The 72089-nt window shown below is 43.2% G+C and overlaps 2 protein-coding genes and 4 non-coding genes across 7 annotated transcripts; 5 read left to right on the top strand and 1 right to left on the bottom strand.

Annotated features, from left to right (window-relative positions):
• Positions 1 to 45769: 45769 nt before the first annotated feature.
• On the top strand, positions 45770 to 49070 carry LOC123113585 (60S ribosomal protein L18-2). The gene is made up of 5 exons (XM_044534879.1): positions 45770 to 45938; positions 46015 to 46104; positions 46370 to 46498; positions 46874 to 47059; positions 48703 to 49070. Exons 1-5 carry the CDS (start codon positions 45936 to 45938, stop codon positions 48859 to 48861), a joined length of 567 nt encoding a protein of 188 aa, XP_044390814.1. The 5' UTR covers positions 45770 to 45935; the 3' UTR covers positions 48862 to 49070.
• Positions 46561 to 46632, top strand: LOC123152288 (small nucleolar RNA snoR53Y). The gene has a single exon (XR_006476098.1). It is a non-coding gene; the product is annotated as a small nucleolar RNA snoR53Y (small nucleolar RNA).
• On the top strand, positions 47379 to 47450 carry LOC123152281 (small nucleolar RNA snoR53Y). Its single transcript, XR_006476092.1, has one exon. It is a non-coding gene; the product is annotated as a small nucleolar RNA snoR53Y (small nucleolar RNA).
• On the top strand, positions 47907 to 47995 carry LOC123150829 (small nucleolar RNA SNORD29). Its single transcript, XR_006475372.1, has one exon. It is a non-coding gene; the product is annotated as a small nucleolar RNA SNORD29 (small nucleolar RNA).
• On the top strand, positions 48258 to 48344 carry LOC123150843 (small nucleolar RNA SNORD29). The gene has a single exon (XR_006475377.1). It is a non-coding gene; the product is annotated as a small nucleolar RNA SNORD29 (small nucleolar RNA).
• A 6074-nt stretch (positions 49071 to 55144) lies between the features above and the next one.
• Positions 55145 to 61618, bottom strand: LOC123113571 (probable ethylene response sensor 2). 2 transcript variants are annotated; one of them, XM_044534868.1, is made up of 7 exons: positions 61106 to 61618; positions 59510 to 59616; positions 58322 to 59274; positions 56813 to 57181; positions 56432 to 56698; positions 55844 to 55971; positions 55145 to 55747 (listed from the first exon to the last, which is right to left on the bottom strand). In XM_044534868.1, the coding sequence occupies exons 3-7, from the start codon at positions 59225 to 59227 to the stop codon at positions 55501 to 55503; spliced, it is 1917 nt and encodes a 638-aa protein (XP_044390803.1). In that variant the 5' UTR covers positions 59228 to 59274; positions 59510 to 59616; positions 61106 to 61618; the 3' UTR covers positions 55145 to 55500. The 2 variants fall into 2 exon arrangements, with proteins under 2 accessions (XP_044390803.1, XP_044390795.1); XM_044534860.1 differs by lacking the exon at positions 59510 to 59616 and having other exon boundaries at positions 61106 to 61617.
• Positions 61619 to 72089: the final 10471 nt, after the last annotated feature.

Genomic DNA, 72089 nt, shown 5'->3' with positions numbered 1-72089 from the left:
TTGGGCCAAGACACGTGTCGACGTATCATAGGCACGTCCCGTCCATTTGTTGGATGACAACTGCCCGAATGTTGGGCCGACACGTGGATCTGCCAGCGAATGAGAATTTTACACGTGGAAAATCTCCATTGGTCCGGGCTGTTAACGGGTTATCGGATCCAAACCGGAACTCGATAGCTTAACGGCGGCCCGTTACGGTGGATGCCACGTGTCGGTTACCCTTGACGAAAGCACTTCTATGACGCGCGATTTATTGTCATGGAAGTGGACACTTCTGTGATGATAATTTTGCTAATGTCATGGAACACTTCTACGATAGCACGGGTATGATTATCTCGACTCTGTCATAAAATTGTAATGGATGTACATGCATGACAGAAAACGTGACCTACTATGACAAACACGTATCATCACAGAAGTGTAATTTTTTTGTAGTAAATCATGTGAACTTGATATGTGTTCGATATTTTGATAGTATGTATGTTGTGATTCCCTTAGTGGTGTCATGTGAACGTCGACTACATGACACTTCACCATATTTGGGCCTAAGCGGATGCATTGTGGAGTAGTTATTAGATGATGGGTTGCTGATACGTCTCCAACATATCTATAATTTTTGATTGTTCCATGCTATTATATTACCTCTTTTGGATGATTACGGGCTTTATTATACACTTTTATATTACTTTTGGGACTAACCTACTAACCGGAGGCCCAACCCATATTGTTGTTTTATTGCCTATTTCAGTATTTCGAAGAAAAGGAATATCAAACAGAGTCCAAACGGAACGAAACCTTCGGCAGCGTGATTTTTTGGAAGAATATCATCCAGAGACTTGGAGTTCACGTCAGAAGAGCCTCGAGGAGGCCACGAGATAGGAGGCTCCCCCCTACTGGGCGCGCCCCCTGTCTCGTGGGTCCCTCGAGCACCTCCCGACCGACTTCTTTCGTCTATATAAGCCTACATACCCTAAAAGCATCGAATATCAAGATAGATCGGGAGTTCCGCCGCCGCAAGCCTCTATAGCCACCAGAAACCTCTCGGGAGCCCTTCCTGGCACCCTGCCGGAGGGGGGATCCTTCACCGGTGGCCATCTTCATCATCCCGGCACTATCCATGACGAGGATGGAGTAGTTCACCCTCGAGGCTAAGGGTATGTACCAGTAGCTATGTGTTTGATCTCTCTCTCTCTCGAGTTCTCTCTCATGTTCCCTCTATGGCACGGTCTTGATGTATCCCGAGCTTTGCTATTGTAGTTGGATCTTATGATGTTTCTCCCCCTCTACTCTCTTGTGATGAATTAAGTTTTCCCTTTGAAGTTATCTTATCGGATTGAGTCTTTTATGAGAACACTTGATGTATGTCTTGCCGTGCTTATCTGTGGTGACAATGGGATATCATGTGCCACTTGATGTATGTTTTGGTGACCAACTTGCGGGTTCCGCCCATGAACCTATGCATAGGGGTTGGCACACGTTCTTGACTCTCCGGTAGAAACTTTGGGGCACTCTTTGAAGTACTTTGTGTTGGTTGAATAGATGAATCTGAGATTGTGTGATGCATATCGTATAATCATGCCCACGGATACTTGAGGTGACAATGGAGTATATAGGTGACATTAGGGTTTTGGTTGGTTTGTGTCTTAAGGTGTTATTCTAATATGAACTCTATGGTAGATTGAGCTGAAAGAATAGCTTCATGTTATTTTACTACGAACTCTTGAATAGGTAGAACAGAAATGATAACTTTGAGGTGGTTTCGTACCATACCATAATCTCTTCGTTTGTTCTCCGCTATTAGTTGCTTTGGAGTGACTCTTTGTTGCATGTTGAGGGATTGTTATATGATCTATCTATGTTATTATTGTTGAGAGAACTTGCACTAGTGAAAGTATGAACCTTAGGCCTTGTTTCCTACCATTGCAATACCGTTTGTGCTCACTTTTATCATTAGTTACCTTGCTGTTTTTATAATTTCAGATTACAAATACCTTTATCTACCATCCATATTGCACTTGTATCACCATCTCTTCGCCGAACTAGTGCACCTATACAATCTACCATTGTATTGGGTGTGTTGGGGACACAAGAGACTCTTTGTTATTTGGTTGCAGGGTTGTTTGAGAGAGACCATCTTCATCCTACGCCTCCTACGGATTGATAAACCTTAGGTCATCCACTTGAGGGAAATTTGCTACTGTCCTACAAACCTGTGCACTTGCAGGCCCAACAACATCTACAAGAAGAAGGTTGTGTAGTAGACATCAAGCTCTTTTCTGGCGCCGTTGCCGAGGAGGCAAGGTAAACGGCACTCACACCCCGTCAACTAAGCTAATTTCTGGCACCGTTGCCGGGGAGGTGAGTGCTTGAAGGTATATCTTTAGATCTTGCAATCGAATCTTTTTGTTTCTTGTTTTATCACTAGTTTAGTCTATAAAAGAAAACTACAAAAAAATGGAGTTGAGTTTGTCTCATACGCTTCGTCTTTTTAATATCTTTCGTGAGTATGATGAAAAGGAAAATTGTGCTCAAGTGCTAGAAGAAGAAATCTATAGAATGTTTGACACTAAATCTTTGAATGATGAGCATGATTGCAATGTTGTTAGTATGAATTCCTTGAATATCCATGATGCTAATGATATGCAAAGTTGTTATGATGATAGCATGCCTTGTACCTATGATGATTATATTGATGAAAGTGGATTTGGAAGAGTGTCAACTTTATTTAGTGATGATTCCACTATCTTGGAAGAGGTTTCAATCGATTATGATGAGAACGAAGTTGCTACTTATGATGATTATCGTGATGAAACTTATGCTATAAAAAGTACTGATGATTATATTTATAAACCTTGTCATGATTATGATTACCCTTTTTCTGAACATTACTCTTTTAATATGGAAACAATTTTTAATGTTCAAGTCTTTTATGATACTCTCACTATTCCGAATGAGAAGAAATTTGCTTATGTGGAGAGTAGTAAATTTTCTATGCTAGTAGATCATGAAAAGAATGATTTAGGTGCTGGTTATATTGTTGAATTCATTCATGATGCTACTGAAAATTATTATGAGGGAGGAACATATGCTTGTAGGAATTGCAATAATGTCAATTTTCCTCTCTATGTGCTTAAAATTTTGAAGTTATGCTTGTTTTGCCTTCCTATGCTAGTTGATTATTGTTCCCATAAGTTGTTTTCTCACAAAGTACCTATGCATAGGAAGTGGGTTAGACTTAAATGTGCTAGTCATATTCTTCATGATGCTCTCTTTATGTTTCAATTCTTACCTTTTATGTGAGCATCATTGCCATCATCTTGCCTAGCTAAAAAGGCATTAAAGAAAAGCGCTTGTTGGGAGACAACCCAATATTTACCCTTACTGTTCTTGTGTTTTCACATGATTATGCTACTGTAGTAATCATGTTTTATAGCTTTTGTTTCAATAAAGTGACAAGTAGGACCTTTGGGAAGACTTGGGTGAAGTTTATGTGATCTTGCTGTAAAAAACAGAAACTTTTGTGCTCACGAGATTAGCTGCCATTTTTTACTGGAGAGTGATTTTAGGTTAATTCTTTTTTCAGATGATTAATAGACAAATTCCTCAGGTCCACCAATTTATTTAAGAATTTTTTGAGTTTCATAAGTATACGTTTGATACAGATTACTACAGACTGTTCTGTTTTTGACAGATTCTGTTTTCATTGTGTTGTTTGCTTATTTTGATGAATCTATGAGTAGTATCGGAGGGTATGAACCATAGAGAACTTATAATACAGTAGATATTACAACAATATTAATTTATAATGAGTTAATTACAGTATCTAAGTGGTGGTTTTATTTTCTTATACTAACAGAGCTTACGAGTTTTGTTTTGAGTTTTGTGTGGTTGAAGTTTTCAAGTTTTGGGTAAAGATTCGATGGAATATGGAATAAGGAGTGGCAAGAGCCTAAGCTTGGGGATGCCCAAGGCACCCCAAGGTAATATTCAAGGACAACCAAGAGCCTAAGCTTGGGGATGCCCCGGAAGGCATCCCCTCTTTCGTCTTCGTTCATCGGTAACCTTACTTGGAGCTATATTTTTATTCGCCACATGATATGTGTTTTGCTTGGAGAGTCATTTTATTTTGTTAGTTTTTGCTTGCTATTAGTTAGAATAATGTTTTGCATCTTTAGTTTCAATAAAAATGTCAAGGATAGCCTTTACCATGCTTATTTTGCTAGTATACATATTGCTGTTTGAAAACAGAAAGTTTACCGCTGTTGCAAAAATTCCCTAGAAAAGTCAGAGAATGGTATAATGTTGAATCCTTTGGCATATTGAGCTCTGATAAATCTTCTACAGCGTAGTATTTTTCTTATAATTTTTGGAGTTAGGGAAGTATGATGGATCTTGCATTCTTTACAAACTGTACTGTTTTGGCAGATTGCTGTTATGGTTGCATTGTTTGCATATGTTTGCTTGTTTAATGATTCTATTTGAGGATAGGAGTATTAAATATGCAGAGGCATTTAGTATGCAATGTTTAATAATAATTTTAGTGATTTGTTACAGTAGAAAATGATATGGTTTTGCATTGGTTTATACTAACCTATCTCACGAGTTCTTGTTGAGTTTGTTGTGAATGAAGCTTTTGATAAAAAGAGAAACCATGATATGAGAGGAATTAAGGAGACACAAAAGTTCAAGCTTGGGGATGCCCAAGGCACCCCAAGATAATATTCAAGAAGTCTCAAGCATCTAAGCTTGGGGATGCCCCGGTAGGCATCCCACCTTTCTTCTTCAACAATCATCGGTTAGTATCGGTTGAGCCTAAGTTTTTGCTTCTTCACATGAGTTGTGCTATCCTTGCAATGTCATTTTATTTTGTTTTGCTTGATGCTTGAATACAATACCAAGATCTGAAATTCTTGAATGAGAGAGAGTCTTCGCATACTTGCATGATTATTTATCTACTCATTGATCTTCACTTATATCTTGTTGGAGTAGTTTGTCATTTGCTCTAGTGCTTCACTTATATCTTTTTAGAGCACGGCGGTGGTTTTATTTTGTAGAAATTAATGAACTCTCATGGTTCACTTATATTATTTTGAGAGTCTTAAACAGTATGGTAATTTGAATGAAAACTATCATAGAAGTGAATTGGATGCTATGATCAACTTGGTACTTGATAATTGTTTTGAGATAGGGAGGTAGTGATATTAAAGTCATGCTAGTTGGGTGATTATGAATTTAAAGAATGCTTGTGTTGAAGTTAGCAAGTCCCATAGAATGCACGTATGGTTAAAGTTGTGTAACAAATTTGAAGCATGAAGTGTACCTGGCTTGTGCATCCTTATGAGTGGCGGTCGGGGACGAGCGATGGTCTTTTCCTACCAATCTATCCCCCTAGGAGCATGCGCATAGTGCTTGGTTTTTGATGACTTCTAAATTTTTGCAATAAGTATATGAGTTCTTTTGACTAATGTTGAGTCCATGGATTATACGCACTTTTACCTTTCCATCATTGCTAGCCTCTTCGGTACCGTGCATTGCCCTTTCTCACCTTGAGAGTTGGTGCAAACTTCGCCGGTGCATCCAAACCCCGTGATATGATACGCTCTATCACACATAAACCTCCCTATATCTTCCTCAAAACAGCCACCGTACCTACCTATTTATGGCATTTCCATAGCCATTCCGAGATATATTGCCATGCAACTTTCCACCATTCCGTTCATCATCATCATGACATACATTACTTTTGTCATATTGCCATTGCATGATCATGTAGTTGACATCGTATTTGTGGCAAAGCCACCATGCATAATTTTTATACATGTCGCTCTTGATTCATTGCACCATCCCGGTACACCGCCGGAGGCATTCATATAGAGTCATATCTTGTTATAGTTTCAAGTTGTAATGCATGTGTTGTAATCAATAGAAGTGTGATGATCATCATTATTAGAGCATTGCCCAAAAAGAAAAAAGAAAGGCCAAAGAAAAAAAAGAAAAAAAAAGAAAATAAATAAATAAATAAAGGGGCAATGCTACTATCTCTTTTTCCACACTTGTGCTTCAAAGTAGCACCTTGTTCTTCATGTAATGAGTCTCATATATATCGTGCTTCAAAGTAGCACCATGTTTTCATTTAGAGAGTCTCATGTGTTGTCACTTTCATATACTAGTGGGAATTTTTCATTATAGAACTTGGCTTGTATATTCCTATGATGGGCTTCCTCAAATGCCCTAGGTCTTCGTGAGCAAGCAAGTTGGATGCACACCCACTAGTTTTCTTTTGTTGAGCTTTCATTCATTTATAGCTCTAGTGCATCCGTTGCATGGCAATCCCTACTCCTCATGTTGACATCAATTGATGGGCATCTCCATAGCCCGTTGATTATCCTCGTCAATGTGAGACTTTCTCCTTTTTTGTCTTCTCCACACAACCCCCAATCATTATTCTATTCCACCCATAGTGCTATATCTATGGCTCACGCTCATGTATTGCGTGAAGGTTGAAAAAGTTTGAGATTATTTAAGTACGAAACAATTGCTTGGCTTGTCATCAGGGGTATAGAAGTTGGGAACATCTTTGTGTGACGAAAATGAAGCATAACCTAACCATATGATTTTGTAGGGATGAACTTTCTTTAGCCATGTTATTTTGAGAAGACATGATTGCTTTTATTAGTAGGCTTGAAGTATTACTATTTCTTTTGTCAATATGAACTTTTATTTTGAATCACTTGGATCTGAACATTCATGCCACAATAAAGATGCATTACATTGAGAATTATGCTAGGTAGCATTCCACATCAAAAATTCTATTTTTATCATTTACCTACTCGAGGACGAGCAGGAATTAAGCTTGGGGATGCTTGATACTTCACCAACGTATCTATAATTTTTGATTGTTCCGTGCTATTATATTACCTCTTTTGGATGATTACGGGCTTTATTATACACTTTTATATTACTTTTGGGACTAACCTACTAACCGGAGGCCCAGCCCATATTGTTGTTTTATTGCCTATTTCAGTATTTCGAAGAAAAGGAATATCAAACGGAGTCCAAACGGAATGAAACCTTCGGCAGCGTGATTTTTTGGAAGAATATCATCCAGGAGACTTGGAGTTCATGTCAGAAGAGCCTCGAGGAGGCCACGAGATAGGAGGGCGCCCCCCCCCCCTACTAGGCGCGCCCCTCTGTCTCGTAGGCCCCTCGAGCACCTCCCGACCGACTTCTTTCGCCTATATAAGCCTACGTACCTTAAAAACATTGAATATCAAGATAGATCGGGAGTTCCGCCGCCGCAAGCCTCTGTAGCCACCAGAAACCTCTTGGGAGCCCTTCCCGGCACCCTACCGGAGGGGGGATCCTTCACCGGTGGCCATCTTCATCATCCCGGCGCTATCCAGGGGGGGTAGTTCACCCTCGAGGCTGAGGGTATGTACCAGTAGCTATATGTTTGATATCTCTCTCTCAAGTTCTCTCTCGTGTTCCCTCTATGGCACGATCTTGATGTATCTCGAGCTTTGCTATTCTAGTTGGATCTTATGATGTTTCTCCCCCTCTACTCTCTTGTGATGAATTAAGTTTTCCCTTTGAAGTTATCTTATCGGATTGAGTATTTTATGAGAACACTTGATGTATGTCTTGCCGTGCTTATCTGTGGTGACAATGGGATATCATGTGCCACTTGATGTATGTTTTGGTGACCAACTTGCGGGTTCCGCCCATGAACCTATGCATAGGGGTTGGCACACGTTCTTGACTCTTCGGTAGAAACTTTGGGGCACTCTTTGAAGTACTTTGTGTTGGTTGAATAGATGAATCTGAGATTGTGTGATGCATATCATATAATCATGCCCACGGATACTTGAGGTGACAATGGAGTATCTAGGTGAGATTAGGGTTTTGTTTGATTTGTGTCTTAAGGTGTTATTCTAGTATGAACTCTATGATAGATTGAGCGGAAAGAATAGCTTCATGTTATTTTACTACGAACTCTTGAATAGGTAGAACATAAAGGATAACTTTGAGGTGGTTTCGTACCCTACCATAACCTCTTTGTTTGTTCTCCGCTATTAGTTGCTTTGGAGTGACTCTTTGTTGCATGTTGAGGGATTGTTATATGATCTATCTATGTTATTATTGTTGAGAGAACTTGCACTAGTGAAAGTATGAACCTTAGGCCTTGTTTCCTACCATTGCAATACCGTTTGTGCTCACTTTTATCATTAGTTACCTTGCTATTTTTATAATTTCAGATTACAAATACCTTTATCTACCATCCATATTGCACTTGTATCACCATCTCTTCGCCGAACTAGTGCACCTATACAATCTACCATTGTATTGGGTGTGTTGGGGACACAAGAGACTCTTTGTTATTTGGTTGCAGGGTTGTTTGAGAGAGACCATCTTCATCCTACGCCTCCTATGGATTGATAAACCTTAGGTCATCCACTTGAGGGAAATTTGCTACTGTACTACAAACCTGTGCACTTGCAGGCCCAACAACGTCTACAAGAAGAAGGTTGTGTAGTAGACATCAGTTGCGAGAGTGACAGAAGCTTAAACCCTAGTTTATGCGCTATTCCGTAAGGGCTGATTTGGATTCAAAAGTTTAATGCTATGGTTAGATTTATTCTTAATATTTTTCTCGTAGTTGCGGATGCTTGCGAGGGGGTTAATCATAAGTAGGAGGTTTGTTCAAGTAATAACAACACCTAAGCACCGGTCCACCAACATATCAAATTATCAAAGTAGCGAACACAAATCAAACCAACATGATGAAAGTGACTAGGTGAAATTCCATGTACCCTCCAGAACACTTTGCTTACCATAAGAGTCTGTTTTGGCATGTCCTTTACCTCAAAAGGATTGGGCTACCTTGCTGCACTTTTGTTACCATTACCATTACTAGCTCGTTATAAATTCTCTTGCTATCAAACTACTTGTTACTTATAATTTCAGTGCTTGCACACATTACCTTGCTGAAAATCGCTTGTCATTTCCTTCTGCTCCTCCTTGCGTTCGACACTCTTACTTATCGAAAGGACTACGAATGATCCCCTATACTTGTGGGTCATCAAGCCTCTTTTCTGGCGTCGTTGCCGGGGAGTGAAGCGCTCTTGGTAAGTGGAAACCGATAAGGAAAAAATTATTACTACATGCTGAAATTTATTGTTACTTGCTACTATGGAAAACAATCCTTTGAGGGGTTTGTTCGGGGTATCTTCACCTCGACTGGAACCACAATTAGTTACCCCTCAACCTACTGCACCTACTGCAAATATTGGTTATGAAATTCCTTCGGTTATGATAGAACAACTGCTAGCTAATCCCTATGCAGGAGATGGAACTGAACATCATGATATGCACTTGATATATGTGGATGAAATTTGTGGATTATTTAAGCTTGCGGGTTTACCCAGAGGTGAAGCTAAGAAGAAGGTTGTCCCTTTATCTATGAAGGGAAAAGCATTGGCATGGTATAGGCTATGTGGCGATATTGGATCTTGGAATTGGAATCGATTGAAATTGGAATTTCACCAAAAAAATACCCCATGCATCTAGTTCATCGTGATCGGAATTATATATATAATTTTTGGCCTCGTGAAGGAGAAAGTATCGCTCTAGATTGGGGGAGGCTTAAGTCAATTTTATATTCATGCCCCAATAATGAGCTCTCAAGAGAAATTATAATTCAAAATTTTTATGCTCGCCTTTCTCATGATGATCGATCCATGCTCGATACTTGTACTGGTTCCTTTGTGAAGAAGACTATTGACTTCCAGTGGGATCTTTTAGAAAGAATTAAACACAACTCTGAAGATTGGGAACTCGACGAAGGTAAAGAGTTAGGCATTAAGATCAAGAATGATTGTGTTAAATCTTTTATGAATACCGATGCTTTCAAAAGTTTAGCACTAAATATGGAGTTGACTCTGAGATAGTAGCCTCCTTTTGTGAATCATTTGCTACTCATGTTGATCTCCCTAAGGAGAAGTGGTTTAAATATCACCCACCTATCAAAGAGGAGATTAAAGAACTGGTAATAGCTAAAGATGAAACTATAATTTATAATGTCGATCCAGTTGTTCCTACTGCTTATATTGAAAAACCACCTTTCCCTGTTAGGATAAAGGAACATGCTAAAGTTTCAACTGTGGTCAACAAAAGTTATATTAGAACTTCCAGACCTGCTGAACAAATCAAAGTAGAACCTAGTGTTGCTATGGTTAAAGATCTTCTGGTTGAAAATATAGATGTGCATGTTATTTACTTCTATGATGAAGCTGCTAGAATTGCCAAACCCGATGAAAAAGATAAACATAGACCTGTTGTTGGCATGCCTATTGTCTCAGTTAAAATAGGAGATCACTGTTATCATGGTTTATGCGACATAGGTGCTAGCGTGGGTGTTATTCCTTTACTTTATATCAAGAAATTATGAATGATATAGCACCCGCTGAAATATAAGACATAGATGTTACTATTAAACTTGCTAATAGAGACACCATCACACCACTTGGGATTGTTAGAGATGTTGAAGTCTTGTGTGGGAAAATAAAATACCCTGCTGATTTTCTTGTTCTTGGTTCCCCACAAGATGACTTTTGTCCCATTGTCTTTGGTAGACCTTTCTTGAACACCGTTAATGCTAAAATAGATTGCGAGAAGCAAACTGTCAGTGTTAGTTTTGGTGATGAGTCTCACGAGTTTAATTTTTCCAAGTTTAGTAGAAAGCATCATAAGAAAGAATTGTCTAGTAAGGATGAAATAATTGGTCTTGCTTCTATTGTTGTGCCTCCTACTGATCCTCTAGAACAATATTTGCTAGACCATGAAAATGATATGCATCTACATGAAAGAAATGAAATAGATAAAATTTTCTTTGAACAACGTCCTCTGCTTAAACACAATTTGCCTATTGAAAATCTAGGAGGTCCTCCTCCACCTAAAGGTGATCATGTGTTTGAATTAAAACAATTGCCAAACACTTTGAAATATGCTTATCTTGATGAGAAAAAGATATATCGTGTTATTATTAGTGCTAACCTTTCAGAACATGAAGAAGAAAGATCATTGAAGGTTCAGAAGAAGCACCGAGCTGCTATTGGATATACTCTTGATGGTTTAAAGGGAATTAATCCCACTCTTTGTCAGCACAAAATTAATATGGAGCCTGATGTTAAACCCGTTGTTGATCACCAACGACGTTTAAATCCTAAAATGAAAGAAGTGGTAAGAACTGAAATATTGAAGCTTCTAGAAGCAGGTATAATTTATCCCATGGCTGATAGTAGATGGGTAAGTCCCGTTCATTGTGTCCCCTCAAAAAGGAGGTATTAGTGTTGTTCCTAATGATAAAAATGAACTTATTCCACAAAGAATTGTCACTGGCTACAGAATGGTAAATGATTTTAGAAAATTAAATAAATCTACTAGAAAAGATCATTACCCTCTACCTTTTATTGATCAAATGCTAGAAAGTTTGTCAAAGCACACATATTTTTGCTTCCTTGATGGACATTTATTAAAAGGTGGAGGGTATTCGTAGTTTCCTCGCTCATGCTGGTTTCTATAGGAGGTTTATTAAAGACTTCTCTAAAATTTCTAGGCCTCTTACAAATCTTTTACAAAAGGATGTCCCATTTGTTTTTGATGATGATTGTGTAGAAGCCTTTGAAATACTTAAGAAGCCTTAATTTCTGCACCTGTTGTTCAACCACCTGATTTGAACTTGCCTTTTGAAATTATGTGTGATTCTAGTGACTATGTTGTTGGTGCAGTTCTAGGACAAAGAGTTGATAAGAAATTAAATGTATTCATTATGCTAGTAAAACTCTAGACAGTGCTCAACGAAATTATGCTACTACTGAAAAAGAATTCTTAGCAGTGGTGTTTGCTTGTGATAAATTTAGATCTTACATTGTTGATTCTAAAGTGATTGTTCACACCGATCATGCTGCTATAAAATATCTTATGGAAAAGAAAGATGCTAAACCTAGACTCATTAAGTGGGTTCTCTTGCTACAAGAATTTGACTTGCATATCACCGATAGAAAAGGAGCTGAGAACCCCGTGGCTGATAACTTGTCTAGGTTGGACAATATTCTTGATGACCCACAGCCTATTAATGATAGTTTTCCTGATGAACAATTAGCTGCAATAAATGTTTCTCATAACACTCCTTGGTATGCTGACCATGCCAATTATATTGTTGCCAAATATATACCACCTAGATTCACATACCAAGAAAAGAAAAAAATCTTCTATGATTTAAGACATTACTTTTGGGATGACCCACATCTTTATAAACAAGGAGTGGATGGTATTATTAGACGTTGTGTACCTGAGCATGAACAGGGACAAATCCTACGGAAATGTCACTCCGAAGCTTATGGAGGACATCATGCGGGAGATATAACCGCTCACAAGGTATTGCAATCTGGTTTTTATTGGCCTACTCTCTTCAAGGATGCCTATAAGTTTGTTTTATCTTGTGATGAATGTCAAAGAATCGGAAATATTGGTAAGCATCAAGAAATGCCTATGAATTATTCACTTGTTGTTGAACCATTTGATGTTTGGGGATTTGATTACATGGGACCTTTTCCTTCCTCTAACGGGTATAATCATATTTTGGTTGCTATTGATTATGTTACTAAGTGGGTAGTGTTGGAAATATGCCCTAGAGGCAATAATAAAAGCATTATTATTATATTTCCTTGTTCATGATAATTGTCTTTATTCATGCTATAATTGTGTTATCCGGAAATCGTAATACATGTGTGAATAACAGACACCAACATGTCCCTAGTGAGCCTCTAGTTGACTAGCTCGTTGATCAACAGATAGTCATGGTTTCCTGACTATGGACACTGGATGTCATTGATAACGAGATCACATCATTGGGAGAATGATGTGATGGACAAGACCCAATCCTAAACATAGCACAAGATCGTATAGTTCGTTTGCTAGAGTTTTCCAATGTCAAGTATCTTTTCCTTAGACCATGAGATCGTGTAACTCCCGGATACCGTAGGAGTGCTTTGGGTATGCCAAACGTCACAACGTAACTGGGTGACTATAAAGGTAGACTACGGGTATCTCCGAAAGTGTCTGTTGGGTGACATGGATCAAGACTGGGATTTGTCACTCCGTATGACGGAGAGGTATCACTGGGCCCACTCGGTAATGCATCATCATAATGAGCTCAGAGTGACCAAGTGTCTGGTCACGGGATCATGCATTACGGTACGAGTAAAGTGACTTGCCGGTAACGAGATTGAACGAGGTATTGGGATACCGACGATCGAATCTCGGGCAAGTAACATATCGATAGACAAAGGGAATAGCGTACGGGATTGATTAAATCCTCGACATCGTGGTTCATCCGATGAGATCATCGTGGAGCATGTGGGAGCCAACATGGGTATCCAGATCCCGCTGTTGGTTATTGACCGGAGAGTCGTCTCGGTCATGTCTGCTTGTCTCCCGAACCCGTAGGGTCTACACACTTAAGGTTCGGTGACGCTAGGGTTATGAAGATATGTATATGCAGAAACCCGAATGTTGTTCGGAGTCCCGGATGAGATCCCGGACGTCACGAGGAGTTCCGGAATGGTCCGGAGGTAAAGAATTATATATAGGAAGTGCTATTTCGGGCATCGGGACAAGTTTCGGGGTTATCGGTATTGTACCGGGACCACCGGAAGGGTCCCGGGGGTCCACCGGGTGGGGCCACCTGTCCCGGGGGGCCACATGGGCTGTAGGGGGTGCGCCTTGGCCTAGATGGGCCAAGGGCACCAGCCCCTATAGGCCCATGCGCCTAGGGTTTCCACCATGGAAGAGTCCATGTGGTGGAAGGCACCCCTAGGTGCCTTGGGGGGGAGGGAAACCTCCCCTTGGCCGCCGCCCCCCCTAGTAGATCTCATCTACTAGGGCCGGCGCCCCCCCTGGCACCCCTATATATAGTGGGGGGAGAGGAGGGATTTCACACCAGCCCCTGGCGCCTCCATCTCCCCCCGTTACGTCTCTCCCTCGTAGTCTCGGCGAAGCCCTGCTGCTGTGACGCCCTGCATCCACCACCACGCCGTCGTGCTGCTGGATCTTCATCAACCTCTCCTCCCCCTTGCTGGATCAAGAAGGAGGAGACGTCTCCCGTCCCGTACGTGTGTTGAACGCGGAGGTGCCGTCCGTTCGGCGCTGGTCATCGGTGATTTGGATCACGTCGAGTACGACTACATCATCACCGTTCTTTTGAACGCTTCCGTGCGCGATCTACAAAGGTATGTAGATGCATCTAATCACTCGTTGCTAGATGAACTCCTAGATGATCTTGGTGAAACGAGTAGGAAAATTTTTGTTTTCTGCAACGTTCCCCAACAGTGGCATCATGAGCTAGGTCTATGCGTAGTTCTTCTTGCGCGAGTAGAACACAATTTGTTGTGGGCGTAGATTTGTCAACTTTCTTGCCGTTACTAGTCCTTTCTTGCTTCAGCGGTATTGTGGGATGAAGCGGCCCGGACCAACCTTACACGTACGCTTACGTGAGACCGGTTCCACCGACTAACATGCACTAGTTGCATAAGGTGGCTGGCGGGTGTCTGTCTCTCCTACTTTAGTTGGAGCGGAATCGATGAACAGGGTCCTTATGAAGGGTAAATAGAAGTTGACAAATCACGTTGTGGCTTTAACGTAGGTAAGAAAACGTTCTTGCTAGAACCCTAATTCAGCCACGTAAAACTTGCAACAACAATTAGAGGACGTCTAACTTGTTTTTGCAGCAAGTGGTTTGTGATATGATATGGCCAAAGTTGTGATGAATGATGAATGATCTATATGTGATGTATGAGATGTTCATGCTATTGTAATAGGATTCACGACTTGCATGTCGATGAGTATGACAACCGGCAGGAGCCATAGGAGTTGTCTTTATTCTTTTATATGACCTGCGTGTCATCAAGAAACGCCATGTAAATTACTTTACTTTATTGCTAAACGCGTTAGCCATAGTAGTAGAAGTAATAGTTGGCGAGCAACTTCATGGAGACACGATGATGGAGATCATGATGATGGAGATCATGGTGTCAAGCCGGTGACAAGATGATCATGGAGCCCCAAGATGGAGATCAAAGGAGCTATGTGATATTGGCCATATCATGTCACGTTTATTATTTGATTGCATGTGATGTTTATCATGTTTTGCATCTTGTTTACTTAGAACGACGGTAGTAAATAAGATGATCCCTCATACTAATTTCAAGAAGTGTTCCCCCTAACTGTGCACCGTTGCGACAGTTCGCTGTTTCAAAACACCACGTGATGATCGGGTGTTTTATTCAGACGTTCACATACAACGGGTGTAAGACAGATTTACACATGCAAACACTTAGGTTGACTTGACGAGCCTAGCATGTACAGACATGGCCTCGGAACACAGAAGACCGAAAGGTCGAGCATGAGTCGTATAGAAGATACGATCAACATGAAGATGTTCACCGATGTTGACTAGTCCGTCTCACGTGATGATCGGACACGGTCTAGTTTAACTCGGATCATGTAATACTTAGATGACTAGAGGGATGTCTAATCTAAGTGGGAGTTCATTAATAATTTGATTAGTTGAACTTAATTATCATGAACTTAGTCTAAATATTTTACAATATGTCTTGTAGATTAAATGGCCAACGTAGTCCTCAACTTCAACGCGTTCCTAGAGAAAACCAAGCTGAAAGACGATGGCAGCAACTATACGGACTGGGTCCGGAACCTGAGGATCATCCTCATAGCTGCCAAGAAAGATTATGTCCTACAAGCACCGCTTGGTGACGCACCCGTTCTCCCTGCAGAACAAGATGTTATGAACGCTTGGCAGGCACGTTCCGATGACTACTCCCTCGTTCAGTGCGGCATGCTTTACAGCCTAGAGCCGGGGCTCCAAAAGCGTTTTGAGAGACATGGAGCATATGAGATGTTCGAAGAGCTGAAAATGGTTTTCCAAGCTCATGCCCGGGTCGAGAGATATGAAGTCTCCGACAAATTCTTCAGCTGTAAGATGGAGGAAAACAGTTCTGTCAGTGAGCACATACTCACTATGTCTGGGTTGCATAACCGCTTGACTCAGCTGGGAGTTAATCTCCCGGATGATGCGGTCATTGACAGAATCCTCCAGTCGCTTCCACCAAGCTACAAGAGCTTTGTGATGAACTTCAATATGCAGGGGATGGAAAAGACCATTCCTGAAGTATTTGCTATGCTGAAATCAGCAGAGGTAGAAGTCAGGAAGGAACATCAAGTGTTGATGGTCAATAAAACCACTAAGTTCAAGAAAGGCAAGGGTAAAAAGAACTTCAAGAAGGACGGCAAGGAGGTTGCCGCGCCCGGCAAGCAAGCTGCCGGGAAGAAGCCAAAGAATGGACCCAAGCCCGAGACTGAGTGCTTTTATTGCAAGGGAAGCGGTCACTGGAAGCGGAACTGCCCTAAGTACTTAGCGGATAAGAAGGCCGGCAAAACAAAAGGTATATGTGATATACATGTAATTGATGTGTACCTTACTAGTGCCCGTAGTAGCTCCTGGGTATTTGATACCGGTGCAGTTGCTCACATTTGTAACTCAAAGCAGGGGCTGCGGAATAAGCGGAAACTGGCAAAGGACGAGGTGACGATGCGCGTCGGGAATGGTTCCAAGGTCAATGTGATCGCCGTCGGCACGCTACCTCTGCATCTCCCTTCGGGATTAGTTTTAAACCTTAATAATTGTTATTTAGTGCCAGCTTTGAGCATGAACATTGTATCGGGATCTCGTTTAATTCGAGATGGCTACTCTTTTAAATCTGAGAATAATGGTTGTTCCATTTTTATGAGAGATATGTTTTATGGTCATGCTCCTATGGTGAATGGTTTATTCTTTATGAATCTCGAACGTGATGCTACACATGTTCATAATGTGAGTACCAAAAGAAGTAAGGTTGATAATGATAGTCCCACATACCTGTGGCACTGCCGCCTTGGTCACATAGGTGTCAAACGCATGAAGAAGCTCCATGCTGATGGACTTTTAGAGTCTCTTGATTATGAATCATTTGACACGTGCGAACCATGCCTTATGGGTAAAATGACCAAGACTCCGTTCTCAGGAACAATGGAGCGAGCAACCGACTTATTGGAAATCATACATACTGATGTGTGCGGTCCAATGAGTGTTGAGGCTCGCGGTGGCTATCGTTATGTTCTCACCCTCACTGATGATTTAAGTAGGTATGGGTATATCTACTTAATGAAACACAAGTCTGAAACCTTTGAAAAGTTCAAGGAATTTCAGAGTGAGGTTGAAAATCAACGTGACAGGAAAATCAAGTTTCTACGATCAGATCGTGGAGGAGAATACTTGAGTCACGAGTTTGGGCACACTTAAGAAAATGTGGAATAGTTTCACAACTCACGCCGCCTGGAACACCTCAGCGTAATGGTGTGTCCGAACGTCGTAATCGCACTCTGTTAGATATGGTGCGATCTATGATGTCTCTTACCGATTTACCGCTTTCTTTTGGGGCTATGCTTTAGAGACTGCCGCATTCACTTTAAATAGGGCTCCGTCGAAATCCGTTGAGACGACACCGTATGAATTATGGTTTGGGAAGAAACCTAAGCTGTCGTTTCTAAAAGTTTGGGGATGCGATGCTTATGTCAAGAAACTTCAACCTGAAAAGCTCGAACCCAAGTCGGAAAAATGCGTCTTCATAGGATACCCAAAAGAAACTATTGGGTACACCTTCTACCTCAGATCCGAAGGCAAGATCTTTGTTGCCAAGAATGGGTCCTTTCTGGAGAAAGAGTTTCTCTCGAAAGAAGTAAGTGGGAGGAAAGTAGAGCTTGATGAAGTATTACCTCTTGAACCGGAAAATGGCGCAACTCAAGAAAATGTTCCTGAGGTGCCTGCACCGACTAGAGAGGAAGTTAATGACAATGATCAAGATACTTCTGATCAAGCCCCTACTGAAATTCGAAGGTCCACAAGGACACGTTCCGCACCAGAGTGGTACGGCAACCCTGTCTTGGAAATCATGCTGTTAGACAACGGTGAACCTTCGAACTATGAAGAAGCGATGGCGGGCCCGGATTCCGACAAATGGCTAGAAGCCATGAAATCCGAGATAGGATCCATGTATGAAAACAAAGTATGGACTTTGACTGACTTGCCCATTGAGCGGCGAGCCATAGAAAATAAATGGATCTTTAAGAAGAAGACAGACGCGGATGGTAATGTGACCATCTATAAAGCTCGGCTTGTCGCTAAGGGTTATCGACAAGTTCAAGGGGTTGACTACGATGAGACTTTCTCACCGGTAGCGAAGCTGAAGTCCGTCCGAATCATGTTAGCAATTGCCGCATTCTATGATTACGAAATATGGCAAATGGACGTCAAAACGGCATTCCTTAATGGTTTCCTTAAGGAAGAATTGTATATGATGCAGCCGGAAGGTTTTGTCGATCCTAAGAATGCTGACAAAGTGTGCAAGCTCCAACGCTCGATTTATGGGCTGGTGCAAGCATCTCGGAGTTGGAACATTCGCTTTGATGAGATGATCAAAGCGTTTGGGTTTACACAGACTTATGGAGAAGCCTGCGTTTACAAGAAAGTGAGTGGGAGCTCTGTAGCATTTCTCATATTATATGTAGATGACATACTTTTGATGGGAAATGATATAGAACTCTTGGACAGCATCAAGGCCTACTTGAATAAAAGTTTTTCAATGAAGGACCTTGGAGAAGCTGCTTATATATTAGGCATCAAAATCTATAGAGATAGATCGAGACGCCTCATAGGTCTTTCACAAAGCACATACCTTGATAAGATATTGAAGAAGTTCAATATGGATCAATCCAAGAAGGGGTTCTTGCCTGTGTTACAAGGTATGAAATTGAGCTCAGCTCAATGTCCGACCACGGCAGAAGATATAGAAGAGATGAGCGTCATCCCCTATGCCTCAGCCATAGGTTCTATTATGTATGCCATGCTGTGTACCAGACCTGATGTTAACCTTGCCGTCAGTTTGGTAGGAAGGTACCAAAGTAATCCCGGCAAGGAACACTGGACAGCGGTCAAGAATATCCTGAAGTACCTGAAAAGGACTAAGGAAATGTTTCTCGTTTATGGAGGTGACGAAGAGCTCGTCGTAAAGGGTTACGTCGACGCTAGCTTCGACACAGATCTGGATGACTCTAAGTCACAAACCGGATACGTGTATATTTTGAATGGTGGGGCAGTAAGCTGGTGCAGTTGCAAGCAAAGCGTCGTGGCGGGATCTACATGTGAAGCGGAGTACATGGCAGCCTCGGAGGCAGCACATGAAGCAATATGGGTGAAGGAGTTCATCACCGACCTAGGAGTCATACCCAATGCGTCGGGGCCGATCAAGCTCTTCTGTGACAACACTGGAGCTATTGCACTTGCCAAGGAGCCCAGGTTTCACAAGAAGACAAGGCACATCAAGCGTCGCTTCAACTCCATTCGTGAAAATGTTCAAGATGGAGACATAGAGATTTGTAAAGTACATACGGACCTGAATGTAGCAGATCCGTTGACTAAACCTCTCCCTAGAGCAAAACATGATCAACACCAGAATTCCATGGGTGTTCGATTCATCACAATGTAACTAGATTATTGACTCTAGTGCAAGTGGGAGACTGTTGGAAATATGCCCTAGAGGCAATAATAAAAGCATTATTATTATATTTCCTTGTTCATGATAATTGTCTTTATTCATGCTATAATTGTGTTATCCGGAAATCGTAATACATGTGTGAATAACAGACACCAACATGTCCCTAGTGAGCCTCTAGTTGACTAGCTCGTTGATCAACAGATAGTCATGGTTTCCTGACTATGGACACTGGATGTCATTGATAACGAGATCACATCATTGGGAGAATGATGTGATGGACAAGACCCAATCCTAAACATAGCACAAGATCGTATAGTTCGTTTGCTAGAGTTTTCCAATGTCAAGTATCTTTTCCTTAGACCATGAGATCGTGTAACTCCCGGATACCGTAGGAGTGCTTTGGGTATGCCAAACGTCACAACGTAACTGGGTGACTATAAAGGTAGACTACGGGTATCTCCGAAAGTGTCTGTTGGGTGACATGGATCAAGACTGGGATTTGTCACTCCGTATGACGGAGAGGTATCACTGGGCCCACTCGGTAATGCATCATCATAATGAGCTCAGAGTGACCAAGTGTCTGGTCACGGGATCATGCATTACGGTACGAGTAAAGTGACTTGCCGGTAACGAGATTGAACGAGGTATTGGGATACCGACGATCGAATCTCGGGCAAGTAACATATCGATAGACAAAGGGAATAGCGTACGGGATTGATTAAATCCTCGACATCGTGGTTCATCCGATGAGATCATCGTGGAGCATGTGGGAGCCAACATGGGTATCCAGATCCCGCTGTTGGTTATTGACCGGAGAGTCGTCTCGGTCATGTCTGCTTGTCTCCCGAACCCGTAGGGTCTACACACTTAAGGTTCGGTGACGCTAGGGTTATGAAGATATGTATATGCAGAAACCCGAATGTTGTTCGGAGTCCCGGATGAGATCCCGGACGTCACGAGGAGTTCCGGAATGGTCCGGAGGTAAAGAATTATATATAGGAAGTGCTATTTCGGGCATCGGGACAAGTTTCGGGGTTATCGGTATTGTACCGGGACCACCGGAAGGGTCCCGGGGGTCCACCGGGTGGGGCCACCTGTCCCGGGGGGCCACATGGGCTGTAGGGGGTGCGCCTTGGCCTAGATGGGCCAAGGGCACCAGCCCCTATAGGCCCATGCGCCTAGGGTTTCCACCATGGAAGAGTCCATGTGGTGGAAGGCACCCCTAGGTGCCTTGGGGGGGAGGGAAACCTCCCCTTGGCCGCCGCCCCCCCTAGTAGATCTCATCTACTAGGGCCGGCGCCCCCCCCTGGCACCCCTATATATAGTGGGGGGAGAGGAGGGATTTCACACCAGCCCCTGGCGCCTCCATCTCCCCCCCCGTTACGTCTCTCCCTCGTAGTCTCGGCGAAGCCCTGCTGCTGTGACGCCCTGCATCCACCACCACGCCGTCGTGCTGCTGGATCTTCATCAACCTCTCCTCCCCCCTTGCTGGATCAAGAAGGAGGAGACGTCTCCCATCCCGTACGTGTGTTGAACGCGGAGGTGCCGTCCGTTCGGCGCTGGTCATCGGTGATTTGGATCACGTCGAGTACGACTACATCATCACCATTCTTTTGAACGCTTCCGTGCGCGATCTACAAAGGTATGTAGATGCATCTAATCACTCGTTGCTAGATGAACTCCTAGATGATCTTGGTGAAACGAGTAGGAAAATTTTTGTTTTCTGCAACGTTCCCCAACAGGTAGAAGCTATTCCAACTAGTAGTGTTGATCACAACACCTCTATTAAAATGCTTAAGGAAGTCATTTTCCCAAGATTTGGAGTCCCTAAATATTTAATGAATGATGGTAATTCGCACTTTATTCATGGTGCTTTCCGTAAAATGCTTGCTAAATACGATGTTAACCATATAATTGCATCACCCTGTCATCCTCAGTCTAGTGGTCAAGTTGAACTTAGCAATAGAGAAATAAAGTTAATTTTGCAAAAAACTATCAATAGGTCTCGAAAGAATTGGTCTGATAAATTAGATGATGCACTTTGGGCTTATAGGACAGCTTATAAAAATCCTAATGGTATGTCTCCTTATAAAATGGTTTATGGAAAAACTTGTCATTTGCCCCTTGAGTTAGAACATAAAGCATATTGGGCAATTCAGTAACTCAACTATGATTTCAAACTTGCCGGTGAAAAGAGGTTATTTGATATTAGCTCACTGGATGAATGGAGAACCCAAGCTTATGAAAATGCCAAGTTATTTAAAGAAAAGGTTAAAAGATGGCATGATAAAAGAATCCAAAAGTGTGAGTTCAAGGTTGGAGAATATGTTCTTTTGTACAACTTCCGTTTCAGATTCTTTCCATGCAAACTCCTCTCCAAATGGGAAGGACCCTATATTATCGAGGAGGTTTATCGATCTGGAGCCATCAAAATAAATAATGTCGAAGGTACTAACCCGAAGGTTGTTAATGGGCAATGAATAAAACATTATATCTCAGGTATGCCCATTAATGTTGAAAGCAATATTATCCAAATTATGATACCGGAAGAACACATAAAAGAAACCTTCTGGAACACTCTAGAATCGTGAAAAAGAGGAGGTACGTGTTACGGTAAGTAAACGTCTCCGAAAAATCCAAAAAAATATTTTCTATCCATTTTGGAATATAACAGAAAGTAGGAAAATAATTATTAGAAGAATTACTAGGAAAAAGCCTAGGATTAAAATTACCTCTATAAGCATTGTTATTGAAATTGTTTCACGAGATAAAATTCACATCTACGGCATCACTATTTTGCTCAATCAAAGTAGACAAAGGCACATCACTAAGATCAATAGGAGCACTTTTATTAGCAACCAATTTCATAAGAGCATCAAATTTTTCACTCAAAGAAGAAATTTCTTCAATTGAATTAATTTTTTTACTAGTAGGAATTCTTTCGGTATGGCATTGTGAATAATTTGCCATAATATTGTCTAGCAATTTAGTAGCTTCACCCAAAGTAATTTCTATAAAAGTAACACCCGTGGCGGAATCTAAAAGTTTTATAGAAACAAAATTCAATCCCGCATAAAAAAGTTGTATGATCATCCAAAGATTCAAACCGGATTGTCCATTAAGGCCCATATACCTCCCGCCGGGTTCCGATAACCTCCCGGAGCTCCGGTATTGTCCCAATCTCACACGGAACCTTTCCGGTGTCCAAATATAGTCGTCCAATATATCGATCTTTATGTCTCGACCATTTTGAGACTCCTCGTCATGTCCGTGATCATATCCGGGACTCTGAACAACCTTCGGTACATCAAAACACATAAACTCATAATATAACCATCATCTAACTTTAACCGTGCGGACCCTACGGGTTCGAGAACTATGTAGACATGACCGAGACTCGTTTCCGGTCAATAACCAATAGCGGAACCTAGATGCTCATATTGGCTCCTACATATTGTACGAAGTGTTGGAAATATGCCCTAGAGGCAATAATAAATTAGTTATTATTATATTTCCTTGTTCATGATAATCGTTTATTATCCATGCTATAATTGTATTGATAGGAAACTCAGATACATGTGTGGATACATAGACAACAACATGTCCCTAGTAAGCCTCTAGTTGACTAGCTCGTTGATCAATAGATGGTTACGGTTTCCTGACCATGGACATTGGATGTCGTTGATAACGGGATCACATCATTAGGAGAATGATGTGATGGACAAGACCCAATCCTAAGCCTAGCACAAAGATCGTGTAGTTCGTATGCTAAAGCTTTTCTAATGTCAAGAACGATTTCCTTAGACCATGAGATTGTGCAACTCTCGGATACGTAGGAATGCTTTGGGTGTACCAAACGTCACAACGCAACTGGGTGGCTATAAAGGTGCACTACGGGTATCTCCGAAAGTGTCTGTTGGGTTGGCGCGAATCGAGACTGTGATTTGTCACTCCGTGTAACGGAGAGGTGTCTCTGGGCCCACTCGGTAGGACATCATCATAATGTGCACAATGTGACCAAGGGGTTGATCACGGGATGATGTGTTGCGGAACGAGTAAAGAGACTTGCCGGTAACGAGATTGAACAAGGTATCAGCATACCGACGATCGAATCTCAGGCAAGTACAATACCGTTAGACAAAGGGAATTGAATACGAGATTGATTGAATCCTCGACATCGTGGTTCATCCGATGAGATCATCGTGGAACATGTGGGAGCCAACATGGGTATCCAGATCCCACTCTTGGTTATTGGCCGGAGAGTTGTCTCGGCCATGTCTGCATGGTTCCCGAACCCGTAGGGTCTACACACTTAAGGTTCGATGACGCTAGGGTTATAGGGAATAGATATACATGGTTACTGAATGTTGTTCGGAGTCCCGGATGAGATCTCGGACGTCACGAGGAGTTCCGAATGGTCCGGAGGTAAAGATTTATATATGGGAAGTCCTGTTTTGGTCACCGGAAAGGTTTCGGGTGCTATGGGTAATGTACCGGGACCACCGGGAGGGTCCCGGGGGTCCACCAAGTGGGGCCACCGGCCCCAGAGGGCTGCATGGGCCAAGTGTGGGAGGGGACCAGCCCCAGGTGGGCTGGTGCGCCCCCCCCCACCAGGGCCCAAGGCTCCTAGGGTTTGGGGGAAACCCTAAAGGGGGGCGCCCCCTTGCCTTGGGGGGCAAGGCAACCCCCCTAGCCGCCGCCCCTCCTCAGATTGGATCTGAGGGGGCCGGCCCCCCTCTCCCTTTCCCCTATATATATATATGTGAGGGTGGGAGGGCAGCCACACCCAAGTTCTGGTGCAGCCCTCCCCCTCTCCCAAGTTCTCCTCCTCTCCCGTGGTGCTTGGCGAAGCCCTGTAGGATTGCCACGCTCCTCCACCACCACCACGCCGTTGTGCTGCTGCTGGACGGAGTCTTCCCCAACCTCTCCCTCTCTCCTTGCTGGATCAAGGCATGGGAGACGTCACCGGGCTGTACGTGTGTTGAACGCGGAGGTGTCGTCCGTTCGGCACTAGGATCTCCGGTGATTTGGATCACGACGAGTACGACTCCTTCAACCCCGTTCTCTTGAACGCTTCCGCTTAGCGATCTACAAGGGTATGTAGATGCACTCCCCTATCTCTCATTGCTAGTCTCTCCATAGATAGATCTTGGTGACACGAAGGAAAATTTTGAATTTCTGCTACATTCTCCAACAGTGGCATCATGAGCTAGGTCTATTGCGTAGATTCTTTGCATGAGTAGAACACAACATAGTTGTGGGCGTTGATTTTGTTCAATTTGCTTACCGTTACTAGTCTTATCTTGATTCGGCGGCATTGTGGGATGAAGCGGCCCGGACCGACCTTACACGTACTCTTACGTGAGACAGGTTCCACCGACTGACATGCACTTGTTGCATAAGGTGGCTAGCGGGTGCCAGTCTCTTCCACTTTAGTCGGATCGGATTCGATGAAAAGGGTCCTTATGAAGGGTAAATAGCAATTGGCATATCACGTTGTGGTTTTTGCGTAGGTTAGAAACGTTCTTGCTAGAAACCCATAGCAGCCACGTAAAACACGCAAACAACATTAGAGGACGTCTAACTTGTTTTTGCAGGGTATGCTATGTGATGTGATATGGCCAAAAAGTAATGTGATGAATGATATGTGGTGTATGAGATTGATCATGTTCTTGTAATAGGAATCACGACTTGCATGTCGATGAGTATGACAACCGGCAGGAGCCATAGGAGTTGTCTTAATTTATTGTATGACCCGCGTGTCATTGAACAACGCCATGTAATTACTTTACTTTATTGCTAACCGGTAGCCATAGTAGTAGAAGTAATAAGTTGGCGAGACAACTTCATGGAGACACGATGATGGAGATCATGATGATGGAGATCATGGTGTCATGCCGGTGACGATGATGATCATGGAGCCCCGAAGATGGAGATCAAAAGGAGCAAAATGATATTGGCCATATCATGTCACTATTTGATTGCATGTGATGTTTATCATGTTTATACATCTTATTTGCTTAGAACGACGGTAGTAAATAAGATGATCCCTCATTAAAATTTCAATAAAGTGTTCCCCCTAACTGTGCACCGTTGCGAAAGTTCGTCGTTTCGAAGCACCACGTGATGATCGGGTGTGATAGATTCTAACGTTCACATACAACGGGTGTAAGCCAGATTTACACACGTGAAACACTTAGGTTAACTTGACGAGCCTAGCATGTACAAACATGGCCTCGGAACACAAGAGACCGAAAGGTCGAGCATGAGTCGTATGGTGGATACGATCAACATGAAGATGTTCACCGATGATGACTAGTCCGTCTCACGTGATGATCGAAGAAGGCCTAGTTGATTCGGATCATGTAATCACTTAGATGACTAGAGAGATGTCTATCTAAGTCGGAGTTCATAAGATGAACTTAATTATCCTGAACATAGACAAAAACCCTTTGCAAATTATGTCATAGCTCGCGCTTTAGTTCTACTATTTTAGATACATTCCTAGAGAAAATATAGTTGAAAGTTGACAGTAGCAATTATGCGGACAGTAGAAGGCTTATGTCCTTAATGCACCGCTCGGTGTGCTGGACCTCAAACGTGGTCTGTGGATGTTGCGAACATCTGACATACACGTTTTGATGACTACATGATAGTTCGGTAATGTTAAATGGTTTAGAATTGAGGCACCAAAGACATTTTTGAAATGTCACGGAACATATGAGATGTTCCAAGAGCTGAAATTGGGATTTCAGGCTCGTGCCCACGTCAAGAGGTATGAGACCTCCGACGAGTTTTCTAGCCTACAAACTAAGGGAGAAGATCTCAATCATTGAGCTTGTACTCAGATTGTCTGGGTACAACAATCACTTGAATTGAGTGGGAGTTAATCTTCTAGATGAGATAGTGATGTTTCTCCAAAGACATTGCCACCAAGCTACTAGAGCTTCGTGATGAACTATAACATAACAGGGATAGATATGATGATCCTTGAGCTATTCGTGATGTTTGACACCACGAATGTAGAAATCAAGAAGGAGCATCAATTGTTGATGGTTAGTGAAACCACTAGTTTCAAGAAGGGCGAGGGCAAGAAGGGGTACTTCATGAAACGACAAATCAGTTGCTGCTCCAGTAAAGAAACCCAAGGTTGAACCCAAACCTGAGACTAAGTGCTTCTGTAGTGAGAGGAACGGATAATGAAGCAGAATTACCCGAGATACTTGGTAGATGAGAAGGCTGGCAAGGTCGATAGAAGTATATTGGATATACATTATGTTAATGTGTACTTTACTAGTACTCCTAGTAGCACCAGGGTATTAGATATCGGTTCGGTTGCTAAGTGTTAGTAACTCAAAATAAAAGGCTACGGAATAAACGGAGACTAGCTAAAGGTGAGCTGACGATATGTGTTGGAAGTGTTTCCAAGGTTAATGTGATCAAGCATAGCACGCTCCCTCTGCCATCGAGATTGGTGTTAAACCTAAATAATTGTCATTTGGTGTTTGCGTTGAGCATAGACATGATTGGATTATGTCTATCGCAATACGGTTATTCATTTAAGGAGAATAATGGTTACTCTGTTTATTTGAATAATACCTCCAATGGTCTTGCACCTAAAATGAATGGTTTATTGAATCTCGATCGTAGTGATACACATGTTCATGCCAAAAGATATAAGATAGTAATGATAGTACCACCTACTTGTGGCACTGCCATGTAAGTCATATTGGTATAAAACGCATGAAGAAGCTCCATGTTGATGGATCTTTGGACTCACTCATTTTTGAAAAGTTTGAGACATGCAAACCATGTCTATTGGTGTATACGCATGAAGAAACTCCATGCACATGGATCGTTTGGACTCACTTGATTTTGAATCACTTGAGATATGCAAATCATACCACATGGGCAAGATGACTGAAAAGCCTCGTTTTCAGTAAGATGGAACAAGATAGCAACTTGTTGGAAGTAACACATTTTGATGTGTGCAGTCCAATGAGTGCTGTGGCATGTAGTGAATATCGTTATGTTCTTACTTCACAGATGATTTGAGTAGATGTTGAGTATATTTACTTGATGAAACACAAGTCTGAATTATTGAATGGTTCAAGTAATTTCAGAGTGAAGTTGAAGATCATCGTGACAAGAGAATAAAATGTCTATGATATGATCATAGAGATGAGTATCTGAGTTACGAGCTTTGGCACGCAATTAAGACATTGTGGAAATCGTTTCACAATTAATACCGCCTGGAACACCATAGTGTGATGGTGTGTCCGAACATCATAGTTGCACCCTATTGGATATGGTGCGTACCATGATGTCTCTTATCAAATTACCACTATCGTTCATGGGTTAGGCATTAGAGACAACCACATTCACTTTGATAGGGCACCACATAATTCTGTTGAGATGACACCGTATGAACTATGGTTTAGAGAAACCTAAGCTGTCGTTTCTTGAAAGTTTGGGGCAGCGACGCTTATATGAAAAAGTTTCATCCTGATGAGCTCGAACCCAAAGCGGATAAAATGCATCTTCATAGGACACCCAAAAACAGTTGGGTATACCTCCTATTTCAGATCCGGAAGCAAAATGATTGTTTCTAGAAATGGGTCCTTTCTCGAGGAAAAGTTTCTCTCGAAAGAATTGAGTGGGAGGATGGTGGAGACTTGATGAGGTTGTTGAACCATCACTTCGACTAGTGTGTAGCAGGGCACAGGAAGTTGTTCATGTGGCACCTACACCAATTAAAGTGGAAGCTGATGATAGTGATCATGAAACTTCGGATCAAGTCACTACCGAACCTCGTAGGTCGACAAGGACGCGTACTACTTCAGAGTGGTACACAATCCTGTCTTATAGGTCATGTTGCTAGATAACAATGAACCTACGAGCTATGGAGAAACGATGGTGGGCCCAAATTCCGATGAATGGCTCGAGGCCATAAAATCTGAGAGAGGATCCATGTATGAGAACAAAGCATGGACTTTGGTGGTCTTGCCCGATGATCGGCAAGCCATTGAGATAAATGGGTCTTTAAGAAGAAAACGGACGTGGACGGTAATGTCACCGTCTATGAAGCTCGACTTGTGGCGAAGAGTTTTTCACAAGTTCAAGGAGTTGACTACGATGAGATTTTCTCATCCGTAGCGATGCTTAAGTCCGTTGGAATCATGTTAGCATAAGTTGCATTTATGAAATCTGGCAGATGGATGTCAAAACAAGTTTCCTTACCAGTTTTTCGTGAGGAAAGGTTGTATGTGATACAACCAGAAGGTATTGACAATCCTGAAGAACGCTAACAAATATGCAAAACTCCAGCAATCCTTCTAAGGACTGGAGTAAGCATCTCGGAGTTGGAATGTACGCTTTGATGAGATGATCAAAGATTTTGGATTTATACAAAGTTTATGAGAAACTTGTATTTCCAAAGAAGTGAGTGGGAGCACTATAGAATTTCTGATAAGTATATGTTGTTGACATATTGTTGATCAGAAATGATGTAGAATTTCTGGAGAGCATATAGGGTTATTTGAAAGGTGTTTTTCAATAGAAGACCTGGAATAAGCTGCTTGAACATTGAGCATCAAGATCTATGAGGATAGATCAAAAACGCTAAATGGTACTTTCAAATGAGCACATACCTTGACATGATCTTGAAGGTGTTCAAGATGGATCAGTCAAAGAAGGAGTTCTTGCCTGAGTTGTAAGGTATGAAGTTAAGAGTTAAAGCTCGACCACGGCAGAAGAGAGAGAAAGGACGAAGGTCGTCCCCTATGCTTCGGACGTAGGCTCTATAGTATGCTATGTTGTGTACCGCACCGGAAGTGTGCCTTGCCATGAGTCAGTCAAGGGGTACAAGAATGATCTAGGAACGGATCATTGGACATCGGTCAAAATTATCCTTGGAGGAATAAGGAAATGTTTCTCGATTATGGAGGTGTTAAAGAGTTCGGCGTAAAGGGTTATGCAAGCTTTAAAACCTATCCGAATGACTCTGAGTAGCAAACCGGATACGTATAGTGGAGCAACCATTTGGAATAGCCCAAGTGGAGCGTGGAAGCAGCATTTACAATATGACATAGAGAATTGCGAAGTACATACGGATCTGAATATTGCAGGCCCATTAACTAAAACCTCTCTCACAAGCAAAACATCATCAAACCCCAGAACTCATTGAGTCTTAATCACATGGTGATGTGAACTAGTTTAGTGACACTAGTAAACTATTTGGATGTTGGTCACATGGCGATGTGACCTATCAGTGTTAATCACATGGCGATGTGAACTAGATTATTGACTCTAGTGCAAGTGGGAGACTGTTGGAAATATGCCCTAGAGGCAATAATAAATTAGTTATTATTATATTTCCTTGTTCATGATAATCGTTTATTATCCATGTTATAATTGTATTGATAGGGAACTCAGATACATGTGTGGATACATAGACAACAACATGTCCCTAGTAAGCCTCTAGTTGACTAGCTCGTTGATCAATAGATGGTTACGGTTTCCTGACCATGGACATTGGATGTCGTTGATAAAGGGATCACATCATTAGGAGAATGATGTGATGGATAAGACCCAATCCTAAGCCTAGCACAAAGATCGTGTAGTTCGTATGCTAAAGCTTTTCTAATGTCAAGTATCATTTCCTTAGACCATGAGATTGTGCAACTCCCGGATACCGTAGGAATGCTTTGGGTGTACCAAACGTCACAACGTAACTGGGTGGCTATAAAGGTGCACTACGGGTATCTCCGAAAGTGTCTGTTGGGTTGGCACGAATCGAGACTGGGATTTGTCACTCCGTGTAACGGAGAGGTATCTCTGGGCCCACTCGGTAGGACATCATCATAATGTGCACAATGTGACCAAGGGGTTGATCACGGGATGATGTGTTGCGGAACGAGTAAAGAGACTTGCCGGTAACGAGATTGAACAAGGTATCAATATACCGACGATCGAATCTCGCGCAAGTACAATACCGTTAGACAAAGGGAATTGAATACGGGATTGATTGAATCCTCGACATCGTGGTTCATCCGATGAGATCATTGTGGAACATGTGGGAGCCAACATGGGTATCCAGATCCCGTTGTTGGTTATTAGCCGGAGAGTTGTTTCGGCCATGTCTGCATGGTTCCCGAACCCGTAGGGTCTACACACTTAAGGTTCGATGATGCTAGGGTTATAGGGAATAGATATACATGGTTACCGAATGTTGTTCGGAATCCCGGATGAGATCTCGGACGTCACGAGGAGTTCCAGAATGGTCCGGAGGTAAAGATTTATATATGGGAAGTCCTGTTTTGGTCACCGGAAAGGTTTCAGGTGCTATCGGTAATGTACCGGGACCACCGGGAGGGTCCCGGGGGTCCACCAAGTGGGGCCACCGGCCCCAAAGGGCTGCATGGGCCAAGTGTGGGAGGGGACCAGCCCCAGGTGGGCTGGTGTGCCCCCCCACCAGGGCCCAAGGCTCCTAGGGTTTGGGGGAAACCCTAAAGGGGGGCGCCCCTTGCCTTGGGGGGCAAGGCAACCCCCCTGGCTGCTGCCCCTCCTCAGATTGGATCTAAGGGGGCCGGCCCCCTCTCCCTTGCCCCTATATATATGTGGGGGTGGGAAGGCAGCCACACCCAAGTTCTGGCGCAGCCCTGCCCCTCTCCCAAGTTCTCCTCCTCTCCCGTGGTGCTTGGCGAAGCCCTGCAGGATTGCCACGCTCCTCCACCACCACCACGCCGTTGTGCTGCTGCTGGATGGAGTCTTCCCCAACCTCTCTCTCTCTCTCCTTGCTGGATCAAGGCATGGGAGACGTCACCGGGTTTTACGTTTGTTGAACGCGGAGGTGCCGTCTGTTCGGCACTAGGATCTCCGGTGATTTGGATCACGACGAGTACGACTCCTTCGACCCGTTCTCTTGAACGCTTCCGCTTAGCGATCTACAAGGGTATGTATATGCACTCCCCTCTCTCTCGTTGCTAGTATCTCCATAGATAGATCTTGGTGACTCATAGGAAAATTTTGAATTTCTGCTACGTTCTCCAACACGAAGATCTTTATCGGTCAAACCGCATAACAACATACATTGTTCCCTTTGTCATCGGTATGTTACTTGCCCAAGATTTGATCGTCGGTATCTCAATACCTAGTTCATTTTCGTTTCCGGCAAGTCTCTCTACTCGTTACGTAATGCATCATCCCGTAACTAACTCATTATCTACATTGCTTGCAAGGCTTATAGTGATGTGCATTACTAAGAGGGCCCAGAGATACCTCTCCGACAATCGGAGTGACAAATCCTAATCTCGAAATACGTCAACTCAACAAGTACCTTCAGAGACACTTGTAGAGCACCTTTATAATCACCCAGTTACATTGTGACGTTTGGTAGCACACAAAGTGTTCCTTCGGTAAGCGGGAGTTACATAATCTCATAGTCATAGGAACATGTATAAGTCATGAAGAAAGCAATAGCAACATACTAAATGATCAAGTGCTAAGCTAACGGAATGGGTCAAGTCAATCACATCATTCTCCTAATGATGTGATCCCGTTAATAAAATGACAACTCATGTCTATGGTTAGGAAACTTAACCATCTTTGATTCATGAGCTAGTTAAGTAGAGGCATACTAGTGACACTATGTTTGTCTATGTATTCGCACATGTATTATGTTTCCGGGTAATACAATTCTAGCATGAATAATAAACATTTATCATGATATGAGGAAATAAATAATAACTTTATTATTGCCTCTAGGGCATATTTCCTTCAGTCTCCCACTTGCACTAGAGTCAATAATCTAGATTACACAGTAATGATTCTAACACCCATGGAGCCTTGGTGATGATCATGTTTTGCTCGTGGAAGAGGCTTAATCAACGGGTCTGCAACATTCAGATCCGTATGTATCTTGCAAATCTCTATGTCTCCCACCTGGACTTGGTTCCGGATGGAATTGAAGCGTCTCTTGATGTGCTTGGTTCTCTTGTGAAATCTGGATTCCTTTCCCAAGGCAATTGCACCAGTATTGTCACAAAAGATTTTCATTGGACCCGATGCATTAGGTATGACACCTAGATCGGATATGAACTCCTTCATCCAGACTCCTTCATTTGCTGCTTCTGAAGCAACTATGTACTCTGCTTCACATGTAGATCCTGCCACGACGCTTTGTTTAGAACTGCACCAACTGACAGCTCCACCGTTCAATATAAACACGTATCTGGTTTGCGATTTAGAATCGTCCGGATCAGTGTCAAAGTTTGCATCAACGTAACCATTTACGACTAGCTCTTTGTCACCTCCATAAATGAGAAACATATCCTTAGTCCTTTTCAGGTATTTCAGGATGTTCTTGACCGCTGTCCAATGATCCACTCCTGGATTACTTTGGTACCTCCCTGCTAAACTAATAGCAAGGCACACATCAGGTCTGGTACACAACATTTGCATACATGATAGAGCCTATGGCTGAAGCATAGGGAACTTCTTTCATTTTCTATCTATCTTCTACAGTGGTCGGGCATTGAGTCTGACTCAGCTTCACACCTTGTATTATAGGCAAGAACCCTTTCTTTGCTTGATCCATTTTGAACTTCTTCAAAACTTTATCAAGGTATGTACTTTGTGAAAGTCCAATTAAGCGCCTTGATCTATCTCTATAGATCTTGATGCCCAATATATAAGCAGCTTGACCGAGGTCTTTCATTGAAAAACTTTTATTCAAGTATCCTTTTGTACTATCCAGAAATTCTATATCATCTCAATAATATGTCGTCCACATATAATATTAGAAATGCTACAGAGCTCCCACTCACTTTCTTGTAAATACAGGCTTCTCCAAAAGTCTGTATAAAACCATATCCTTTGATCACACTATCAAAGCGTTTATTCCAACTCCGAGAGGCTTGCACCAGTCCATAAATGAATCGCTGGAGCTTGCACACTTTGTTAGCATCCTTTGGATCGACAAAACCTTCTGGTTGCATCATATACAACTCTTCTTCCAGAAATCCATTCAGGAATGCGGTTTTGACATCCATTTGCCAAATTTCATAATCATAAAATGCGGCAATTGCTAACATGATTCGGACAGACTTAAGCATCGCTACGGGTGAGAAAGTCTCATCGTAGTCAACCCCTTGAACTTGTCGAAAACCTTTCGCAACAAGTCGGGCTTTGTAGATAGTAACATTACCATCAGCGTTGGTCTTCTTCTTGAAGATCCATTTATTCTCAATGGCTTGCCGATCATCGGGCAAGTCAATCAAAGTCCACACTTTGTTCTCATACATGGATCCCATCTCAGATTCCATGGCCTCAAGCCATTTTGCGGAATCTGGGCTCATCATTGCTTCCTCATAGTTCGTAGGTTCGCCATGGTCAAGTAACATGACCTCCATAATAGGATTACCGTACCACTCTGGTGCGGATCTTACTCTGGTTGCCTACGAAGTTTAGTAGTAACTTGATCTGAAGTTTCATGATCAACATCATTAGTTTCCTCACTTATTGGTGTAGTCGTCACAAGAACCGGTTTCTGTGATGAACTATTTTCCAATAAAGGAGCAGGTACAGTTACCTCATCAAGTTCTATTTTCCTCCAACTCACTTCTTTCGAGAGAAACTCCTTCTCTAGAAAGGATCCATTCTTGGCAACAAATGTCTTGCCTTCGGATCTGTGATAGAAGGTGTACCCAACAGTTTCCTTTGGGTATCCTATGAAGACACATTTCTCCGATTTGGGTTTGAGCTTATCAGGTTGAAGCTTTTTCACATAAGCATTGCAGCCCCAAACTTTAAGAAACGACAACTTTGGTTTCTTGTCAAACCACAGTTCATAAGGTGTCGTCTCAACGGATTTTGATGGTGCCCTATTTAACGTGAATGCAGTCGTCTCTAAAGCATAACCCCAAAATGATAGTGGTAAATCAGTAAGAGACATCATAGATCGCACCATATCTTAGTAAAGTACGATTACGACGTTCGGACACACCATTACACTGTGGTGTTCCGGGTGGCGTGAGTTGTGAAACTATTTTGCATTGTTTCAAATGTAGACCAAACTCGTAACTCAAATATTCTCCTCCACAATCAGATCGTAGAAACTTTATTTTCTTGTTACGATGATTTTCAACTTCACTCTGAAATTCTTTGAACTTTTCAAATGTTTCAGACTTATGTTTCATTAAGTAGATATATCCATATCTGCTCAAATCATCTGTGAAGGTGAGAAAATAATGATACCCGCCGCGAGCCTCAACATTCATTGGACCACATACATCAATATGTATGATTTCCAACAAATCAATTGCTCGCTCCATAGTTTCGAAGAACGGAGTTTTAGTCATCTTGCCCATGAGGCATGGTTCGCAAGTACCAAGTGATTCCAAAAGTCCATTAGTATGGAGTTTCTTCATGCGCTTTACACCAATATGACCTAAACGACCGTGCCACAAATAAGTGGCACTATCATTATCAACTCTGCATCTTTTGGCTTCAACATTGTGAATATGTGTATCACTACTATCGAGATTCATAAAAAATAGACCACTCTTTAAGGGTGCATGACCATAAAAGATATTAGTCATATAAATAGAACAACCATTATTCTTAGATTTAAATGAATAACCGTCTCGCATCAAACAAGATCCAGATATGATGTTCATGCTCAACGCTGGCACCAAATAACAATTATTTAGGTCTAAAACTAATCCCGAAGGTAGATGTAGAGCTAGCATGCCGACGGCGATCACATCAACTTTGGAACCATTTACCACGCGCATCATCACCTCGTCCTTAGCCAGTGTTCGCTTAATCCGTAGTCCCTGTTTCGAGTTGCAAATATTAGCAACAGAACCAGTATCAAATACCCAGGTGCTACTGTGAGCTCTGGTAAGGTACACATCAATAACATGTATATCACATATACCTTTGTTCACCTTGCCATCCTTCTTATCCGCCAAATACTTGGGGCAGTTCCGCTTATTAGTGACCAGTCTGCTTGCAGTAGAAGCACTCAGTCTCAGGCTTAGGTCCAGACTTGGGTTTCTTCTCTTGAGCAGCAACTTGTTTGCTGTTCTTCTTGAAGTTCCCCTTCTTTTTCCCTTTGCCCTTTTTCTTGAAACTGGTGGTCTTATTGACTATCAACACTTGATGCTCCTTCTTGATTTCTACCTCCGCAACCTTTAGCATTGCGAAGAGCTCGGGAATTGTCTTATCCATCCCTTGCATATTATAGTTCATCATGAAGCTCTTGTAGCTTGGTGGCGGTGATTGAAGAATTCTGTCAATGAGGCTATCATCCGCAAGATTAACTCCCAGTTGAATCAAGTGATTGTTATACCCAGACATTCTGAGTATATGCTCACTGACAGAACTATTCTCCTCCATCTTGCAGCTGTAGAACTTATTGGAGACTTCATATCTCTCAATCCGGGCATTTGCTTGAAATATTAACTTCAAATCCTGGAACATCTCATATGCTCTGTGACGTTCAAAACGTCGTTGAAGTCCCGATTCTAAGCCGTAAAGCATGGCACACTAAACTATCGAGTAGTCATCAGCTTTGCTCTGCCAGATGTTCATAACATCTGGTGTTGCTCCTGCAGCAAGTTTGGAACCTAGCGGTGCTTCCAGGACGTAATTCTTCTGTGCAGCAATGAGGATAATCCTCAAGTTATGGACCCAGTCCGTGTAATTGCTACCATCATCTTTCAACTTTGCTTTCTCAAGGAACGCATTAAAATTCAATGGAACAACAGCACGGGCCATCTATCTACAACAAACATAGACAAGCAAAATACTATCAGGTACTAAGTTCATGATAAATTTAAGTTCAATTAATCATATTACTTAAGAACTCCCACTTAGATAGACATCCCTCTAATCATCTAAGTGACCACGTGATCCAAATCAACTAAACCATAACCAATCATCACGTGAAATGGAGTGGTTTTCAATGGTGAACATCACTATGTTGATCATATCTACTATATGATTCATGCTCGACCTTTCGGTCTCAGTGTTCCGAGGCCATATCTGCATATGCTAGGCTCGTCAAGTTTAACCTGAGTATTCTGCGTGTGCAAAACTGGTTTGCACCCGTTGTAGATGGACGTTGAGCTTATCACACCCAATCATCACGTGGTGTCTGGGCACGACGAACTTTGGCAACGGTGCATACTCATGGAGAACACTTTTATCTTGAAATTTAGTGAGAGATCATCTTATAATGCTACCGTCAATCAAAGCAAGATAAGATGCATAAAAGATAAACATCACATGCAATCAATATAAGTGATATGATATGGCCATCATCATCTTGTGCTTGTGATCTCCATCTCCGAAGCACCGTCATGATCACCATCATCACCGGCGTGACACCTTGATCTCCATCGTAGCATCGCTGTCGTCTCGCCAACTATTGCTTCTACGACTATCGCTACCGCTTAGTGATAAAGTAAAGCAATTACAGGGCGATTGCATTGCATACAATAAAGTGACAACCATATGGCTCCTACCAGTTGCGGATAACTTGGTTACAAAACATGATCATCTCATACAATAAAATATAGCATCACGTCTTGACCATATCACATCACAACATGCCCTGCAAAAACAAGTTAGACGTCCTCTACTTTGTTGTTGCAAGTTTTACGTGGCTGCTACGGGCTGAGCAAGAACCGTTCTTACCTATGCATCAAAACCACAACGATAGTTCATCAAGTTAGTGTTGTTTTAACCTTCTCAAGGACCGGGCGTAGCCACACTCGGTTCAACTAAAGTTGGAGAAACTGACACCCGCCAGCCACCTGTGTGCAAAGAACGTTGGTAGAACCAGTCTCGCGTAAGCGTACGTGTAATGTCGGTCCGGGCCGCTTCATCCAACAATACCGCCGAACCAAAGTATGACATGCTGGTAAGCAGTATGCCTTGTATCGCCCACAACTCACTTGTGTTCTACTCGTGCATATAACATCTACGCATAAAACCTGGCTCGGATGCCACTGTTGAGGAACATAGTGATTTCAAAAAAATTCCTACGCACACGCAAGATCATGGTGATGCATAGAAACGAGAGGGGAGAGTGTGTCCACGTACCCTCGTAGACCGAAAGCGGAAGCGTTAGCACAACGCGGTTGATGTAGTCGTACGTATTCATGATCCGACCGATCAAGTACCGAATGCACGGCACCACCGAGTTCTTGCACACGTTCAGCTCGATGACGTCCCTCGAACTCCGATCCAGCCGAGCTTTGAGGGAGAGTTCCGTCAGCACGACGGCATGATGACGATGATGATGTTCTATCGATGCAGGGCTTCGCCTAAGCACCGCTACGATATTATCGAGGAGGACTATGGTGGAGGGGGGCACCACACACGGCTAAGAGATCAATGATCAATTATTGTGTCTATGGGGTGCCCCCTCCCTCGTATATAAAGGAGTGGAGGAGAGGGCCGGCCAAGGGGAGGAGGCGCGCCCAAGGGGGGAGTCCTACTCCCACCGGGAGTAGGGCTCCTCCTTTTTCCTATTTGGAGAGGGAGAGGGAAGGAAGAGGAAGGAGGGAGGAAGGAAAGGGGGGGTCGACCCCCCTCCCAATTCGGATTGGGCTTGGGGGGGCGCCCCCTCCCTTGCTCCTTTCCCTCCTTTCCACTAAAGCCCATTAAGGCCCATATACCTCTCGGGGGGTTTCCATAACCTCCCGGAGCTCCCGTATTGTCCCAATCTCACCCAGAACCTTTCCTGTGTCCAAATATAGTCATCCAATATATCGATCTTTATGTCTCGACCATTTCGAGACTCCTCGTCATGTCCGTGATCATATCCGGGACTCTGAACAACCTTCGTTACATCAAAACACATAAACTCATAATATAACCATCATCTAACTTTAAGCGTGCGGACCCTACGAGTTCGAGAACTATGTAGACATGACTGAGACTCGTTTCCGGTCAATAACCAATAGCGGAACCTAGATGCTCATATTGACTCCTACATATTCTACGAAGATCTTTATCGGTCAAACCGCATAACAACATACGTTGTTCCCTTTGTCATCGGTATGTTACTTGCCCGAGATTTGATCGTCGGTATCTCAATACCTAGTTCAATCTCGTTACCGGCAAGTCTCTTTACTCATTACATAATGCATCATCCCGTAACTAACTCATTAGCTACATTGCTTGCAAGGCTTATAGTGATGTGCATTACCGAGAGGGCCCAGAGATACCTCTCCGACAATCGGAATGACAAATCCTAATCTTGAAGTACGTCAACTCAACAGGTACCTTCGGAGACACCTGTAGAGCACCTTTATAATCACCCAGTTACGTTGTGATGTTTGGTAGCACACAAAGTGTTCCTCTGGTAAGCGGGAGTTACATAATCTCGTAGTCATAGGAATATCTGTAAGTCATGAAGAAAGCAATAGCAACATACTAAATGATCAAGTGCTAAGCTAACGGAATGGGTCAAGTCAATCACATCATTCTCCTAATGATGTGATCCCGTTAATCAAATGACAACTCATGTCTATGGTTAGGAAACTTAACCATCTTTGATTCACGAGCTAGTCAAGTAGAGGCATACTAGTGACACTATGTTTGTCTATGTATTCACACATGTATTATGTTTCTTGGTAATACAATTCTAGCATGAATAATAAACATTTATCATGATATGAGGAAATAAATAATAACTTTATTATTGCCTCTAGGGCATATTTCCTTCAGCATGCAATTTCAAGAAAAAATCCTACGCTCACGCAAGATCTATCTAGGAGATGCATAGCAACAAGAGGGGGAGAGTGTGCACACGTTCCCTCATAGACCAAAAACGGAAGCATTAGACAACGTGGTTGATGTAGTCGAACTTCTTCTAGCTCCGACTGATCAAGTACCGAACGTACGACACCTCCGAGTTCTGCACACGTTTAGCTCGATGACGTTCCTCGCCCTCTTGATCCAACAAGGTGTCGATGAAGTAGATGAGTTCCGTCAACACGACGGCGTGGTGACGGTGATGGTGAAGTGATCCGTGCAGGGCTTCGCCTAAGCACCACGACAATATGACAGGGGGTGTAAACTGTGGAGGGGGGCGCTGCACACGACTAACAATTGATGTTCTATGTTGTAGATGCCCCCTCCCCACATATATATTGGTTGGAGGGGAGGAGAGGCAGCCAAGGCGATGCCCCAAGTCGGAGGAATCCTACTTGGGGTCCTCTCCCAATTCGGCCAACCCCCCCTCTCCTATTCCTATTTGGAGTAGGAAGGGAAGAGGGGGAAGGGGGAATCCTATTCCCTTTTACCTTTCCCCCTTCCCCTTTCCTTCTCCAATTTGGCCAGCCAATATGGGGGGGGGGCACACCAGCCCCTTTGTGGTTCGTGCGTTTCCCCTCTTGGCCCATAAGGCCCATATCTTTTGTCGGGGGTGCCCAGAACCCCTTTCGGTGACCCGATAAGTACCCGGTGCTTCCCGAAACACTTTCGGTGTCCGAATTCTATCGTCCTATATATCAATTTTTACCTCTCGACAATTTCGAGACTCCTCGTCTTTTCCATTATCTCATCCGGGATTCTGAACAACATTCGGTCACCAAATCACATAACTCATATAATATTATCTCGTCAACGAACGTTAAGTGTGCGGACCCTACGGGTTCGAGAACTATGTAGACATGACCGAGACACCTCTCCAGTCAATAACCAATAGCGGAACCTGGATGCTCATATTGGCTCCCACATATTCTATGAAGATCTTTATCGGTCGAACCGTTACGACAACATACATTATTCCCTTTGTCATCGGTATGTTACTTGCCCGAGATTCGATCGTCGGTATCTTCATACCTAGTTCAATATCGTTACCAGCAAGTCTCGTTACTCGTTCTGTAATACACCATCCTCCAACTTACTCATTAGTCACTTTGCTTGCAAGGCTTCTTATGATGTGTATTACCGAGAGGGCCCAGAGATACCTCTCGATACTCGGAGTGACAAGTCCTAATCTCAATTTATGCCAACCCAACAAACACCTTCGGATTTACCTATAGAGCATATTTATAATCACCCAGTTACGTTGTAATGTTTGATAGCACACAAGACATTCCTCTGGTATCCGGGAGTTGCGTAATCTCATAGTCGGAGGAATATGTATTTGGCATGGAGAAAGCAATAGCTATAAAACTGAACAATCATAATGCTAAGCCGACGAATGGGTCTTGTCCATCACATCATTCTCCTAATGATGTGATCCCGTTTATCAAATGACAACACATGTCTATGGTTAGGAAACTTCACCATCTTTGATCAACGCGCTAGTCTAGTAGAGGCTTACTAGGGACACGGTATTTTGTCTATGTATCCACACATGCATCAAGTTTCCGATTAATACAATTCTAGCATGAACAATTAACATTTATCATGATATAAGAAAAATATAAAATAACAACTTTATTATTACCTCTAGGGCATATTTCCTTCACAAAACACATATCAAGTGAATCAATATGATACCCCATTGTCACCACAGATATTCATAGAAAGACATACATTGAGTGTTCTCAAATCCAATGAAGTATTCAATCTGATAAAACAAAATCTCAAAGGGAAAACTCAATTCACAACAAGATAGAGAGGGGAAAACACCATATGATCCGACTATATTAATAAAGCCCGCGATACATCAAGATCGTGACATCTCAAGAACACGAGAGAGAGAGAGAGATTAAACACATAACTACTGGTACAAACCATCAACCCTGAGGGTGGACTACTCCCTCCTCATCATAGTGGCCCCCGGGATGAGGAAGATGGCCACCGGTGATGACTTCCCCCTCTGGCCGAGTGCAGGAAAGGGGTCTAGATTGGTTTCTCGTGGCTACAGAGGCTTGCGGCAGCGGAACTTCTGATCGAGGGTTATTTATGATGGTTTCTCTATTTATAGGATTTTTTGGCATTGGTTTCACGCGAAGACGGGCCTCGAGGTGAGCACAACCCACCGGGGCAAGCCCGGCCCCTCAGGCACGCCCCGGTGTCTTGTGCCCTACTCCTTCACCTTCTGGTCCTTCCAACAAAGCTTCGGGGGTCTCTTTTGTCCCAAAGAAATCGTCAAGAAGTTTCAGCTCATTTGGAGAACTTTCATTTCTGCACAAAAAACAACACCATGGTAATTCTGCTGAAAACAACGTCAGTCGGGGTTAGTTCCATGCAAATCATACCAAAACCATATAAAATTGTTGTAAACATGGCATGAATACTTCATAAATTATATATATGTTGGAGACGTATCACGAGGCAAAGAAGAAAACCAAATTTTTGCATGATCTCGCAAAGAAAATGGAAATAATTACAACTTCACAATATCATTGTCCACATCTTTTTTCTTTTGCATATCGCATAATTCCACGAATGTGTTAAGATGGGACGCGGCATCCTCACTAGGAGTACCGGAAAATTGATCTTTCATAACAAGATTCAACAAAACAACATTAATATCACAAGATTCCGCACTAGTGGCGGGAGGAGCAATTGGAGTGCTAATAAAAATCATTGTTGTTGGTATTGGAGAAATCACACAACTTGGTGTTCTCTTGAGTCATCGTGACTACGCAACAAGATTGCACTCAAAAACAGATCTGTCAAGAAAACGACGAACGAAAAAGAGGGTGAATAAAACGACAATTTTTTGTGAAGTGGGGGAGAGGAAAACGAGAGGCAAATGGCAAATACTGTAAATTGCAAGGAGATGAGATTTGTGATTGGGAACCTGGTATATGTTGATGATGTCTCCCCGGCAACGGCGCCAAAAATTCCTTTTGATGCGGCTTGAACTACGTCGGTATTTCCCCAAAGAGGAAGGGATGATGCAACACAACATTGATAGTTATTTCCCTCAGTGATGAGATCAAGGTTATCGAACCAGTAGGAGAACCAAGCAACACTACCTAAACGGTACCTGCACACAAAGAACAAATACTTGCAACCCCACGTGTTAAAGGGGTTGTCAATCCCTTTCCGGTAACGGTGCCAGAAATTGTCAAGTTGACGAGATGAAATTGTAATAAGTTGATAGATGCAAATAAAATTCAGTGAGGTATTTTTGGGTTTTTAGAAATATAGATCTGAAAATAAAATTGGCAAATAAATAAAAAGGCAAATAACAATATAGATCTGAAAGTATATGATGAGAAAATAGACCTGGGGGCCGTAGATTTCAGTAGTGGCTTCTCTCGAGAAAAATAGGATACAGTGGGTAAACAAATTATTGTTGGGAAATTGATAGAACTTCAAATAATTATGCCGATATCCAGGCAATGATCATTATACAAGCATCACGTCCAAGATTAGTAACCGACTCCTGCCTGCATCTGCTACTATTACTCCACACATCGACCGCTATCCAGCATGCATCTAGTATATTAAGTTCATGGAGAAACGGAGCAATGCAATAAGAACGATGACATGATGTAGACAAGATCTATTCATGTAGGAATAGACCCCATCTTGTTATCCTTAATAGCAACGATACATAAGTGTCATTTCCCCTTCTGTCACTGGGATTGAACACCGTAAGATCGAACCCATCACAAAGCACCTCTTCCCATGACAAGAAAAAACGATCTAGTCGGCCTAACTAAACCAAATATTCGAAGAAGAAATACGACGCTATAAGTAATCATGTATATAAGAGATCAAAAGACTCAAATAACTTATGGATAAAAACATAGATCTGATCATAAACTCAAAGTTCATCAGATCCCAACAAACACACCGCAAAAAGAGTTACATCAAATAGATCTCCAAGAGACCATTGTACTGAGAATCAAAAGAGAGAGAGGAAGCCATCTAGCTACTAACTACAGACCCGTAGGTCTACAATGAACTACTCACACATCATCGGAGAGGCACCAATGAGGATGATGAACACCTCCGTGATGGTGTCTAGATTGGATATGTGGTTTCTGGAACTTGCGGCGGCTGGAATTGTTTTTAGTCGACTCCCCCAGGGTTTCTGGAATATTGGGATATTTATATAGCATAGAGGCGGCGCGGGAGGCGGTCGAGGTGGGCACAACCCACCAGGGCGCGCCTGGGCCCCCAGGCATGCCAAGGTGGGCTGTGCTCCCCTCGGAGCCCCTTCTAGTACTTCTTTGACCCAACATGTGTCTTCTGATCCAGAAAAAATCATCAAAAAATTTCGCTACGTTTGGACTCCGTTTGATATTGATTTTCTGCGAAGTAAAAAACAAGCAAAAACAGCAACTGGCACTAGGCACTATGTCAATAGGTTAGTCTCAAAAAATGATATAAAGTTGCTATAAAATGACTGTAAATATCCAAGAATGATAATATAACAACACGGAACAATAAAAAATTATACATACGTTGGAGATGTATCAGACAGTCGCGTCTTGTAGTCCACGTCAGAATCGTCTATCCGAGGTCTAGACCCGATACTAGAGAGCAAGCCATATGAATATTTTGCATTTTAGCAGCGCCCAACTATTCAATATGCAATGAGCAGTGGGCAGGCGAAATCATGCCATGTCATTGTACCGAGTACTGACCGAAGGCACTCCATCTCCAGGAGAAAATGTCAGGGGTGACACTATTTAGAGAGATGATGCTAACTGCCGACCAAAGGTTTGAGAATTGCTGAATACCCTGTGGTGTCAGCACTGCACCTACATTTTTATCCAGCTTAGGTTGTTGAGGGCCTGATGGACTGATATATTGTTGACACATCTTGTAGCTACCTTCTCTAGGACAAGGGGTGCTATGTCCGCAACTATCTTACCCTTATCCATCGACCTCTCCAAAATAGGAGGGATTTACCATCTCCTAACTGGATGTGCACAAGGCTATTAAAAATTGCCCCTGACCGCATCAACACAGAACAACTGTAAGCCTCGCCAGGGCCTGCTAGGGTCCGTCCTACACAACCATTCCCATGTGACACACAACGCTGACGCCTGAAGCTTTAAGTTCTTTACTCCTAGTCCTCCAAACTATGTGGGACGACAAACTGTGCTCCATGCGAGACATTGACCTGCATGGACTTTGCCTGATCCACCCCAAAAGAAAGCCCTCATCCATTTGTCAATTTCCTCGAAGACCCAAATAGGAGGGTCAAGCACCAATAGGTGGTGGATGGGTCCTGCAGCGATGACGCTTTTAACTAACACAGGGCGGCCATGCCTCGTGATCAATCCACGCTGTCATGCCGGGATAAACTCATTGAATGCGTCAAGCATTGGCTACCATTGAGCCTTGGTGAGCTGATAAATGCCAAGATGTAATCCTAAATACTTGCATGGAAATTGTCCAATGCGGCATCCTCTTAAACTTATGTTTTAGTTCATATGATGACTATTTAAATAGCGTGCTCATGATTATGAGTAGGGTTAATTGTGTTGTGATGTTCATATGCAATGTTTGTTGTGAAGTGTGCCGCATTTGGGTGATGAGATCACCATATTTAAAAGGGGTGAGCAAAATAACTAAGCGCACACAACCAAACAATCGTTGCATGTGCTCACCCCGTAAAGCACAAATACAGACCACCAAACAACATGCCTAAGTCCAGTGGTGCAATCCAGACTACCAAACGATGTAAATAACATGGTTTTTGGCCTGCATTAGCTTAGTTAGAACCAGCTGAGTCACACATGTAAGGCGTCAAAAAATAGTGCAAAAACACGCCCTATAATAAGGGGGCGTTTGGTTCAGAAGTCCTAGGACTTTTTCTAGTCTCAGGGACTAATCAAAAAAGACTCTTTAGTAGAGTCTTTTTCTAGTCCCTGTAAAAAAAGTTCCTCCCGTTTGGTTCCTAGAGACTTTTTAGGAATTTTTTCTAGTCTCTGGGACTAAAAAGTCCCTGAACCAAACACCCCCTAATATGTATGCCCGTTGCAACACACCCACAATTGGCAAGAGTAAAAAAAAGAAAGAGAAGGGCATTGAATTCGCCGGAAAGCCCAGACACGATGAGTCTCCCAACAGGAAAAGGCCCACATAACAGCAGTGCTCCATTCGTCGGGCTCAGCAGGCCCACAGCTTAGCCCAAAAGCCCAAACGAGTCATCAAAACCCTAAACACCTTCTCCACGCCTCTCCCTCCGCTCCCTATATAGCGTCTCCTCCACGCGCCGCCACTCTCCTTCCCGAGCCGGAGGTGGACGAGGTAAGAAGAAGCAGCCGCAGCCGCAGCGCGACCCCGCGAGGAAACCCTACCGCCGCCGCAGCAGGAGCAGCCATGGTGAGCCTCCCAGCCCCATCCAGATCCTTCCGGGTTTCCTCTAGGCCGCGTGCGCTAACGCTGCTGTGCTGCTCAGGGTATCGACCTCGTCGCCGGCGGGAGGAACAAGAGGACCAAGCGCGTCGCGCCCAAGTCCGACGATGTCTACCTCAAGCTCCTCGTCAAGGTATTCACGCGCGAACTCGTCGTCCGATGACCCACTTCTCTGTTTAGGATGTCATCCGCAAGGAATGTTCGTGATTCGATTAGCTCTAGCCGCATCTGTGATTGTTAGTTTAGCTGTATTTCCATCTACCTAGGTAGGCCGCCATTTCTCGTTGGATGCAGCGCTGTATAGTCTAGTGTTGCATAGACCAGATCGGCTTTTTTTTATGTGTGGTACTGTGGTTTGCTTCTGGATTGTGATTGTTGTGTTGCTTTCTGGAGTGCAGCTCTACCGTTTCCTGGTGAGGAGGACCAAGAGCAAGTTCAACGCCGTCATCCTCAAGAGGCTCTTCATGAGCAAGACTAACCGCCCGCCGCTCTCCATGCGCCGCCTCTCCAACTTCATGAAGGGAAAGGTATGCACACCCATACTTTGCCGAGAGACATTACCGTCTGTTTTTCGTAATCTAGTTGTAAGGTTCCCAATGATGCATTAACCATGCTAATACTGATATCATCTGAAGAACAATATATTATTACTGAGGGAACCATTTACCTAGTGCTGCTTTTTCGACTTCCAAAAACATTGAATTCCTTATTTATTTTCCCCTGTTGAAATTTGTATTCCTCTCCAGCTTAATGCGCTAAGTGTAGTTTGCCACGTGGTGGGTATGATGCAAACCATCTACTTCTACGAAACCAACTTAATGTCCATCAGTCTAGGTCTATATAGTGTTCCGGTTTTGGTAACCCAACCTACTGATGATCATATTTAAACTGTATCTTGACAGGAGGAGAAGAACATTGCTGTGGTTGTTGGTACAATCACAGATGACATGCGGATCCAAGAGGTCCCAGCAATGAAGGTTACCGCTCTGAGGTTCACAGAGACAGCGAGGGCAAGGATTGTCAATGCTGGTGGGGAGTGCCTCACTTTTGACCAGCTTGCACTCCGTGCTCCAACTGGGGAGAACACTGTAAGCTTTTAGTCCCCCTGATCTTTTGATTTGTATATGCACTTGCCATTGCTATGGTTAGCACTTCTAACTATATTATAAGTTTTTAGGAAGTGGTGCCATTATATTAAGTTTATGGATTTGCTGTGGCTGTATTGACCAAGTGTTTGTAGAGTGCAAAAGTTAGGTTTATGACTTCTCATCAGTTATCAATTTTCTTCAGAGAGGCTAAATTGTTACACTGATGTTTATGATAGTGTGATTGTGATAGTGAACTTGTCAGCCTGCCTGTAACTTAATTAGTATTTGAATGTATTCTTTTGGCTTTGATCTTTTTGAGGTTCCCAGTGATGCTTTAACCATGCTAATACTGATACTTTCTGACGAGCAATATATTTTTACTGAGGGAACCGTTTACATAGTTCTGCTTTTTTGGCTTCCAGAAACATTGAATTCTTTATTTTATTTGTTTGCTGTTGAAATTTGTGCATTTTGCATCCTGTTCTGAATGTTTGTGATGATGATACACTTTACCCAGCTCATTATGAGACTTCCCTCTGTGGGTTGTCATGATATGAACTTTTTTCCATTGTATCTGAGCTCTTATAATTGTTTGGTTTTCTAATTTGACATGTTAGCATAAAGTATTATCTTGTTGTAAATGTTTTTGTGACTTGCAATGATGATACACTATAATCCCAGCTCTATGAATACTTCCCTCTGTGGGTTGTCTGATCTCAACTAAACGTTATAGTTCTATCTGAGCAAACTACCTGTGTTTACCTTTTACTTCAAATGAGCATCTAATTTGTCTCTATTATTTTTGCTTATGCAAATGTTTGGTGCTAGCATTTTGTCTTGATTATTTTTGCAGTGATGATACTATTACCCAGCTCATTATGAAACCTCCCTTTGTGGGTAATCGTGATATGAACTTCTCTTTTGTATCTGAGCATTCTCAAGTTTCTTTTTTATGATTTCTTCATTGCATTTCATTATTGCCTATTCTGAAAGTTATTGTTTGACTTGCAATGATGATACACTATAATCCCAGCTCTATGAATACTTCCCTCTGTGGGTTGTTTGATCTCAGTTAAACGTTGTAGTTCTATCTGAGCATACTATCTGCTATTTTCTTTTTTACTTGAAAAGAGCATGATTTTTTTTGTTTTTTTTGCTTATGCAAATCCTTAGTGGTAGCATTTTGTCTTGATTATTTTCGCAATGATGATACTATTACCCAGCTCATTATGAGACTTCCCTTTGTGGGAAGTCATGATATGAACTTCTCTTGTATCTGAGCCCAATCACATTTTTCTTATGATTTCTAAATTACATTTCATTACAACCTATAAAGGCTTTTCTGTTTTTTTTGGCTAAATAAACACAGCTAGATTGTGACTATTGCAGGGATGATACACTATAATCCCAGCTCTATGAAAACTTCCCTCTGTGGGTCGTTTGTGATATGAACCAAGCGTTATAGTTATATCTGAGCAGACTAGATTGAGAACATGATTACCCACTATTGAATATGTAGTGGTGGTAGTCTCAAGTGTACTTCTAAGTTTAGATTAACTGGAGAAAACCATTCAGCTATATTTCTTGTTAGTGCTTCCGCTTGGGGAATTCATTCTTATGTCTGCAAATGTGTGCATCTGCAGATCCTGTTGAGGGGACCCAAGAATGCCCGTGAGGCGGTGAGGCACTTCGGCAAAGCACCTGGTGTGCCGCACAGCCATACCAAGCCCTATGTGCGCTCCAAGGGTAGGAAGTTTGAGAAGGCTCGTGGTAGGAGGAACAGCCGTGGCTTCAAGGTTTAAGTCGCCCTTTCTTGTTAGTCGCTGTTTGCGTGGAGCGGCTGTTGTTCTGTTTGAGCAATTGACAGTAATTAGTAAAGTACTTTGTACTGAGAGTAGCAAAATCTATCGCCCCAGTGTTTGAATGATATTTTGCAAGATTCTTATCGCTGTCAACTCTTTTGATTTTGTGAGCTTGAAGACCATGTTTCGTTGCAACCAGTCATTGCTTAGCTTCAGCGCCTTGCAATATCTTTGCTTGGCGATGTCCATTGTCTCTTAAGTGATGTTCATTGTATTTGGTTAGCTTCAGTGCCTCTGCAGTATCTTTGCTTGAAGTACAGCTATCCCACGTGTCGTTGTAGTAACGCAGTTTTCGAGGGTGAACTTAAACTTTGAAAAGAAAATACTGCAATTATGTCAAAAGTTTCGTGCACGAATTCTGTCACATCTCCCCTCATAAGGCCATTGGTTCATAGGATAGGATAGTCATAGGAAATGAGATTTGAAATCCGAACTGGAATAGAGAAGAAGATGCCTTTTGGTTCGCATCATAGGATTTTTTTCATTGAGTCAAGGTCAATGCTTATTTTCTTAATAGAAAGAATTTCTCTATAGGAATAAGAATGGCTCAAAGGAATTTTTCCTATACAACTCTTATCCTGTGTGATTCCTACAAACCAAAAAAGGCCAGATTTAACTTCACATTCCACCTTTGTAAACGCAAAATTTAAATTTCTGTTCCATTACTCATTGAACAATTCAAACTTTTGTTTCTATTTCTCCTTGCAAACACTGCACAGTTTGAACTTTTTGACGACGCAACTCCCTTTGATCCATATTAAATTGTCGCTGACTTGGTAGTACGACTTTTGAATACACAAATTTGAACATCATTTCAAATTGAACGAAAAATATCAACATAAAGTATCGAAAGCCACCGAATGCAAAATAGTAACAAAAAGCCACCCCATCCCACACATATATTCATAATAAGAAACATGAATTTACCACTACCAAGGGTACATAGGGGTGAACTTCCAATATTGGCCGATAGCATCCATGAACATAATCCTTCACTTTTGTTCCTTTCTCTTATTTGTTTCCTCTCGGCCTCGATATCAAGCCTACACTCCTCCGCACATGTGTTCCTCACCTCAACCTCCATCACAATTTAGAAGCGTTTTGGTCATGGTGTTCACGCAATCTCTCTATCCACCTTGCCACCTTCTCTTTTGTGTTTGGATGACAACTCCTCCTTTATATCGATCATTGCATTGATTTTTTTATATGCACCCACTACACCATTCTTCTGGCTCTCTTCCACTTGATTTCTCTCATCTGGGCGAGATATAGGCGTGAGGCTTCTCACCCTAAAAAAAAACAGAAAAAACATCACCTTCATCTTCGAGATCTATGGTTGTCCGAGATGCTCAATCTTGACCTCCTGGACGTTGTTTCATAATCTTTTCTCACCCACTTCTCATTTTACGCCATATTCTCATTTCTTTTGTTCATATGCTTCTATAGCTCTTGAATGTAGATGTCACACACATTAAGTGGCACTCAGACTCGGAGGATTGTTGTTCACTTGTTTGACTCAACCCAGCCACCGTTTGCAACAATATTGGATGACACTCCAATGGTGGGCAAGAGAATCTTGGGCGTGTTTGGTTGTCGTAGCCAACAGTAGCTGCATTGCATAGCCTTCTCAACCCAGCCTGGCTATGCAAATGCAGCCTTAAATACACCATCTGCATGTTGTTTGGTTGCCTGCATGTCCTCTTACCTGCATGGGCAGAACCACACTGCCAGGCATGGTGTTTGGTTGTATGCAACGCCTGGTGTATAGTAACCTTTTTGGCTAGTTGGTGAGGTTACCAGCACACTTCGGCACAACCATGTAGCACACATCATAAGCAAAGCTGAGTATAAACAGAGGATCACTACTTAAGAGCATATTTCAGATAAGAAGTACCACACTTCATAATAGTTCTACGCATAAACCATAACAGACTCGATAGTACTTAGGGAGGCCCCGACCCTACTCCTTGGCGGCGAAGGCTTCGTCGTGCTTCCCGCGCTTGTTGACGACCTCAATGCCATCGTCGTCGAAGATGATGACCTTGAGGGTGTCGGGAGTGAGGAGCTTGAACGTCACCATGTAGCCGATCTTGATCTGATGAACGGCTGCGTAGGTGGCCCAACCCTGATCCAGGGTCACCCTGCCGTTCATCAGCTTCACCGTCACCTTCCAGGAGCAGCTGGTGTTGTTCCTGAGCTTGAACTCCGTCGGCACCGCGACGAAGTGCTTAGTGAAGTCCAGGGACATGGGGATGCACTCAAGCTTCGGTGTAAGGATGACCTTGCAGAAGTGAGTCGGGCCATCCTCCTGATGGTAGTGGCCGTAGTTGCGGCGCTTGTTGCTGGGGGGCTCCTCCATGCCCTCGTCGTCGCCACCCTCAGGCGTCTTCGGGTCTTCCTCGGCGGTGGGCGGCAGCACAACCTCGTCGGGCATTGGGTGAAGGGGTTTCTTGCCCTTGTTGTCAACGACTGGGAGCACCTCATTGCTCCTCGATCTGCACACAATTCATGGAGTCAGGCACAACACAGAGTTCATGGCTTATTGAAGAGCATGTAGTTAAAACGGCATGCCTGTCACTCTTCTCCTCCTCTCCATCGCCCCTATATTTACTCACCCTGCCCAACACTACTTACCCACCCCCTCTCTTCTCTCACTGTCAACCTTCCTCCTCCCCATCGCCATGAGCTCTAGCTCCAGCTCCAACGCCAACCCCTTCCCTTGGGGTATTGGCTGGAGGGCCTTCTTCCTAGGGTGGTCGGCTGGTGACTGCACCAAGTTCGAGAACACCATGGAGGTGTGCTCGAACTTCGGCTCCATGCCTGACATGCAGAAGGAATCTAATGCAGTGCTCATGAAGGCCACTGCAGAAGAGCTGAAGACGCTGATTCCTGACCCGGCGAAGGGCGCGACGACAGCTGACATCATTCGCTGGGCCATGAATCAGGCCGTCTTCGACGACGCTAAACAGAGGAAGAAGTGGTGCAAGTACAAGAACTACTGGGCTCCTAATGACCGCCGTGCCGCAGTGTACTAGGATATGGCTATCGCGCCGCCGACGGTCATCGGTGGGGAGCCTAAGAAGGAGGAAGAAGCGGTGCAAATGCCAGCGAGGGCGCCGGAGCCAGGCCGTCGTACCTGGAAGATCGACCTTGACTCCGCCGAGGACGACGACGACGACCCGCCGGCCGGCACGACGATGAAGAAGATGAAGGCCAACGGCTCGACCCGCCACTCCGCACGCCGGTGACGGTCGCCACGGTGAGCCGGTGTCTGTTGTGTACCCCCTATCCCCCAATCCCCCTTCTGCATCCGCATCTACCTCTATTCCGATCTTGCATGAACTAGTTTGAAGTACTATGAACTAGTATGAACTACCTCTACATGCTTATGTACCTCTATTCCCCATTCCCCTCCACCGTGGATCGAATCTATCGTAGGATCGAACGGGAAAAAGTTATGCATGTCGAACAGAGAGAAGTGCTTACCGCCATTGCCGCGGGCCAAGTGATGATCCGCTCGCCGGTGATGGAGTCCGGTGGTCTTCTTGCTCTGCTCCGATCCGCCGCCGCCGATGAGAGTTGGGAGAGTGGGGGAGAGTGGGGAGAGGGAGCGGTGAGGGGCGATGAGGCTAATAACTGCCGGAGCTTCGGGAAGCAACGCGGCTTCTCGGGCGTGGCCGCGCGCGTGCAGCCACCGCCGCCCACGTGCACCGCTCGGGCCTGGTCCTGGAGAAACTGCCGATTCGTGCGTTCCCAGGGAGCCAGACCCAGAAGTGCTTTAAGTTTCGTGCCATGGGGGCCAAACAGTGAAAGCAGGCAACCAATCAGCCCGTTTTCGTCCCGCGCAAGCCAGCCCGGGCCTCATGCAGGCTACCAAACATGCCTCTTGTGTCCGGTTAGAGGGAGTGGGGACATAGTTTGATCGCCGCCAACTGCGGTGTCAAGAGAGATGTTCGTCCAAGCATATCACCAAGTTTCATCGACACTAGTTCATTGGTCATGTTAGCTTCTTGCTAAGTCGCTCCTCCTCCTCCTCCTCCAAGAAAGAAAGCTAGGGTTCCTACCTCTCGCCGGCGCCGCCGTAGGTCCGCCTCGTCTCCGGTGGCCCTAGGGCCATGGAGGCGCGGTGGATCCTGGCAAGGGCCGGCGGGAAGGCTTCGTTTTTAGTCATTTTTTTCTGTCTTGTTAATGTTTGTGTCCTCCTCAGGAATGCGAGACGACGGCGGCTCCCTGAAGATGAAATAAAGATCTCCCTGTCTAGTCCTTGTTTCGGCGATGCGTCTAGCATCGTTGGTGGGTGTGTGAAGGTGTGTCTACGGCGGATCTATCTTTTTTGGTGGATTTACTCGGATCTTGTTGTTGTTCGTCTACGTTCGCGTGTCTTCGGGTTGAATCCTTTCAGCCTACGTTATTCTTCATCAGTGGCGGTTGCTGTTCTGGTGCGCTGGTCCTATGAGGCCTTAGCACGACGACTTCCCGACTGTCTATTACAACAAGTTGTGCCCGACTCCGGCGATGGAGGGGTGATGACGGCGGCGCATCTTCGGCTCGCTTCAGTGCTTGTAGTAGTAGCTAGTTGGTCTACGGATCTGTATGTAATTTTTATTTCTGGTGTTCGCGGTACTGCCATGATTGAAGATGAATAGATCGGAAGTTTTTCAAAAAAAAAAGAGCACTTCTTGCTGATACGTGGATCGATCTCCTCCACCCACTTGCATTTGATACTTCGTGGCGTTTATCCTTCATCAATGAATGACCTCGAGCCTTACGATGTGATTTGAATAATCCAATACTGACATGAGAGTCCGCAAGTCATTCGGTTCGGTTTCCCCACTACAATGGAGAAGTGTGAAAATCCATCACCTAAATTGAACATCGGAAGCCGGGAGGGGGGACAAAGTCAACATCGGGCGGTGGCAGCCGGAGGCGGTTGAGTGAGAAATGTCTTGCGCCAAATTGTTGCTCCTCTACGGGGAGTCATCTCAAAATTTAGGGAGTTAAAATTCTTTTTTTAGGGACGCCGATAATGTCCATACGTGTGGGCGTTAAGGGATCTGCCCACATAATTTGTGTGGTATTTAAGAGGATCAGCCCACATGTCTACGTGTGGGCAAAACAAGTAATGTTCACATGACTTTTTTTTTCTCGCGGTTCCTCTCACATGTCTACGTGTGACCAAAATAGATAACGTCCACACGCCCGTATGTCAAGCCTCCTACCTTATGATCCCGCACGCCCCGCGTGACAGCCACCACGCTTCCCCGCAATTGCCATGATCTGAACCCTCTTCCATGTTCATTTAACTGCAGTTGTCATGTCGCTGACCTACAGTTGCCATGTGGAACAACTGCAGTTGCCATGATTGCTCAACTGCAGTTGCCATGTATGGTCTGGTCTACTGCAGTTGCCATGATTTCAAAACTTTAAGAGTTGCCACCTACTAACACTAGGCAGTTGCCATGTGCACTACAAAAAAAGACATGGTAAAAAAACATGTTCGGGTAAAAAAATGAGTTGCCATGTGCTCACAAGCACGCTAGGGCAGTTGCCATGTAAAAGAAAGAGTTGCCATCTGCTTATGTGCACGCTAGGTCAGTTGCCATGTACCATGAAAAAACACATGACAACTCGGGTAAAAAAGAGTTATCATCTGCTTACAAGCAAAGTTGGGGCAGTTGCCATGTACCCTGCAGAAACACATGGCAACTGATAGCTTTGGATATGGGCGAGGAAATGGGCGTGTGGGTGAAGTGATACACGCACACACACCAACCCCTCTGTGTGCGTGAAAATTGGTGTGTGGGCAAATTGCTAAACGCCCACACACCAGCCCCCGTGTGGTGAAAAAAGACTGTGTGGGCGACTAGATAAATGCCCACACACCAGCCCAGTCCTATGTAGCACACAAAAACTGCTATAACGCGCCAAGATTCGTGCAGAATTGGTTGGACGAGGATCCATGCGTGTGGACGAGTTGCCAAACGCCCATACATGTGGGCGTTAGTGTTTTCGTTTTTTAGAGAGGGAGTTAAAAATGTTAGGAGAATGGCCGGTTGGTTGTCACTCTAAAATGGCAGCTTTCTGGGAGCGAAAACTTTTTCGAGGAAAAGCTAGAGTTGTTCTTACATGCACGACCGACCCCTAGCGTCCCGGTTGAAATATTAGCCGCGAAGATGCAACCAGCACAAACTGCAATCATCTGTGTGAACACGCCAATACGCCATTTATCCGATGAATGCTTTCAAGTTCATGTTCATGAATTACACCTACAGCTCACTGACTCTTCACAGGATCTCGCCGCAGTGCCTAATGTATGTAGTATCAGCTTTTGCCTCCCTAACAAGACCCTCATGTACAACACATCACTGCTTTCCTCCACCATGCCACCAATAAGGGCAAAGTCACTATCTCAGACTGGACCTAGTCACCCCCCACAATTCAACTCAGTAGGAAATCTATCCCTGCACCAGCCAAACACCCACTCTTCAAATGGGAGCGTACACGGTCACAAAATCGGGCCTGCGACCCGCCTCCCCTCAGTCAAGCTTGCCTGCGTGCGTCTGACGACGCTTCTGCCTCTCACCCGCTCGACTGGTAGCGGGCCCTAGGGCCCCGCGCATCACTGTCCATTATCGATATACTGAGAGCATCGGCGCCGTGGCCTCCAGCACCTTTGCTTGGTTGTAGAGGCGCCATCATTCTTCGAGGATTTGCATTTACATTTGGTTTCTTGGGCGTGCCGAGTTTCACAAAGAACGTGGCGGTACATCCCTTCCCTACACCTTCACTTTCGAGCCAGATGTCCCCTTGCATCAGGCCAACAAATCTGATGGAACCGGAGAGTGTAGAGACATCGGTCAGCACAGAGATCAGAGAGTTTCAGGGGGGAAAAGGAATGTGCAGAAATGCCCTCTTGATATACCTTCTGGAGAGGGCCAGACCCAACCCGTTGCCGTTGTGCAATTTCGTTGTTGCATTCTCACCATGTGCGAATTTTCTGAAGGTGTGAGCCATATCCTCTGGTCCGATTCCACAGCCAGTGTCTTTTACCTACAGGAGAATACGACATCAGGTCTTCTGCTAACATTAAGTTATTAACCCTACGCTTGTCCGGTGTTTTTGCTCCTTAATTAGTTTGTACAGTTTCTATGGGCAGCCACAAGTGATCTAAAACCATTTTTCCCCAAAAGAATTTGTACTCAAATATGATATTTATGGTATGTTTACATTAAATTTTTTTCTCAGTAATAAAGAACTGTCAATTACTATCCAAAATCCAAATCATTCTTTTTCTCTTCAGCTTATCTATCACCTTGAAGACCTCAACCGAGGTCTCTTTGGAGTGCTAGTGTCTACATTTACGAACATAGCTAATCAATCACTTGTATACCACTGCATTAACTTGGCAAGCAACACTAGAAAGTTATGGTGTTATGTATTACGCGTTTGTGGCAACTTTTGGCATATTGAGGAATTAAGAGAAAAAGAAAGTGGATGTTCATAGGCAAACCTGAACAACCAAGTAGAAAGACCCATCAGAGGGAACTGGATGCAAGTTAGAAGCATACGGGTCCCTCGATGAATCTGGCCTGGCTATGGAAGCTGCAATTGAAATGTGGCCCTCCTTTGTGAACTTAATGGAGTTGCCAGCAACATTCAGCATTATTTGCATCAATCGCTTGCGATCACCAATTGCACAGGAAGGCAACTCTGGAGCCAAGGAAACCATTACCGAGAGCCTTTTGCATGCAGCCACTGGCTTAATCAAATTAACCACCTACAAGATGAACTAGTGAGTTGACCTCAAGTCCAACTGCATATTTTCCCCTCCTTCCTTTTAGTGAACACAGTAGCAAAGTCGAAATATTAAAACTGCTGTCAGGGCACTTACATCTGTAAAGGCAGCATGCAGGTTGAAAGGTGCAATATCCAGCTCAAGACTCCCATTCCCAAGCTTGGAAATATCCAAAACGTCGTTGGTCAAAGTTACTAGAAAATCGCTACTCTTTAGTATGGTCTCAATCATCAGGCGTTGTTCAGCCGTAAGAGTTGTTTCCAGAAGGAGGGAGGATAAAGAAACAATGGCTTTCATAGGAGTACGCATTTCATGGTTCATCACAGCAAGAAAATCATTTCGAGCACATATGGCCATTTCCGCCTCTCGACGTGCTGCATCAAGGGCAATATTCTGCTCCATTAGTAGATCACGGGCCCTCATGGACTCTTCCAAAATGGCAGCATGAGACAGTGCAACAGCCACCTAAATAAGAAAAAATGAGCGAACGTGGTCATGTTTTTTTACAATATCTGCAGGCATGAAGTGTAGTGCACTCTACTTCATAAAGAAATAATTAAATGCAAAATTATCCATCTAAGAGCAGCATTACAGGCTAAATGCTAACAGAAAAATGCTAAACATTAAGCATTGATAATACGACTTTATAATAGCTGTAGTCCAAGTAAACTGACCAAACGCTGAGAACAACTCAAGGACATACCACACAAAGTAACAAACACAATGAAATCAGAAGAAAAAATCATTAGTGCCAGGAACAAACTAATAACTAAACTTGGAGGAGGGCACATAGGAAGTGTAGCATGATACACATTCAGGAACAACACTTAGCTGGTTAACCTGAAACATTTCTTTACCAAGGAAACAAAAGTATCAATGATGAAGACATGCATACTTCCAATAATTAAATCAAGGATGCCTACAAGTGCTGCATGTGTTAGATAATAACGAGAATAAACGAGACAAAGAGAGACACGGATTTTTACGTGGAAACCCTTGCGGGAGAAAACCACGGACGCACGAAGGCGCAATCACTATGATGGGGGAGTATTACAAGCACGAGACGACAGGCCGTCTGAGGTGCGACTACATGGGGTATATAAGAGGGCAATACATGAGAGTCCTTGGAGGACAAGTAAACGAGTTGTACTCGTACGCGTTGACGTCAACGCAAAGGCCCACACCGTTTGTACTACGTCTAGTCCAACACGGTACTAGAATTTAGATCATAATTTAACAGCATGGCTTTTACAGAGCTTGTCAGTATATAAACCAATTACTCCCAAGCAATATCATATTAGGGAAAAGGAAGATAGATAGGGCGATAAGGGAAACTAAAAAAAAATCAAGAAAAAATGTTTCACACTTCAACCCATAATAAAATGAATTACTAGGTTAACTCAATTGCAACATCAAAGCATAGACATTTATTCATTGACTAATAATAAAACTTGAACAGAGCAGGCCAAAGAAATATACAAAAGCAGCCCTATAGGATTCTAAAGCTGATAATATCAGAGGCCAGACATAGGTTACCAGACAACCACACCAGTGATTACAGATTACATACATAGAAAAATGAACAGAAATGAAATCAACAACTACCTGATCAGCAACAACTTCAACAAGCTCCAGTTCATGGGTACGCCATTTTCTTGCACTGTCTGGAGGCAGCATCAAAACCATTACAGCAAAGCTTTTTGCAGATAGCTCGGGCCAATCATTTATTTCGAAATTTGTAAGGTGCAGCAGTGGAACTCGGACAGCTACGACCTCTGGTGGCACATACCTGCTTGTGTCTGCCTTTATTGAAGCCAATGGGGAAGTATGTGGAATGCTTTCTGCACGGTTACTATTAAAAACCTTTGAAACAACCGGAAGATTGATAGGAACAACTAGGCCAATAGGAGCGCTGTTATGGATTGTATGGGACAGGTGAAGGGCTGTTCCAGAGCGGGATGGCATCCACAGGGCACATTCAGCTAACCCAAGAGTCCTTCCCAACTCAACAAGCGTAGTTCTCAAAATAGTGTGCCTGTCAAGCGTGCTCCTTATCTCATGTGTGAGCATGTGGACATGTCTGCCTGTCTCCTCCTGTGTTCTTATAATCCCCATCTCTTTGTCAAGCTCTTCAGCCTTATCCTTCAGATACCTCTCTCGCAACTTCACGCTCAACAAATCAGGAATTATGTGCACAAGCATCAATGCCGTTATGCATGAAACCACTGCTGTCGCAGCTTTCGCCACTGTCATTACCACCGCTATAGTCTTGCTATAAGTGGCGAAAGTCCACAAGTTTATCAGGTGAGTTGCCCCACAAAGCACAATGAAGGCGCCAAACTGTATTAGCACCCATCGGTAAGGGAAGAATGATGACTTCTTGACAAAGTATATGAGCTCCAAAGGGATCGAGAAGTATGCAAGTGCGATGAAAAAGTCAGATATGTACTGATACTTCACAAGGAGATCATCGGCCTGCCAAAGTGGTTCGATGCAATCACAAGCATCCATCTGCTAACAGCAAAAGGTGTTACCGGAGAGCTGCACCTCTACTTGACCTGTGAAAACATAACATCAAACTTTTACTTGACTTGATTTGAAAAATAATTCCACAAAAAACCATGAAAGAGAGCAACTTCCATAGGGCAGCTATAATAATATGTTAATAGCATGGAGTGGTAGTGGTGGTCCAAACCATACATCCATCAGCCAAATTATATGACAGGCTCTAGTTGGGTTAAGCTATGAAAAATACAGTCAAGATCAAGAGGACATGCAGAAGACAGAACGCACCTGTAAGATCAGCAATCACATTTACATAAAAAAGGCAGTGCTACCCGCTACACGAATAAACTCTAGCTGGTGCTAGAAATAGTCGGCGATCGCCATTTGCAATCTGTCTTCTCCCACCAGGCAGAAGAAAATTTAGAAGTAAGGGATCAAGTTCATTACTAACATGAAACATCAACTAATGCCATCAAACGAATAACACTAACTTACAGCTCCCAACAAAGACACTAGTGAAAAAGATTACCAGTCCCGATATAGAATTAAAAGCCACAAGCTCCAAGGCGCCGTGAAACTAAACACCACACTTTGACCCTGAATCCAACTCTGAACCATCATGCAGGGAACACCTAAATCTATATCTATACCTACTATTAAAGGGAATAGGTATTCTTGGTTTGGTTTAGTTCTTTTCGTTTGATTTGAGTGCACGCTAAAGTTTGTACACACGCTAAGCGATCTGGGCCAGGTTGTATGTTGATGGGCCTTTTATGGGATTTCATAGAGACCGCGAAAAATAATTGGGTCGATATAAATCAACACTGTGGGAATTGAACACAGGACCTCCTGTTTGGCTCTTCAACGTGGTTTGGTTTAGTTCTTTTCGTTTGATTTGAGTGCACGCTAAAGTTTGTACACACGCTAAGCGATCTGGGCCAGGTTGTATGTTGATGGGCCTTTTATGGGATTTCATAGAGACCGCGAAAAATAATTGGGTCGATATAAATCAACACTGTGGGAATTGAACACAGGACCTCCTGTTTGGCTCTTCAACGTAACAACCAACAACCTAAGTGCCTTTCACATTTACTAATCCCAAATCGCTTCAAATATACAAATGGCAGTCCTTATGTCTAGGGCGAGCTAATTAAGTGAATGAGCTAATTAAAGAAGGATTGTGGGCTTAAATAGAATATTTAAACATATGTGACTAATTAAAGGAAGGATATGGGTAAACCGGTGGAATAATTAAAAGAAAGATTGTAGTCTTAATAAATAGAATATTCAAATAGATGAGGCTAATTAAAGGAAGAATTTGAGGTAAAAAAGTAGAATAATTAAAGGGAAGGATCTGTAGGCTTCAGAGTGCTGGGACTACTAAATTAGAAAAGGAAGGATTTGATTCCCGACTAGAACGGGTGAGGACGTCATGGTAACTAAAGGAAGAATTATACTTAAATGAAATCACTGGGAGATAATGCTCGGCAAAGAAAATATGAACACGACTAAGTTGCTTCATAGTTTTTTATGTTTATTTTGTAGAAGGATGTTGCGTTGCAGCATGTTTTTCATAGTGAATCCGGTGCTGTGGGACATTATGCTTGGACAAAAACTTATTTTTTCTCGTTGCAACGCAAGGGCATATGTGCTAGTAAAGGTCAAATTACTTGTGAACCTAAACTGAGGTCTGTGAAGCTGAGAAATTATATTGAAAACTGAGGTCTGTGAACCTAAACAGAACCCTACCATGACCCAACCCAAATTGAAATCGATTCAGTATTACAATTTACAGCAGGTTATATAAAACTGCTTGAGATTTTTATTTGCAATTCACGAAATAGCTTGACTGCTTGAGGCTGAGAAATTATTTCAGCAAGATACCTCAGCTTAAGTTTCTCTCTCTTTTCTTTGCCTGCTCTCCTCTGCCGCCGCACGCCTTGTCTTGACCAGAGCGAGACGGCGCGGCAAGCTCGAGCACGGCAGGCAAGAGGAAGAATCCCACCGCAACAGCAGCAGGAAAATGCAAGAAAACGGAGGCAGCTCTTCCAGCTACTCCCCCAGCTGCACAAGGAACTCCAGGGACACCGCGCCGATCTCAGCACGGCAGCGCGCCGGAGCCAAGAACCGCACCAACAACCGCCGGTGGAAAACGACGAGGTCTCCTCGCTCTAAATCGAAGCAAGGGCCGCTCGCGTGTTGACCTGAGACACGGGAGGAGAGACGGGCGGCGACTCGATCTGCCGCTCGGCGATCCCGTGCCGCAGCTGCCCGCGATTGTCGGGATGGATGGATTCTTGGGAATGGGGGAGAGAGAGAGGGGCTAGAGGGGATGTCTCGGAGCTGCAAGTGACTAGAGAAAAAGCGCCCTTTTGGTTTCGATGTGAAAGCGAAGACGCGACACCCCGCCGTTAATGGCAGCAACTTGGAACTTCGCTACACTTTGCAGGTAAAAAAATGGAGTACTAATCGAGCCTTTTCTCTTGAAGTTCTTTGTTTACTATATCAACGATTTGTGCAGGATTTTGGTGCGTATTTTAAAACATATACTATGATTTTGCGCAAGATTATCACGAATTTACGCATAAATTCTGTTTCAAGTTGCACATTTGTCCAAGGGAGTTTGGCTTTCTTTGTTTAGCATGGAGAAAATCGGCGGAAGACTTTCATGCCGTTCTGATGCATTTTTTAGCAGCCAAGTTGCACATGATGATTTTGTGGCGTGATTAGGTTCTCCTCCAAGCAAAAATATATTAAGATCAATGTCTCTGAAGGCACCAACAAGCTAATAATTTCATGTGTTTGTTCCTATAATCCTTTCTCAATTCAGTAACGCTGGAATCCAACCGTGCATCTGAAGAATGAAGACCTCCGTTCCCAAATATTTGTCTTTCTAGATATTTGAAATGGTTACAACATATAGATGTATGTAGACATAGTTTAGAGTGCAGATTCACTCACTTCGCTTCGTATGTAGTCATTTGTTGAAATATTTAGAAAGACAAATACTCCCTCCGTCCCAAAATTCTTGTCTTAGATTTGTCTTCATACAGATGTATCTATTCACATTTTAGTGTTAGATACATCCATATCTAGATAAATCTAAGACAAGAATTTCCGGACGGAGGGAGTATTTAGGAACGGAGGGAGTAATTCTTAAGGGAAAAAAAATCCTTGGTGAAAGCGACAGGGGAGGCTGGATGCACTGCATCTGCTGGGCTGGATGCATGGACATGTGAGGCAGACGTTTGTAGTCAGACTTGACCACAGAGCGAGTTGCTTCGCTGTAGGGTGTACGGCATGCTGATGTGTGATGGGTTGCACCTGCTCATCATGGGCCCTCTCCATTACCCCCTTTTGTGTTTCTGCTTACAAACTCAATGGCCCGGGGAACCACAAATAGTATTGTCGGAACTCTCTAATTCATACGATTTTTAAAACACAAAACCGTAAAAACGAAAGATTTAGTGTGAAAGTCCTCTTCTCCACATGAGCACGCATGCACCTGCTGTGAACAGTGAATTCGAAAAAATAGTAAATAATTTTTTAATTGATTTTTAGGCAAACATTGTTGAATGTTCCAAGTGTTTGTAAAATTTCATCATGGAATGACACCTAGAAGCCGTAACAAAAAAAATTCCGTGCTCCAAAATGCTTTCAAAGTTAGCCTTTTTGGAATATCATTTTTTCCACGACTTCCGTAAATGTCATTACATCATCAAACTTTGCAAACACTCAAAACATTCCATAATGTTTGCCACAAAAAAATTCAGTGTTTTTTTACCATCTTTTACAAAAAATACTATTCATTTGGTGTCCATTTGTGCTAGGGATCAGATACCCCACGTCCGATTTAGTGGCAATGTTCTCTTGAATCCAATCCTACAGTATTAGGAATCCACAGAAATTTGTATTAAAAACTGTTTGATGCCACAAGAAAAACAAAGAAAATGTAAAAAAGTTTGAGTGGATGAAAAATGTTCCTCCCAAATAGGGTCCACATCAATCCTTAGAAAATCTCCTAAGAACTATAATCTTACGAATCAAATAGCCTACGTAGGAGAAAATTTCTACGGGTTGGATCCTCCAAAAAATCTATGAAATTTCTTTGAGCCCAAGGAGCGTTTATATTTGTTGTCTCATATATGATTTTTTCCGTAGTCGATTTGTTGTACTAAAAATTATTTGCAAATGGTGTCGCGTCATTATATTTTTTGGTCTACAATCTAAAGTTAGCTTCGAGACTTTTGTTTGCAAATCAACTCAAATTTAGTTTATGTGTTTATTCATGGTTGTTTAACGGCTGCTTACCTAAAGCTCTTATAATGTAATTTATAGGTTTCTAGTTAATCCAAGATTCACTTTCAGCGTGCGACATCCATACTATCAGGAGGGCACAAGAAAATGCACTTTGATTCGAACTCCAAGACATATCCTAAAACGAAGTCCTCAAACCATTTACTCAAGCCAATCAATTCATATTTTTTCTAAAGCCCTGATACCACCATGTACCACTGAGCCTTCAAGGAGTGAGTTAGGCCTAGAGAGCAAACCAAAGTTTTCCACGACATCGAAACTGCCAATCATTTTTGTGCAAAGTAGATGTAAAGAGGTTTTAGTGGATAAAAGAAAACCCCCCAGGCAATTCTTAGGAATGTTTCCTAAGGATTTTAATCTTACGAATCAAATAACCTATGTACAAAAAGAATATCCTCAGGACCCAGATCCTCCAAGAATCTATAAATTCCCTTGAATCCAAGGAACATTTATGTTTGTTGTCTTGCACTATGATATTTTTTTCTTAGAAGATTTGTTGTACAAGAAAACATTTGCAAATTGTTTTTTGCCTCATTACATTGTGTGATCTATAATCTATTTGTTAGCTTCTATGTACTAGTTTGTCGGAAGCGTAGGACGCAATTTAAAAGAAATTCCTACGCTCATGCAAAATCTGCCTAGGAGATGCATAGCAATGAGAGGGGAGAGTGTTTCCACGTACCCTCGTAGACCGAAAGCGAAAGCGTTTGCTCAACACGGTTGATGTAGTCGAACGTCTTCTCGTTCCGACCGATCGAGTACCGAACGTATGACACCTTCGAGTTCTGCACACGTTCAGCGCCCTTGAGCTCTTGATCCGGCAGAGGGTCGGAGGAGTAGATGAGTTCCGTCAGCACGACAGCGTGGTGATGGTGATGAGTGATGGTGATGTGATCCGCGCAGGACTTCGCCTAAGCACCGCGATAATATGACCGGAGGCGTAAACTGTGGAGGGGGGCGGGGGGGGGGGGGGGGGAGGCGCACACGGCTTGGAACAATTGGTGTGTCTCATAGGGGCGCCTCCCGTATATAAAGGAGGGAGGGAGAGGAGGCCGACCCTAGGCGCGCCAAGTGGAAGGAGTCCCACTTGGACTCCTAGTTGGATTCAACCCCCCTTTTCGTTTTACCGGAAAGGGGGAAAGGGGGAAGGAGTAGGAGAGGGAGAAGGAAAGGGGGCCGCCGCCTCTTCCCCTAGTCCAATTCGGCCTCCTTCCTATGGGGGGCGCACCAGCCCCTCGTGGGCTGGTTAGTCTCCCTCCTATGGCCCATATGGCCCATATCTTCCCCGGGGGGGGGGGGGGGTTCCGGTAACCCCTCCAGTACTCCGGTATGTACCCAATACATTCCAGAACCCTTCCGGTATCCGAATACTACCTTCCAATATATCAATCTTTACCTCTCGACCATTTCAAGACTCCTAGTCATGTCTGTGATCTCATCCGGGACTCCGAACAACCTTCAATCACCAAAACACATAACTCATATAATACATATCGTCATCGAACGTTAAGCGTGCGGACCCTACGAGTTCGAGAACTATGTAGACATGACCGAGACACGTCTCCGGTCAATAACCAATAGCGAAACGTGGATGCTCATATTGGTTCCCACATATTCTATGAAGATCTTTATCGGTCGAACCGCTATGTCAATATACGTTATTCCCTTTGTCATCGGTATGTTACTTGCCCGAGATTCTTCGTCGGTATCTTCGTACCTAGTTCAATCTTATTACCGGCAAGTCTCTTTACTCGTCCCGTAATGCGCCATCCCGCAACTAACTCATTAGTCACATTGCTTGCAAGGCTTCATATGACGTGCATTACCAAGAGGGCCCAGAGATACCTCTCCGATACTTGGAGTGACAAATCCTAATCTTGATCTATGCCAACCCAACAAACACCTTCAGAGATACCTGTAGAGCATCTTTATAATCACCCAGTTACGTTGTGACGTTTGATATCTCACAAGGCATTCCTCCGGTGTCTGGGAGTTGCATAATCTCATAGTCGGAGGAATATATATATATGATATGAAGAAAATAGTAGCAATGCTAAGCTAACGGATGGGTCTTGTCCATCACATCATTCTCCTAATGATGTGACCTCGTTCATCAAATGACAACACATGTCCATGGCTAGGAAACTTAACCATCTTTGATCAACGAGCTAGTCTAGTAGAGGCATACTAGGGACACGGTGTTTTGTCTATGTATTCACACATGTATCAAGTTTCCGGTTAATACAATTCTAGCATGAATAATAAACATTTATCATGAATAAGAAAATATAAAATAACAACTTTATTATTGGCTCTAGGGCATATTTCCTTCATAGTTCTCGTAAGTTGTTTATGTTACTGTAAAGGAAATGTTTCAAAATAAAAATGTGTTTGTTCTTTTCGTTTTATCTTCCCGTGGTTGTTTATTTTGTTGCCTCTTTATTGAACTTTAAAAATCACAAAAATATGATATTCGTTTCTTTTTTGCTTTCTTATTGCATTCTTTAAGAAAAAATATAAAAAAATCATTTCACATTTACTTTACATCTACTTTGAATTTAACTCGCACTATGATGAGTGTTTATCTTCTCTCACCTGAAAATATATATGAAGTAAAATACCAAAAATATTTCTCTTTATTCCTTCTTATGGCTTTATTTGATTATTACTTTGGTTTTCTTAGGTTTTCACTTGCCCCCTTTCGTTGTTTTTACTGCTTCTCTAGTTGTTTTCTTCTTCTTTGTATTTAATTCGCATGATTTCTTATGAAACACAAAAGGATTCCTTTGTTCGTGTCTTGTTGAGTCTTGGTGTTTCAAGAAGAGAAAACAACAAACAGATTTTTGGTTGGGACTTATTGTTTTATCTTTTGGACTAATCAAACCCAAAAATATTTCGAATGTCTTTTCTTTTGTATAGTTTGGTTGCAAATTTTAGCTCCAGTCCACGTCGACACTTGCACTACATTATATATATTGTCATTTATATTATTCAGTTGTGCAAGTGATAAATCAACAATGACGATTGTTTGACGAAGTGACTATGGCAAAGAAAGCCGGCACAATCATCCTTTGTTTTTTTTGTGTACAGATGTCCATTGACATGCTCTCTTTATAGCATCTTGTGTTAGTAATCTTGTGCATAATATAAGCTTGGTGATTCATGCTTTCTCATGCTAAGTCTTAATCATCTACTAGGATCGAGTGCCCGATGTGCTATCATGAATATGAACATGCATTATACTGGATCAAAATTTGGTATGAAATCATGGTATCTTCCTTTGAAGTATTCAAGTAGCTTGACTTGTCACATGTTTATGTTGAATATATGAGCATATTGCTACGAGATTTAATCTGAATAAACACAAAATAAATCATGACGGCAATAACGGAGATTGAACTACTAATGCAGACTAGCATAGTAGATGAACAAATTGAATCTAGGACACAGACTAGAAACATGAATTCTACCACAATCTCAAACAAGAAGGACAAAATCACATACGGTGCAACGGGAGCAGAATCGTTGGCGTTGATGTTGTCGCCCATGTCGTTAAGGAAGAGGTTGCCAAGGTCGGGGAACAAGTCGTTGTTGGCGAAGTCGTCGCTGCCAGCAGTCGCGCGAGCGCGCTCCCCAAAAATCTGATCGCCCCTCTCCCGTACAAGATCATGAGAGGCGGGGTTCTGGAGGCCTGTTGTCCCTTCTCGGGTGCACGCCGGAAGGAGGGATGGGGAAGACTTGCGTGGTGGCACAATGATCTGGAACCGTGCGAAACCATATGATGCGGCGGCGGCTAGGATAGATGTCTGCCCGACTATATAATGTGGGCCGGGTAGGTCGTGGGAGTAATTAATGTTGGGGAACGTAGCAGAAATTCAAAATTTTCCTACGAGTCACCAAGATCTATCTATGGAGAGACTAGCAACGAGAGAGAGAGGAGAGTGCATCTACATACCCTTATAGATCGCTAAGCGGAAGCATTCAAGAGAACGAGGTTGAGGGAGTCGTACTCGTCGTGATCCAAATCACCGGAGATCCTAGTGCCGAACGGACGACACCTCCGCGTTCAACACACGTGCAGGCCGGTGACGTCTCCCACGCCTTGATCCAGCAAGGAGAGAGAGGTTGGGGAAGACTCCGTCCAGCAGCAGCACAACGGCGTGGTGGTGGTGGAGGAACGTGGCACTCCAGCAGGGCTTCGCCAAGCATTGCAAGAGACGAGGAGGGAGAGAGGTAGGGCTGCGCCAGGGAGAGGTCAAAACTCTTGTGTTGGCAGCCCCAAAGACCTCAACTATATATAGGGGAGAGGGAGGGGGCTGCGCCCCCTCTAGGGTTCCCACCCCAAGGGGTGCGGCAGCCCCTAGATCCCATCTAGGGTGCGGCCAAGGGGGGGAGAGGGGGAAACTTGCCCCCCAAGTAAGGTGGAGGCGCCCCTCCCCAAACCCTAGGCGCCTTGGGCCCTGGTGGGGGGGGGGGGGAGGGGGCGCACCAGCCCACCTGGGGCTGGTACCCTCCCACACTTGGCCCATGCAGCCCTCTGGGGCCGGTGGCCCCACCTGGTGGACCCCCGGGACCCTCCCGGTGGTCCTGGTACATTACCGATAGCACCTGAAACTTTTTCGGTGACCAAAACAAGACTTCCCATATATAAATCTTTACCTCCGGACCATTCCGGAACTCCTCATGACGTCCGGGATCTCATCCGGGACTCCGAAAAACATTCGGTAACCATGTATATCTATTCCCTATAACCCTAGCGTCATCGAACCTTAAGTGTGTAGACCCTACGTGTTCAGGAACCATGCAGACATGACCGAGACGTTCTCCGGTCAATAACCAACAGCGGGATCTGGATACCCATGTTGGCTCCCACATGTTCCACGATGATCTCATCGGATGAACCACGATGTCAAGGACTCAATCAATCCCGTATACAATTCCCTTTGTCTAGCGGTATTGTACTTGCCCGAGATTCGATCGTTGGTATCCCGATACCTTGTTCAATCTCGTTACCGGCAAGTCTCTTTACTTGTTCCGTAACACATCATCCCGTGATCAACCCCTTGGTCACATTGTGCACGTTATGATGATGTCCTATCGAGTGGGCCCAGAGATACCTCTCCGTCACACGGAGTGACAAATCCCAGTCTCGATTTGTGCCAACCCAACAGACACTTTCGGAGATACCCGTAGTGCACCTTTATAGCCACCTAGTTACGTTGTGATGTTTGGTACACCCAAAGCATTCCTACGGTATCCGGGAGTTGCACAATCTCATGGTATAAGGAAATGATACTTGACATTAGAAAAGCTTTAGCATACAAACTACACGATCTTTGTGCTAGGCTTAGGATTGGGTCTTGTCCATCACATCATTCTCCTAATGATGTGATCCCGTTATCAACGACATCCAATGTCTATGGTCAGGAAACCGTGACCATCTATTGATCAACGAGCTAGTCAACTAGAGGCTTACTAGGGACATGATGTTGTCTATGTACCCACACATGTATCTGAGTTTACTATCAATACAATTATAGCATGGATAATAAACGATTATCATGAACAAGGAAATATAATAATAATAACTAATTTATTATTGCATCTAGGGCATATTTCCAATAGTCTCCCACTTGCACTAGAGTCAATAATCTAGTTCACATCGCCATGTGATTAACACTCACAGGTCACATCGCCATGTGACCAACATCCAAAGAGTTTACTAGTGTCACTAAACTAGTTCACATCATCATGTGATTAAGACTCAATGAGTTCTGGGGTTTGATCATGTTTTGCTTGTGAGAGAGGTTTTAGTCAATGGGTCTGCAACATACAGATCCGTATGTACTTTGCAAATCTCTAGGTCATATTGTAAATGCTGCTTCCACGCTCCACTTGGAGCTATTCCAAATGGTTGCTCCACTATACGTATCCGGTTTGCTACTCAGAGTCATTCGGATAGGTGTTAAAGCTTGCATCGACATAACCCTTTACGCCGAACTCTTTATCACCTCCATAATCGAGAAACATTTCCTTATTCCTCTAAGGATAATTTTGACCGCTATCTGGTGATCCACTCCTTGATCACCTTTGTACCCTCTTGCCAGACATGTGGCAAGGCACACATCAGGTGCGGTACACAACATTGCATACTATGGAGCCTACATCTAAGCATAGGGGACGACCTTCGTCCTTTCTCTTTATTCTGCCGTGGTCAGGTCCTGAGTCTTACTCAATACTCACACCTTATAACTCAGCCAAGAACTCCTTCTCTGACTGATCTATTTTGAACCCCTTCAAAATCATGTCAAAGGTGTGTGTGCTCATTTGAAAGTACCATTTAGCGTTTTTGATCTATCCTCATAGATCTTGATGCTCAATGTTCAAGCAGCTTAATCCAGGTTTTCTATTGAAAAATACTTTTCAAATAACCCTATATGCTTTCCAGAAATTCTACATCATTTTTGATCAACAATATGTCAACAACATATACTCATCAGAAATTCTATAGTGCTCCCACTCACTTCTTTGGAAATACAAGTTTCTCATAAACTTTGTATAAACCCAAAATCTTTGATCATCTCATCAAAGCGTACATTCCAACTCCGAGATGCTTACTCCAGTCCTTAGAAGGATTGCTGGAGCTTTGCATACTTGTTAGCATCTTTCAGGATTGTCAAAACCTTCTGGTTGTATCACATACAACCTTTCCTCAAGAAAATTGTCGAGGAAATAATGTTTTGACATCCTATCTGCAAGATTTCATAAATAATGCAGTAACTGCTAATCCAATTCCAACAAACTCTTAGCATCGCTACGAGTGAGAAAGCCTCACCGTAGTCAACTCCTTGAACTTGTCGGAAATCATCTTAACGACAAGTCGAGCTTTCTTAATGGTGATACTTACCATCATTGTCCGTGTTCCTTTTAAAATCCATCTGTACCCAATAGCCTTATGGCCATCAAGTAGTTCTGCCAAAGTCTACACTTTGTTTTCATACATGGATCCTCTCTCGGATTTTATGGCCTTGAGCCATTTGTCGGAATCCAGGCCCACCATCGCTTCTCCATAGCTCGTAGGTTCATTGTTGTATAGCAACATGACCTCCAAGACAGGATTACCGTACCACTCTAAAGCAGTACGCGTCCTTGGCATCCTACGAGGTTTGGCAGTGACTTGATCCGAGGCTTCATGATCACTATCATCAGCTTCCACTTCAATTGGTGTAGGTGCCACAGGAACAACTTCCCGTACCCTGCTACACACTAGTTGTAGTGACGGTTCAATAACCATATCAGGTCTCCACCATCCTCCCACTCAATTTTTCGAGACAAACTTTTCCTCAAGAAAGGACCCGATTCAATAAACAATCCCTATTGCTTTCAGATCTATATTAGGAGGTATACCCAACTATTTTGGGTGTCCTATGAAGATGCATTTTATCCGCTTTGGGTTCGAGCTTATCAACCTGAAACTTTTTCACATAAGCGTCGCAGCCCCAAACTTTTATGAAAGGACAACTTAGGTTTCTCCAAACCATAGTTCAAACGGTGTCGTCTCAACAGAATTATATGGTGCCCTATTAAAGTGAGTGCGGTTGTCTCTAATGCCTAACCCATGAACGATAGTGGTAATTCGATAAGAGACATCATGGTACGCACCATATCCAATAGGGTGCAACTATGATGTTCGGACACACCATCACACTATGGTGTTCCAGGCGGTATTAATTGTGAAGCAATTTCCACAATGTCTTAATTGCGTGCCAAAGCTCGTAACTCAGATACTCATCTCTATGATCATATCATGGACATTTTATCCTCTTGTCACGATGATCTTCAACTTCACTCTGAAATTACTTGAACCATTCAATAATTCAGACTCGTGTTTCATCAAGTAAATACACTCAGTATCTACTCAAATCATCCGTGAAGTAAGAACATAACAATATCCACTGCGTGCCTCAGCACTCATTGGACTGCACACATCAAAATGTATTACTCTCAACAAGTTGCTTTCTTGTTCCATTTTGCTGAAAACGAGGCTTTCAGTCATCTTGCCCATGTGGTATGATTTGCATGTCTCAAGTGATTCAAAATCAAGTGAGTCCATGCATATACACCAATAGACATGGTTCGCATGTCTCAAACTTTTCAAAAACGAGTGATTCCAAAGATCCATCAACATGGAGCTTCTTCATGCGTTTTATACCAATATGACTTACATGGCAGTGCCACAAGCAGGTGGTACTATCATTACTATCTTATATCTTTTGGCATGAACATGTGTATCACTACGATCGAGATTCAATAAACCATTCTTTTAGGTGCAAGACCATTGAAGGTATTATTAAAATAAACAGAGTAACCATTATTCTCCTTAAATGAATAACCGTATTGCGATAGACATAATCCAATCATGTCTATGCTCAACGCAAACACCAAATAACAATTATTTAGGTTTAACACCAATCTCGATGGTAGAGGGAGCGTGCGATGCTTGATCACATCAACCTTGGAAACACTTCCAACACATATCGTCAGCTCATCT

This window comes from Triticum aestivum, chromosome 1B (assembly GCF_018294505.1).
Source record: "Triticum aestivum cultivar Chinese Spring chromosome 1B, IWGSC CS RefSeq v2.1, whole genome shotgun sequence".
Taxonomy (NCBI): Eukaryota; Viridiplantae; Streptophyta; class Magnoliopsida; order Poales; family Poaceae; genus Triticum; species Triticum aestivum.
Note: the sequence above shows the minus strand (reverse complement) of the source record. Positions and strands in the feature narration are given on the sequence as shown.

Bases quoted from the DNA above. Each gene is read 5' to 3' on its own strand.
- LOC123113585 (XM_044534879.1), top strand. The intron at 46,105-46,369 runs GTATTCACGCGC...TCTGGAGTGCAG, and splicing joins ACCTCAAGCTCCTCGTCAAG to CTCTACCGTTTCCTGGTGAG. The intron at 46,499-46,873 runs GTATGCACACCC...GTATCTTGACAG, and splicing joins CCAACTTCATGAAGGGAAAG to GAGGAGAAGAACATTGCTGT.
- LOC123113571 (XM_044534868.1), bottom strand. From the start codon at position 59,227: ATGGATGCTTGTGATTGCATCGAACCACTTTGGCAGGCCGATGATCTC. The intron at 55,972-56,431 runs GTTTGCCTATGA...ATTCTCCTGTAG, and splicing joins CTTTCTACTTGGTTGTTCAG to GTAAAAGACACTGGCTGTGG. The intron at 55,748-55,843 runs GTATATCAAGAG...CGGTTCCATCAG, and splicing joins GGTCTGGCCCTCTCCAGAAG to ATTTGTTGGCCTGATGCAAG.